The sequence below is a fragment of the Saccostrea cucullata genome, unplaced genomic scaffold (genome assembly GCF_032062105.1).
Source record: "Saccostrea cucullata isolate Sc308-1 unplaced genomic scaffold, CSIRO_AGI_Scuc_v1 ctg4422, whole genome shotgun sequence".
Taxonomy (NCBI): Eukaryota; Metazoa; Mollusca; class Bivalvia; order Ostreida; family Ostreidae; genus Saccostrea; species Saccostrea cuccullata.
This window is the reverse complement of record NW_026934920.1, coordinates 1-62,323: the sequence shown is the minus strand read 5'-3', so window position 1 is coordinate 62,323 and position 62,323 is coordinate 1. Positions and strand designations below refer to the sequence as shown.

The 62,323-nt window shown below is 31.3% G+C and overlaps 2 protein-coding genes across 2 annotated transcripts; one reads left to right on the top strand and one right to left on the bottom strand.

Moving 5' to 3' along the window:
* Window positions 1-3,938: 3,938 nt before the first annotated feature.
* Window positions 3,939-41,022, top strand: LOC134241547 (uncharacterized). Its single transcript, XM_062723584.1, has 7 exons — window positions 3,939-3,969; window positions 12,653-12,952; window positions 28,576-28,679; window positions 31,208-31,445; window positions 37,548-37,680; window positions 38,432-38,649; window positions 40,913-41,022. Exons 1-7 carry the CDS (start codon window positions 3,939-3,941, stop codon window positions 41,020-41,022), a joined length of 1,134 nt encoding a protein of 377 aa, XP_062579568.1.
* A 5,985-nt stretch (window positions 41,023-47,007) lies between these two features.
* LOC134241548 (receptor-type tyrosine-protein phosphatase alpha-like) lies at window positions 47,008-62,064 on the bottom strand (the record flags this gene model as incomplete). Its single annotated transcript, XM_062723586.1, has 17 exons — window positions 47,008-48,081; window positions 48,480-48,615; window positions 49,216-49,367; window positions 49,741-49,860; window positions 50,104-50,238; window positions 51,272-51,318; window positions 51,490-51,547; window positions 51,664-51,786; window positions 52,104-52,239; window positions 52,433-52,590; window positions 52,898-53,026; window positions 53,803-53,900; window positions 54,192-54,228; window positions 54,991-55,058; window positions 60,130-60,217; window positions 61,026-61,249; window positions 61,949-62,064. Coding segments are annotated over 17 exons (1,924 nt in total), but the record flags the coding sequence as incomplete, so codon positions are not given.
* Window positions 62,065-62,323: the final 259 nt, after the last annotated feature.

Sequence of the window (62,323 nt, the reverse complement as noted above, 5' to 3'; positions counted from 1 at the left end):
AATAAAATATGTTGTGAAGCATTAAAATATAGAAAAAAAACAGAGAGTATTGAAGCTCGAAGACTAAACAACAAAATTTATGTCAGAGAGAGAGAGAGAGAGAGAGAGAGAGAGAGAGAGAGAGAACAAGCCCGGACCCCCCGAAACGTTCAGGTGCCATGGAGGAACGAGCATCCCCACGTTTGACTAATCGATAATATGATAAAATATCACAATCCGTTAAAAAAGTTATACAGCAAAACGGCAATGTATATTGTTTTCTGAAATATGCGTAGATGTATACAACGAAAACAATCTTAAAGGTACTTGGACACCATACCATACAAGGCCTATAACATAATATTACTAAACTGACATGAAATTATTTAACTGAAATAGTTATTGGTTAATGCAAATTTTCTCTACTTTTCTAAATCTTTAGGATGTATAAGTTATATTCATATGCTTCCTTTATTTAGTTTTTTCTCATTTAATCATAATTTATGGTAAAGTTGTAAGATGAGGATAAAAATGAATCAAAAACAAAAACCTTTGATCGTTTACTAAGAGAGAAAAAAAAACTTTTTACGGATTTTTGGCTCAAATCTCTACTCAGATTGGAATCTTATAATAGCATACATAGTTCTAGTTTGTTTTTTTTTAAATCATATTTATTTGATATACTAGTATTCAGGGACTGAAGTCCCTTATTATTATTTAAACTTACATCTGAAAATGTCTTCAAGTCTTTGATTGTGTAAAAGTTATAACTAAAATCATTGTTCTATAATAATTTTGAGAGGCAGAAAAGATCTTTTCATACTCCACCATTCTGCCAAAAATAAAGTCCCTGTAAGTTTTCAAACACGATTTACCATTTCTATTTAGAGCTGTACAATTGCAATGAGAAGAAAAAAAATATATATAATCTTTTAAATCTTTTACACCTAAATATATAAGACATATAAGCAAATGTGCGTTGAACTATTCATCTAGTCAGAAACCAGAGAAGAATCCTACTTTAGATTATTTTTTTTCATTTTTTATCATGAGATTGTCTTTTAACTTAAATGAGATAGACACCGCGACCCATATCAAAGATAACGACACGAATTTCAATGTGAACAAATCACATAATGAAACTTCAGCATCCGGTAATCTAATACGACAACAGGAATTTAAAAGAAAAGTGACTGATTAAACTCATTAATCAGTAACTCGAAAATCAAATGATATGTTGCTTATGTTTATATTTTCTGATATAAATCATTTAATATGTATGATTGATTGATTGTATACTGTTTAACGTCCCTCTCCAGAATATTTCACTGATATGGGGACGTCACCATTGCCGGTGAAGGGCTGCAAATTTAGGCCTATGCTCGGCACTCAGGGCCTTTGAGCAGGGAGGGATCTTTATCGTGCCACACCTGCTGTGACACGGGGCCTCGGTTTATACGGTCTCATCCGAAGAACCGCCCCATTTAGTCGCCTTTTACGACAAGCAAGGGGTACTGAGGACCTATTCTAACCTGGATCCCCACGGGGCTTTAATATGTATGAGTAAACATCATAATTTTATCTCGGAAGCTCATCTGTTATAGTTATTTTAAACGAATGGAAATCCCTTGGATTAGATGTTTATATATGTATTACATATATGATTTCCACATCGACAAAAAGTTGACATTTTATATTCTTTCCTAATTGTACGTATCAAAATTACATGTAATATACACAAATCGATTTAAAAAGAAAAAAAGTGGAATAATGCTAAAATGGCACAGACGTTTTCTCCCTTGTCATTAGGAAAGTTGAAACATACATGTATGACATGTTAGAGATGCATATTATTGTCTGTGTCTTTAATTAATATTGTGCTGTAGTTTTGCATTTATTTACAAAATAGTTTAAAGGAAAAGACTTAATAACTAAAACTTAAGTATTGAAACTTAAGAAATATAGGTTCCCAACATTGTTTTGTTTGTTAGTAAATACACTACTGAAAAATCTCAAATTAATCAATATGCTTTAGAATTAACATTGTGTTTTTATTTACTAACAGTATAACAGTTTTAATAACAATTAATTCACTAAATTAAACCCGTCATTAAGTATATTCATATGTTGTCTCCTTTTGAGAAGAAACGCGCAGCACAGTTAAGGTTACAAAAAGGAGGCGGGGCCTAATTTGTACGGGAAAACTTGACTATGACATCATACACAATATACGTCATACAACATTTTTTTAAAAATACCACAAAATGAGTTTATCTGCTAATTTAACCAGTAAGAAATCATCAAAGTACATAAAAACTTACTACAGCGTGTTGTTTTGTCGTTAGTTAAATCCCACATAACAAGTTGTAAACAAGTCACTGATCGCAATACACTTGTCAATATGACGTCATTTCTTACAACGTGACGTATTTGTATGCAGTGAGAGACAGATCAAATAATATTTTCTTAACAAAATATGTATTCTCTAATTAAATAAAATATTATTTACAGATATTCTATGGGGCAATAACTTGATATTAATGTCTTCTTCGCTATTTTATTAATATATTTTCTGTACATTACGTATTTAATTGACATTGCCGTATATTTGTATGCAAGTACATCGGAGGGTAATGTGGGGGGTTTTTAATAAATCGATCTAGTGCAAGGGCATACACTCTATGGATCAAAGTAAGCTTTTACATTTCAACGATAGAACTAATAAGGTATCTGAAAAGTGCTGCGATCCTGATGAAATCTTAAAAACAATTTAATTATATCAATATTTTATGCCGCTGACCAGCAAAAAATATAGCATTCGGTCATACAAGTATAATTTTAACAATGAAATTGCAGAATTTAAACAGGATCGCAGCACTTTTTAGAAACTACAATGCTTTTTGAAAATATTTATATACTAAACTTGGAAATTTAACTTGGTTATGCCCTTGCACTAATGATATTTATATGTAACATCAATACTTCAATTCAATGTGCGAAAATCGCGTAACTGCCGCATCACGTGACTAGTCTAAATATAAAATATAATCGTCCTCGATATGTAGTTATTAATCATAATTACAATTATCCGATATAAATAATGTACTTAAAATAATCGCCATCTCGATTACGAATACATTTTTAAATACAAAATTTAGCCGATATTTCCATTGCGCACCTTAACTGTACTGCGCGTTCGTCCAACTCCGGAATTCCGGAAAGCATACAGACTCTTTTATATAAAATACCTCATGCAAAGTGAGCAGTTTTAAATGCGCCCAAAAAAGAGTTAGATTATGACATACTGGTGTTCCTCGTTATTCATTTTATGGATGAAATTGAATTTTTGGATGCAAATCAAGCCTTGAAATCAAAAGATTAAACAGTAATACTTCATACTGAAGGTCTAGACTTGTAAAAGAAAAATAAAAACACTTATGAAATAGGAAAACTATAGCACCAATTGCCAAGCAAATCGTTGAACAAAAATGTCCCAAATCATGTTTTTTGTTCGTTTTTCACCGATTTCTTGTGTGTAAAATTAATGTATCTTGGTTTTGTGCATGTAAAGTGTGCATTTGTTTCAATTTTATTCATTTTTTTCACAGAATTTTAGCAGTTTCATTTTTTAATTGGAATTACAATGTATCTTGCTAAAAATATCCCCACTAATCATATTATTCAAACAAAGTACAAATTCAAAGTTTAAGGTTGTTTACTTTTAATTCAATAATACATGAAGTTATCTTAAAACTTTTTTTTTAGAACTGATATAGGAAAATTTCCCGGAAACTCGTCCTCATGTCATTTGTATACATGAAATATCTTTTAAGTAGGTCAATAACTTAATGTTTTGATTGATCATCCTCAGCGATGAAATAAAAGTTCATAAAATGTGTTATTTTCGGATAATACAACATTGAAAAATACAGGAATCGAATATATTAAAAACGTGAAAAATGCCACGGAAAGGATTTGTCTTGGTTATAGGTAAGTTGAAAAATATTTTGACACATAAATTGCTTAAATACACACTCATGAATGTCCAAAAGTATACAATATGTTTTTTTTTATTTTATGAATGCAATCACAAAGCATGAAAGTAATGTATGGCAAACATTTCTTTATAAATTATTTCTTGCGTTCGATGACTTGACATTTTGTTATTTAAAAAAAAATACGAGAGTCGTTCAATAAGTAATGCAACATGCCTAAAATATGAAAAAGTACATAATAATATTCTTAATAGTTTCAATCCTTCAAGGCATTCCCTTTTACCCTTTACACATGTATTTTGTCTTTATATCCATGCACAGAAAACCTCAGCATACTCAGCTTTAGAGATGCACCAAAGTCACTGACGAATATCATTTGCCATGAAATGTATGACATTGTTCAATTTTCCTTCCATTGTTTTATGTGTTTTGGGAACAAAAAGATCTCAAAATGTCTTAGATCTATCTGATATGACTAATGGAAAAGTTCTATTCACTTCATTTTCTTCAAAATCTAATTTATTTCCATAAGCTTATGTACAACTGTGTTGTCAGGCACAGGAAAATACCATGGTCACCGAAATTTGGACTGCCCTACCAAGAAATCAGCTTAGCTTTACTTGGGGCAATTTGAACATGAAAGTTACCATTGTTTGGCCTTAATTTGGAGAAATGTGCATGTTCTAATGGATCTCTCTAAAAACGCAAAACTAATAAAACATGTTTGGAACACTTGCTTTTCTTTCACAAAATAAAAGAACACCTTTCCTTTGAATCCACATGTTTTTATTAGTCATCTTATTTTCGGGCATAAAAAAACGTACTTATGTTTTTTTTTTCATTTATCAAGCAAGTTTATCTTATATTTATTTTTTCAAAAAAACTTTTTTTTTAAATAAACCGTTGCCACATTTGCCGCATGGTTTTCACTGAGGCATCTGAAAGACGTAGGGCACCTATCTGATAGAAATTTACTAATTTTTTTTTCTTTGTCAAAATTCAACAAAATGCTGTGACAATTTAACGTTTAGTATCTTAACGATGTCTTTCCACGCAAATTTAACATTTTCAGATATCATAACTTTGATATTTCTTAGTGTCTCCCCAAATTTCAATCGGACAGATTTATTTTAATATTTAGACTCTTTTTATCATTTTGAGTTATAGTATCCATCTAAAAAGTAAACAGCATGAAAGATATTTTTTTTTACAAACAAAATCACATAATAAACATCAGTTCTTCGGCGATTAATGTAAAAAGAACAGTTTTCACATACACTTCTTTTTTTATTTACTTTGCAGAGATAACTTATAAACAGTTTTCAGCTCAGTGTAGTGACCCTGCTTATTTCAAAAGTGAATTTCTTTGCAAAGACAATAGAAAAATTCATGTTTTTTGGTCTTTAAGACCTCTTTAGTAGAACTTTTCAAATGTGAAAAAATAGAATTAAATGCCTCATCATTTATTATGATATACTGTGTGTTGCATTACTTATTGAATGACCCTCGTATTCTGATTTTCTTATCTCATATTTTGATATCAACACTCCAAATGATAAATTAAATTAATTCACTTGTATGTATTTGTAAAAAGGGGAGAGAAACCTAGAATATCACAATTATTTAAATAACAGAAATAAGGAGAGTATGCTAAATCCTTTTTTTTTTTTCAAATTTGGATGTTTTATTAACTAGTCTATGACCAAATACATGTAACAAGTCTGAAAAAAAAGAGATGACTTCAGCCAATAAGCATCTAAGATACTTAAATATAGCCATAAAATGTCAAAAGTGGGTCATGGTGACCTACTTTTTAGTCGACGTTTTCTGTAAACCCAAGATGCATTGACTTAAATTTGATTCTAATATATATTTGATGATAAGTACCTGAGATATGTAAAAGTAGGTAATCGTGACCTATTTTTCAATTGACATTCTCCGAAAACCCAAAATACCTAAACTGACATAGATTAACAATTCTAGGTCAATTTACTAAGATACTTTTAAAAAGCCATAAAATGTCAACAGTAGATCACGGTGACATACATTATAGTCGATGTTTTCCGAAACTAAAGATGCATCAACTGACAAAGTCTGATGTTTCTAACCCAATAAATACCCAAGATACGTAAATATAGCTATAAAATGTCTAAAGTAGCTCACCGTGACCTACTTTTTGGTCAATGTTTATAGAAAACCCAAGATGTATCAACTGACAAAGTTTGATGATCATAGGTCTGAAAGTTTTCAAAATATGCCTTTTAAACAATTGCCTGCAAAATTTAAAAAGTATGTCGTAGTGACCTACTTTTTTATAAATATGTTTTAGGGACCCAAGATGCCTCAACTTACAAGTTTTGATGACTATAAACCTCTCAGTGTCTGAAATAATGAGATTAATGATTTAGAAAGGTTTGGCCATAAAATTCAAAAAGTAGGTCATATTGACCTACTTTTAATTTGACAACTGATAAAGTTTGATGATCACAGGTCTTAAAGTGTCCAAAATATGCGTCTATATCAATTTGAAAACAAATGCCCACAAAATTACCGCGACTTACTTTTGAAATAACATGATGTGAAGTCTTCAGATGCATCATCTTACAAGATTTGATGATCCTAGATTTTATAGTAAACAAAATATAAACGTTTTTATAAAGTGTAAATATTGGTCAATTTGAAGTGATCTTGAGACCACGTTCTTTGCCCCAGGGTGATGTCTTAAACAATTTTAAATCTTCAACATATCTTGATTCTTATAACAAGGTTTGGTGAAAATCTGCTTGGTTGTTCTGGAGAAGATTTTTCAGCAACCAGTATTTTTTGTTTTATTTTCCTGATTATCTCCTCTTTTTTAAGGCTGCAAACCTTGGTAGCTTTTAGTCCAAGGATGTACTGTGACAAATTTGACAATGATTGGCCGAGGGTTTTTGAGCCCATATTTTAAAAAGTTTACGCACACCACTAAAACGCATCTTTAATAATCTTTTACTCCTGGAGTTCAAGAAGTCAAACTGCTGGCATGATTGTAATAAGCATTGAGTTCTCATCCAAAATTGTTAAATTCATGGCTCCAGGGTCATGCATGCAGGGGTTCTAATGCTAGGACTTGGCTATTAAGATTACAAAGAAAAAAATGAACATTTCTTTGAAAATCATCTTCTCTGTTCCTAGGTATTAAACAAAGAAACTTTATGTGTAGTAATGGTGAGCAAGAGTGTCCAAAATTGTGAATATCATGGCTCTAGGGTTGGGGTTCTGGTGTTGGTTTGAAAATATTTTATTGTTAAGTTGTTACAACAAAAGGATTGGACACAAGTACTTAATAATTAGAACGTCCTCTTCCTGGTGTTCTGGTGTTGGAGCAGGGCTAGATTGATATATATTGAAAATGCATTAGTTCTTTGAAAATGTTCTCCTCTGCACCTGGGTATAAAGCTAATGTATTACGTACATAGTGATGATGAGGAAAAGTGCCTCTTCCAAAATTGTAAATTTTCATGGCCTCTGGGTCATCAGTGGTTCTGGAGTTAGTAAGGGAGCTTAATTGATTATGTAGTTAACATTAATTAATTCTATGAAAAATTTCTCCACTGCTATTGGGTATTAAACAAACTAACCATATACATAGTTATTATGAAGAAGGGTGCCTATTTGATAATCGTGAATGTCATGGCGCCTAAGGTGAGGAGTTCTGGTTTTAGGGGACAGGGCTCTATTGATTATATAGTGAAGATACATATTTAATATTGAAAATCTTCCTCACTGTATCTGGGTATTAAACAAACTAACTACATAGTACATAGATATGATGAGGAAGAGTGCCTCTTTGAAAATTGTGAAATTCATGGCCAAAGGATCAGGTTGTGAATTTCAAGGCTCAAGGATCAGGATTTCTGGTGTTACTTAGGATGGCGCTCTAATCATTATATGGTGAAATTGCAAAAATTCTTTGAAAATCTATTTCCGGGTATTAAACAAACTAACTATAGACATAGTTATGATGAGCTAGGATCATTCTTCCAAAATTGTGAAATTTTAGACCCCTGCAACAGGGGTATGATAGATGGCTTGGATTGTGGGGCTCTAACTATATACCGAAAATTTCTTGAAAATACAATGATTTATTTCATTGAAATCCGATTCATTATATAAAACAAACATTTATGATTAACAAGGGTACTTTTTCCAAAATCGTGAAATGTGTAGGCCTAGGGTCTGGGGTTCTTGTGGGGTGGGGGCACTACTGATTAATGCTGAATATTACTTAGATTGGTTGAAATGCATTTTTTATTTAATATTATTTAATTACTCTGACTATGGGTATTAAGTTACCAAACTAAACATGCTATCAAGTGTAGTTATGATGAGCAATGGTGCCTCTTTAAAAATTTTGAATGTCATGGCCTTTAGTTCAAAACATGAACCAACATTATTTTGGATTTCAATGATTTATTCATGATTTATTCTTTAATATGCTTCATAAGTTATGTCATTAATCCTACTTTCATTGCAGAAAAGTTCTGCTCGAAAAATTTCAGACACGAAAACTTTAAAACATTGGAAGTAAAAACAAGTCCGGTAACAAAATGCAGCCATTGAAACCATGCCTATGATACCTTGCACATTGTCTTGAATTTAATCTACAATACACACTAATGTGTGTATACAAGTTACATAAAAATATTATTTATGGAAACCATCATTATTTTGGTATCGTATCAGAGATACAGTGTACATATGCTGTATACAGTTATGGTCGCCACGAGTGATTTTCGCCAATTCACACTTGTAAGCAATTTTGTCCCGTTTAAATTCGCCCAATCAAAGTTCTGCTTAAGCAATTATATAGTGTTTTTTGAACTCGCCCGCTCACCTATAATTGTTGCCATGACAACAATTGATAGAACATTTTATATTTATTCAGCACTCTCAACATATACAATCATCAACTCGTTAATTGAATATTAATATAATAATATAATATTAATATTGAAGTGACAAACACTTTGATCCCAAAGTCCTAACTTTTACAGGAGGAATAGGGTACATTGGTTGCCATGTACAGGGAATCTTTGCCATCGGTAGATAAAGAACCCCCAAAAAATAATACTTGACCAACAGTTCACTCTCAGTTTTACTCAATTACATTTTTCTGACTTAAATTGAATAAATCTTATTAAATTACAAATATACACGCCAAAATTACCTTTCCTTGCCTCCTTGCTATGGAGAAAAAATGTTATTGCTATGGAGATAAAGAATAATGCAGTATTCAATAATTTGCCAGGGTGTCTAAATTTAATTATACTTTTTTTAAAAATTTGTATCTCGATTATCATAGATAACAGTTCATTTGATTTTTCCGTAAACTTTTACATTATTTCTCATTTTATGCATCAAAATAACCATATTTGTTGCTAGGCAACAGATTTGATTTTCAAAAGAGCCAATGAATTTGACTTCAAAATCTAAAAGAGAAAATACTCTGCTTTGATGTGAAATACACTCAACAACTGTACTAATCTGCCCATTTTTAAAATTTGGCCTTGAATATTGCCAAAATCACGAAAAATGCTGAATCAGCTAAAATTGTAAAACATGCGTATATTCCAATGTCTAGCGCAGAACTGACTTAAGACCTAAATTTTTTTTATTACATTGTTAGAACACTTTAAATGTGTATCTTTATTACACCAATAAGTAAGAATAATTCTTATTGTATTAACATGTTATTTTTAGCCTTAAAGATAGGTAATTTTTGGTCCATCAACAGTGAAAAATCTGCCGGTTGCTAAGGAAATTTCTTTTGCCGGGTTTCCAAGGTAACCATTATTCAAAACATTTTTCATTTTACATACACTGTCCATACTTCAAAAAAAAAATATGTGAGTGGAAAATCATCAAATTCTGAGAGCTCTGATGTATCACTTTCATACAATATTTGTTTGATTTTTATCTGGAGTGGTACTTAAATTCAGCTGTCACCAGCATATGGTGTTTTTGTTCCAAAAATTATTTTCTACTCAAGAGTATGCAATGAGTGCGATCAAATTTTAAGCTTAGAAACGTGTCGTATATAATAGCATAAGTTTATAATTCAAGAGATTCATATCTTCCTTAAGTCAGCAGTCCCAAAATCTTATGGTTGCAATAATAACAACATTCAATTATGGACTCTTTAGAAGGAAGACATAATCAATTATCAGGTCTAAGTAGGGTTGTCGCCCTAGGGCGCTTGCTTCCGAGGGTGACAACCCTATTCATATCTGAAAATTGGTGATGTTTCCTTTCTAAAAAGTCTATAGTTGTTTTGATATCCTGAAGAATCTAAATTATTAATTAAATAGCGTAGAAAATAGTTATCTTATGTTCTCCTACTCTGCTCTGATTCCAAACTTTCAAAATATGTCAATTTTACAGACAACTTTGACATCATCATTAGAATTAATCTATTGTTTACCGATCCAGCATATTTATCAATTGTACATTTATAATTACAAATGACAGTTATCTCGCTAAAAACAATGTTATTTTATTCAAAGGGCGACAGCACAATTGTTACTGTGCATGCTCGCTTAAGCTAGATTTCATTGCAATCTGAAGGATGTTCAACAGTTGTCACCCTGGGCTTCAGGGAAACATCACGAATTGTCACATCTCAAGTGACATACTCTTAAGCAGTCAGATTGCGGTATAACTTTGAATAATAATAGTATCACTTAACATATAATCTGTCAACAAGCCGTATTTTGGATGGGTCTTACCATGCCATTTTGACAGAACGTTTGTAATAAATTCGGAAAACTGATTAATTTGAATCGTTTCATTTTTAAGTGCTTCTTGTAACCATTTTATGCCCCGTCAATCTTGCAACATAGAAAACTTCCTCGACGTCGCCACTGACGAAGTACAGGAAACGTAAAAGTATTTCTGATTCTGAGGTTATTGCGGTGCCATTGAATATTCATATAAATACTAACATTTTGATGATTAAAGCTATGCATCTTGCAAAACATCCGATGAAAAGAAAAGTATTTCTCGATGCATTAATCATTAAATGTAGGTGAATAGTCTATTAACAAGCAACTTTAATGGATCCCATAAGAGGTTCATTATATTAAATCAGAGTTTTTTCTAGCCCATTGAAAAAGACATATGATAAATTCATTTCTTACATTGAATAAGTCAAAATTTCTTAAAATTATCAAAGTTCGTTCCCAGAAGTGTTATTTGAACGTTTACCCCAAATCAGTCTTACTATTTAAAAAAAAAATGAATGTATACTGATCCGCAAAAAAACGCCACAAGCAGTAATTTACAAATGTTTGAATTTTTATCTTATGATTTTCAAAAGCGAATAAAGTAAGGCACTTTTCAAAACATCAGAGATATGATAAAAATGATAAATGTTGATCTGTTTACTTTACTAAGTAAAATATGACTGTTAAAACACCCCCTCCCCTTCCAGCCATTCAATTAAAAAGTGCAAGACTGCCCTAAACAACAATTGCAACTTAATTTCTATGATAAAAAAGGTTCATTAATATCGAGATCTCAGCGAAGGAATTATTATTTGACATTTTTAAATGCCCGTTTTCCCGTTAATTAGGTCGAATTTTCTCTAACTTATAGCAGTATAGCCACCCTTGGACTTCCAGTACAAGGACTGTCCTTAATGCATATGATACGTAAGACCCTGTTGAATCGAAATGTAGTGAAATTTCGCATCAGCAACTGTCCATCACCTTTACATTGAAATTTGCCAGCTAGAGTAATGGAAATGCGCACATAAGCCATTTTCAAGTAGTCTTAGCATTGTTTCGGGAAAAGAAACTAGAGTTTATTTTTTGAAATATTGCTGCATTACTTATGATGAACAGTAAAAACCCTTAAAACTCCATAATATTGCCAAATGTTTTGTTAAACATGCAATTTTTGATTTCTGTTAAGCAGACTAAAACTTGACTGCCGGTTATGGTATGGAAATCGTTCAACCGTTAATTTACTGATGTTCACCAAATTGAAGATATTCACAATTTTAAGATACAAACTTCTTAACTTTACATAATTATTTCCCCCTAAAATAGGGTGTTGCGTTTCTTTTGTGTGTCAGTATATGTTTTTTACATGTGTGTTTTGTTTATTCGCGGGCAAAATTCAAAACTTGTTTTCCTTGAAAAAGATATTACAAATCGAAATTTGTTTTAAAGTTTTCTTTAAGTTTTTGAACTTAGGGGTGATTTCATTCACCAGGAAGTTGGAATGGAATCAAATCAGGATAAAAAACAAATAAAGCAGACACAAGATCTATTACAAATAAAATCCTGAATAATGACTCGAAATAGACTCCAAATATTAATGTTTCTTCCTTTGTTCCATGCATCATAAACGATGTATATCCTTCAACTTACATTGTAATTTAGATATTCCTTGAACCTTAAAATGACAGCTATTTTTTACATTGATTTGCGTCAAACATTGACAAATTTATTTGAAAAGCTACTAAGTAGGAATTTTGGCAGTGTCTCGAGGATTTTTTGGGTAATATAGAAGTTAACACCACTTTGTTCAATTTTTAACCAAATCCCGAATCTTTGAATATTTCCAACATACGATTGAATTTTTACTCATCCGTGTGTAAAATTTCCATAAAATGTTTTTTTTCTTAATTTCAGAAACAATCGTCATCTGCTTAATGTCATGTATGACACTATCTCCATCCAAGTTTCCAGAATTCATTGTTGTAACCAACGCAAGTCTTTTAACCTTTGGTGACACAGTTGTCATCAAATGCCTTATTGCAAACATGACTCTTATGGACGTTGTCACTGGTTATACTTTGACGTGGTTTAAGGATGACGTCAGAGTCACGGAGTCGTTCACAGTGCTTTCTAATGACGTTAGAGATTCAAGATACAGCTTAAATATTTTTGCAGAAGAGGGAAAAGGATTTGTTTCCTCGCTGCAAATCAAAAGTAAAAATTTTCATTTTTTTTTTCAATATTACAAGCCATTTATAGGATTAATTGATTATATAATGTAATAAATATGGGTTCGAATTAATTGTATAATTTAGTTATTTTGTCTACACATAAAAACAGATTAAGCCACCACCATTTGCATTAAATTTGTACAAATTAATTGTGAAGAGTCTCCTTTTTGATCTCCTTTTTGATGTTATTTGTCAAAATTACCAGGAATTGGGTTACGCGTACTTAAATAATTTATACAATGTTTTTATTAAGATACATCTTTTGTTTCAGAACCGAACTTTCTTTCAAAAAGGTCATAAATTAAGATACGGAAACCCGAAGTTGATCAACCTGTTTTTATTTGTTTGTCGCCGGAATACCAGAAATCTTGCAACAATCTATCTGTTAATAATTTTAAGTAGAATAGAAAATTTGTCTGAGGGAAAAATTAGGCAAAGTATTTCAAAAGTAGCAAAATTAAATCAGGTTTGAGGGACCATTCGCGCTAAACTGTTCTTTTTTCTTGAATTCTCCACTGACGTATTCTATGAAGCTTAAGGAGACGCATTTCAATTGGAAAAGACCAGTAAGAGTGTGTAACTATAGATGTTCCCCATCAGAATGCTGTCTATATTTAACGCATTCCAAAATCAAAACAGAAAATCTTTTTTTCTGTTTTAAGCATATTGCCCTTAGGTATTGACAAAACTCAACAAATAACACAGTTAACAAGATATTTATTGGTGCGAATATTAAAAGTTTAAAGAACACAAACCATCGTTTACATAGCTAGTTTTTACGGAGTAAATTTCCTCCCAAAACCTATCACTGAAACAGTTTTCACTACCACATTTGAAAAAGGCAAAAATCTACAGAGTAAATTTCCTCTCAAAAATGACACTATACAGTAAAACATACAGTAGTCAATTCAAAAGCGACTGTCCATGATATAAAAAGATTTTACGAAGTAAATTTCCTCCCGAAAATTATCACTGATACAGTATTCACTACAAACAATTACAAATTGAAAATAGCAAAAATCTAAAGAGTAAATTTCCTCTCTAAATTCACATTGGTGCATTCTACATTCAGTATGTCAATGCCAAATCAACCACCGTTTACATACTAGATTTTACGGAGTAAATTTCCTCCCATAGAATTATACTGATACAGTGTTCACTACTTTCATTACAGTTTGTTACTAACAAAAATCCAGAGAGTAAATTTCCTCTCTAATTTCACGTCGGTGGATTGTACATTCAGTATTTCAATGCCAAATCAACCATCGTTTACATTGCTAGATTTTACGGAGTAAATTTCCTCCCAAAGAATTTCACTGATACAGTTTTCTCTACTAACATTACAAATTAGTACTAACAAAAATCTACAGAGTAAATTTCCTCTCTAAATTCACGTCGGTGCATTGTACATTCAGTATTTCAAAGCCAAAAAAACCATCGTTTACATAGCTACATTTTACGGAGTAAATTTCCTCCCAAAGAATATCACTGATACATTGTTCACCACTATATTTCAAAATAGAAAAAAAACTCTACAGAGTAAATTCCTCTCGAAATGCACGTTGGTGCATTGTACATTCAGTATTTCAAAGCCAAATCAACCATCTTTTCACAGCTAGATTTTACGGAGTAAATTTCCTCCCAAAGACTATCACTGATATAGTGTACACAACTACATTTCATCTAGAGAGGAAACTTCCTCTCAAAATGACATATACGGTAAACATACAGTAGTCAATTCAGAAGCGACTATCCTTTATATGACAAGACTTTACGGAGTAAATTTCCCCCAAAGATTTCACCGATAGAGTGTTCACTACTTACATTACAGTTTGTTATTAACAAAAATCTAGAGAGTAAATTTCCTCTCTAAATTCACGTCGGTGTATTGTACATTCGGTATTTCAATGCCAAATCAACTATCGTTAACATAGCTGGATTTTACGGAGTAAATTTCCTCCCAAAAAATATCACTGATACATTGTTCACTTCTACATTTCAACATAGAAAAAAAGTCTACGGAGTAAATTTCCTCTCAAAATGCGCGTCGGTGCATTGTACATTCAGTATTTCAAAGCCAAATCAACCATCGTTTACACAGCTAGATTTTACGGAGTAAATTTCCTCCCAAAAATATCACTGATATAGTGTACACAACTACATTACAATTTGAAAATAGCAAAAATCTGGAGAGGAAATTTCCTCTCAAAATGACATTCATACAGTAAAAATACAGTAGTCAAATTCAGAAGCGACTATCCTTTAGATAACAAGGCTTTACGGAGTAAATTTCTTCCCAAAGAATTTCACTGATAGAGTGTTCACTACTTACATTACAGTTTGTTATTAACAAAAATCAAGAGAGTAAATTTCCTTTCTAAATTCACGTCGGTGCATTGTACATTCAGTATTTCAATGCCAAATCAACCATCTTTTACGCAGCTAGATTTTACAGAGTAAATTTCCTCCCAAAGACTATCACAGATATAGTGTTCACTACCACATTACAATTTGAAAAAGGCAAAAATCTACAGGGTAAATTTCCTCTCAAAAATGACACTGATACAGTTAACATACAGTAGTCAATTCAAAAGCGACTATCCTTGATATAACAATATTTTACGGAGTAAATTTCCTCCCAAAGATATCACTGATACAGTTTTCACCACAAGAATTACAATTTGAAAATAGCAAAAATTTACAGAGTAAATTTCCTCTCTATACTCACATTGGTGCATTGTACATTCAGTATTTCAAAGCCAAAGCAACCATCTTTAACATACTAGATTTTACATTCATTATTCGCAGATAGAAAATAAACATCTAAAAATAAATTGATCACTTTTTACAGGAAAAAAACATACATTTTACATCTTATTTAATAAATGACTTTCGAGGGACATTTTTATCTCAATATAGTAATGATGAAATACATTTTTATTTAATCTATAAATAAACAACGAAGAATCTATACAAACACATGCAGTTTTTTTTACTGATTTCAAGGCGTATTCAACGAGGGGAGGGGGTTCAATGCGCATACAGTAGCATGGTGACGTCACAAACAATATCTCAAGGTACGTTGAAAACTGTATTGTCCAGTCTATATCCGCGAAGAATAAAGGTAAAGGAGGCAAGTCCCTCTCTTGATTATTGTCGAACAGTTTGATTTCAAACACATCTATCACATTTACTTTCTTTGACCGAAGCTCCACTTCTATGCTTTCCTTAAGGCTGATGCCATTGAACACTTGCTGAATGCATTTCAAACATGTCCAAAGGAAATTTGGCCGCCATATTTTTAAGAAATCCATTGTTGACCTATTGATAAAATTTTAAAACTCGTAAATCATCTCATAAAATTATTTTTAAAATTTCAATTTTTCAAATCCCATGGGCATTTATTTCTTCAGGCACGCCAGAATACATGTTGCGCACCACAGTCGAGCAGTATTGCTTGTACAATTTTTGTAAAATCAAAAAATACTTTTTCCGTTGGTTTTTCGTATGGAAAATTCATTCATCTAAAGAACACGTATATATACCCCCAGTCTACACACGCATTTAGACAAACTAAGACAAGATAAATTTTTTTTGAGGATGATGTAAATTTTCTCATATAAATCCAGATCATATACGTTTGCATGAAACACGAATTTGAATGCAGATTAGTTCAGACAGGACATTTGCTACTAAAACACTAATTACTAACGCCAAAAAGGGGAGTTCAGAGAGTTAAATGATAATATGTACATGCAGGTAGTTTTACTGCAAATAATTGATCGCTAAAGTGTTTAGTATTTCACACAATAAAGAAAACAACCACCTTGACCAAGGATCGAAATCCTCATGGAACTAGTACTGTAGTTAAGGATAGAATTCATATGCCAGACACTACCTCAATTACATTTAACGTAACATATATACATATATAATTATAAATTTACCTTTATTATTCAATGTTTGGTCTTGCATGGTTTCCTTATTTCTCCATTCATCAGAGAACAGTCACTTTTATATATCCAGTCGTCACTTAAACCACTCCTGAAATAATTTTATCCACCTATTGAAGGGCGGTCTAACTTGGTTTTCTTTCTCTAACTTGCTTCGTGTTCCTTGCAACTTTTAAGTGGAGAAGCCACTGGGCACAATGCAAATATCCGATACCGCCAATTTCAAAACTGCCTTACACACAAATCCTCATGTGGGGATAATACACATGTAACCGGAAACGGAAAAACAAACTGTTTTCACACAGAACCTGAAAACAAATTCATTGTTTTCAAGATAAATGAATGATTTAGCGTTAATAGGTTGTAGTAAGAGAAAATTGAGATGGTCTGTTTCTTATCATTTCATCATTTTCTTTTCCGTTGCGTGAATCCCCGCTGTTACATTTGTAATCAAACCCTTGTATTGGATAGAGCTGCGGCCATGTAATAATATTCTGACCTAAATCAAGCTGTAAGTTCCATACTTTTTCACCATCAAAATCTAAGCCCTAAAAAATCATAAGTCGCCTCAGTTAGCTATTTACATTTTGTTGATATGTGTACTCTGCTGCAATTGCATAGACATTTTTTTCATGCAGCAGTTACCAATATTTAGGTTTCAAAAATGTGATTGAAAATCATTGACTGTTATTCGTTTTAGTTGACCTATCGACACTAACATCATGGGGTCAAAAAAGAGAAAAATAGACTTTAGAAAAAGCTAACGCAAAAGCAAAACTTCTTAAACTTGTTTTAAGCTTTTAATTTTATAAACTCAAATAATATAATCATTTAAAAATTAAATTAAAAACAATATATACTAGTATATCGCCTTCCTTTTTATATGCCTATATTTTCTATAATCCTAACTGTAATTTATTATTTACGACTTGTATTCGATAATGGTGTTTTGGGTGTTATAACATCTGATCTTAATTACTATAAAACCGTTATTTCAAAATTTTGTAAGCATCTTAATATATTATCTTTCAAACCTGAAAGCGCAAACTTACATCTGAGAAATTGTTAATTATGTAAATCCATTGAAGTTTATTGCATTTTACTAAGTTACAAGTTTAACATATACTCTACTACTACATGTATCGCATATGTATATTTATTTGATGTGACAGTATATTAATTAATACATTAATAAAAATATTTATTTTTCAAGATGTAACAAAAATATGAACAGTAAACATGTACATTAAAAGAAATCTTGTGCGATTGACGCGCCCAATGAAGTCAATAAAAGTGTAATTGATGCAAATCACCCGTATTCCCAAAACGCTAGCAAGACAGTTTACGGCAGTAGATTTTGATTTCAGGAGAGTGGATCCTAGGTTTTCAGCTTTTTTTGGTTAAAGAAAAATACTTGATACATTCTTTCATTTATTTCTATCAGTGAAATTTTTACATTAAAATGAAAATATTAACATAGCCAATCAGGATGTGTCTAGGTATCACAACGGTAAATGTTTACACCAAACAAATCGTAAAAAAAAGAATCTGGTAATTGTTTACTTGAAAAAAAATATTTAACAGGAGATGTTAAACATTACCTGTCACACTAGCTAAAACATCCTCACACACAAAACGGTACCTACGCGGCAATTTCTGACTTTTTCCATTTGCAAACAGGGCTACTTCAAATTCACGCGTTTTTTAATGTCTTTATAAACATTCCTAGTGCATCACAGGTTGTAGCCCCCCATGCCCGAAAAAGCTCATTAAAAAAACCTTTATTAATGTTCAAAAAGTACATAAAATTTACTAGGCACAGGTACAAAAGTTGTAAAAAAGGATTGGAAGAGAATAGAAAAACGTTTCAAAAGAAAGGAAAATCAATTTGATATTTGACTAAGTTTATTTTGATCGGTCAATTACCTGTGTGATACCTCTAACCATTTAGTACTCCTCCTCCCTCTTGTTTAATCAGGAAATGATACCAACTTCCGGGAATTTCGTACCCTTTTCCCAATAATTCAACTCGCAGAACTTCCAGATTTACCAAGTTATATCGTACCCGAAGTTAATTCATACAAAGGGAAATAGAATTTTATGGAAAAACGTAAAACAAAAATTGAAAGATAGCTTATTTCTACTAACGATTTAGTTTCCCACAGCATTGTAAAAGTAATAATTTTTATAACTGTTTTTTTCTTTAATTTACCGGTACTTTTTTTTTTACAGTAATTGATTAATATGACCCCTCCCCCCCCAAAAAAAAGAATGGGTGCAAAGGATTCTAAATAATTAGTTTTGTACCTTTGTTTTAAACCCAATTAACTGTAGACATTAATTGCCGTGCAAAAATCTCTCGGGGAAGTTTTACAGATTAACGTTAATTCAGCTTTTATTGAGTTCGCTCTCCAAATATGTTTTCTTGGCATGTTTCCTTTCTTTGAAAGGATATCTGTCTATACTTCTAAAAACAACTTTTAAAAATATATAATAAAAAAAATTAATAAGGAAAAAGCAATACTGATAAAATTTTGTTGCTGACTTAAAAATTCAAATTTATATGTACATCATTTTTAGAATTAAAAAAAATGCATTCTTTTATTTAAGCATAATTTTTCTTGATATCTAGGCAATAAAGTTTTTTTCACTTACTTGGGTGACTGAAAGTAATTGTGACTTCGGCAGGATGGGCAATGTGATACCTCATTAGACCTAAAGAATACACGCTGAGCACATATTGCTCCTAATCGAGAATTAATGGATGGAGGATCTGATAACCATATGTACTTAACTGTGTGGGATTGTTTTGCATAACATGGAATAAAGAAAGTAATTTTGTAGACACTATATTTTGAACTAAGACAGAATGTCCATTTTTTTGGCAACTTCATGTACCTAATAATAGCAATTCTCTAGAACCCTTTCGACAAGACATGCAAGATCTGTTGTCGAAAAGTTTTGCTTAGAACAGTTTTTTCTTTCAAATTTTTCAAAAATAATTTAGTCTATCTGTACATTTTTTAATTATTAAATATTTCAAAGAGAGTAATTCTTAAACACTCGGGAATTCAACTTGATAAAAATAATCGATATCAGCCTGTGAAAAAGAAAAGATAATCTCGGCCTTATCCAAGTTCCCCTGTGATTACATAGTGTAGGGATTACATGGTGAATTGATTACATAATACATTTTTATTTCTTTAAATTTGTGAATATACAAATTGTACAGTGTTAGTGTTAAAAGTTTAAAAAAGACATGTTTAAATTAAAAAAGAAGAAATACATGAAATAGACAGATTGTGTAACTGTAATTACGCTACATAAAATAATATATATCTTATTAAATCTTTACAATCATTCTTTACAATTTTTGCAGTCTGACATCCAATTAACTGTAAATAATAAATTACAATAGGATCGAAAGACACTGGCATAAAGATAGCAAATCATTTACAATGTTAGAGTTCTATTGTCAAAAATAAGTGTTTTTATAAGCTTATTTACTCTTTTTTAATCTCATTGTGTAAGTGTAGATATATCATCAGAAAGGAATAATTGTCCGTGATTTTTTTTCACATCTTCATGATCTTTGGAACCGCATATCTCACATGTATTTACAAAAAATAAGAAATACTACGACACGAATAGATAAGGTTAATGCACTCACAACAGAGTATAATGTTAAATATCAACAAATTATAAGTAATAGTGTGGCAACTAGTGCGTTTCACAGGCTTAGATTTTTGAGGTGAGAAAATGTTGAAATTCCAGTTTAATTTAGGCCAGTTTATTATGACATGGCCGCAGCTCTATCCAATACAAAGGGTTGATTACAAGTGTAACAGCGGGGATTCACAGCGGAAATGAAAATGGTTAAGTGATGAGAAGCCATTAGACTATCACAATTTTCTCTCACAACAACCTAATTCATTTATCTTGAAAACGATGGATTTGTTTTTAAGTTCTGTGTTAAAACGGCTTATTTTTCTGTTTCCCGTTTCATATCCTACATATATAAGATTTGTGTGTATGGCAGTTTTGAAATTGGCGGCATCGGATATTTTGCATTCTGCCCAGTGGTTCATCTACTTCAAAGTCACAGAGAACACGAAACAAGTTAGAGAAAGAAATCCAAGTTACACTGCCCCACATTTTGTGAACACAATTATTTCAGGAGTGGTTTAAGTGACGACTGGGTATAAAAGTGACTGTTTTCTGATGAATGGAGAAATAATGAAACCAAGACCAAACATTGAACAATAAAGGTAAATTTGCAATTATATAATTATGTGTATGTTACGATAAAGTGTAATTAAGGTAGTGTCTTCAGATGAATTCTACCCTTAACTACAGTTCATGAGGATTTCGATCCTTGGTCAAGGTGGTTGCTTTCTTTATTGTGTGAAATGCTAAACACTTTAGCTATCATTTTATTTGGAGTAAAACTACCCGCATGCATGTACATGTTATCATTAACCTCTCTGAACCTTTTAAAAATAATGGCGGTAGTAATACGTGTTTTAATTGCATATGTCCTGTCTGAACTCATCTAAATGCAAAATCGTGTTTCATGCAATAGTGCATGTATATGATCTGGATTTATATGATAAAGGCACATCATTCTCAAATAAAATCTATCTTGTCTTAGTTTGTCTAGACGTGTGTGTAGACTGAGGGTATATGTACGCGTTCTTTAGATGAATGAAATTTTCATACGGAAAACCAACGGAAAAACTATTTTTCGATTTTACAAAAATTGTGCAAGCAACACTCCTCGACTGTGGTGCACATTATGTAATCCGGCATGCCTGAAGAAATGAATGCCCATGTGTTTTGAAAAATTGAAAGTTTGAAAACAATTATATGAGATGATTTACGAGTTTTAAAATTTTATCAATAGGTCAACTATGGATTTGTTCAAAATATGGCGGCCATATTTCCTTTGGACATGTTGGGAATGCATTCAGCAAGTGTTCAATGGCATCAACCATAAGGAAGGCATAGAAGTATCGCTTCGGTCAAAGAAAGTAAATGTGATAGATGTGTTTGAAATCAAACTTTTCGACAATAATCAAGAGAGGGACTTGCCTCCTTCACCTTTTTTTCTTCGCGGATATAGACTGGACAATACAGTTTTCAACGTACTTTGAGATATTATTTGTGACATCACTATGCTACTGCATGCGCACTGAACCCCCTTCCCTCGTTGAATACGCCTTGAATTCAGTAAAAAAAAACTGTATGTGTTTGTATAGATTATTTGTTGTTTATTTATAGATTAAATAATAATGTATTTCATCATTAGAATATTGAGATAAAAATGTCCCTTGAAAGTCTTTTTTTGAATAAGATGTAAAATGTATGTTTTTTTTCCTGTAAAAAGTTTTTTAGAGGAAATTAACCCTCTGATAATCTGCTGTTTTCTGTATAAAATGTTTATTTTCTATCGGCGAATAATGAATGTAAAATCTAGTATGTTAATGATGGTTGCTTTGGCTTTGAAATACTGAACGTACAATGCACCTATGTGAGTTTAGAGAGGAAATTTACTCTGTAAATTTTTGCTATTTTCAAATTGTAATTGTTGTGGTGAATACTGTATCAGTGATATTCTTTGGGAGGAAATTTACTCCGTAAAATATTGTTATATCAAGGATAGTCGCTTTTGAATTGACTACTGTATGCTAACTGTATCAGTGTCATTTTTGAGAGGAAATTTACCCTGTATATTTTTGCCTTTTTTCAAATTGTAATGTGGTAGTGAACATTATATCAGTGATAGTCTTTGGGAGGAAATTTACTCCGTAAAATCTAGCTGCATAAACGATGGTTTCTTTGGCTTTTAAATACTGAATGTACAATGCACCGACGTGAATTTACAGAGGAAATTTACTCTCTGGATTTTTGTTAATAACAAACTGTAATATAAGTAGTGAACACTCAATCAGTTAAATTCTTGGGGAGGAAATTTACTCCGTAAAGTCTTGTTATATAAAGGATAGTCGCATCTGAATTGACTACTGTATGTTTACTGTATGAATGTCATTTTGAGAGGAAATTTTCTCTCTAGATTATTGCTATTTCAAATTTTAATGTAGTTGTGTACACTATATCAGTTATATTCTTTGGGAGGAAATTTACTCCGTAAAATCTAGCTGTGTAAACCATAGTTTCTTTGACTTTGAAATACTGAATGTACAACGTACCGACGTGAATTTAGAGAGGAAATTTACTCTGTAGATTTTTGTTATAAACAAACTATAATGATAGTAGTGAACACTGTATCGGTGATATTCTTTGGGAGGAAATTTACTCCGTAACATCTAGCTATGTTCACGATAGTTGATTTGGTATTGAAATACTGAATGTACAATACACCGACGTGAATTTAGAGAGGAAATTTACTCTCTAGATTTTCGTTAATAACAAACTGTAATGTAAGTAGTGAACACTGTATCAGTGAAATTCTTTGGGAGGAAATTTACTCCGTAAAGTCTTGTTTTATAAATGATTGTCGCTTTTGAATTGACTACTGTATGTTTACTGTATGAATGTCTTTTTGAGAGGAAATTTCCTCTCTCGATTTTTGCTATTTTCAAATTGTAATGTAGTTGTGTACACCATATCAGTGATATTCTTTGGGAGGAAATTTACTCCGTAAAATCTAGCTGTGTAAACGATGGTTGATTTGAAATACTGAATGTACAATGCAGCGACGTGAATTTTGAGAGGAAATTTACTCCGTAGACTTTTTTTTCTATTTTGAAATGTAGTGGTGAACAATGTATCAGTGATATTCTTTGGGAGGAAATTTACTCCGTAAAGTGTAGCTATGTAAACGATGGTTTCTTTGGCTTTGAAATACTGAATGTACAATGCACCGACGTGAATTTAGAGAGGAAATTTACTATGTAGATTTTTGTTAGAACTAATTTGCAATGTTAGTAGTGAACACTGTATCAGTGAAATTCTTTGGGGGGAAATTTACTCCGTAAAATCTAGCTGTGTAAACGATGGTTGATTTGGCATTGAAATACTGAATGTACAATACACCGACGTGAATTTAGAGAGGAAATTTACTCTCTAGATTTTTGTTTATAACAAACTGTAATGAAAGTAGTGAACACTGTATCAGTGAAAAGCTTTGGGAGGAAATTTACTCCGTAAAATCTAGCGATGTAAACGATGGTTGATTTGGCATTGAAATACTGAATGTACAATGCACCAATGTGCATTTAGAGAGGAAATTTACTCTCTAGATTTTTGCTATTTTCAAATTGTAATTGTTGTAGTGAATACTTTATCAGTGATATTCTTTGGGAGGAAATTTACTCCATAAAATTTTGTTTAATCATGGATAGTCGCATTTGAATTGACTACTGAATGTTAACTGTATCAGAGTCATTTTTGAGAGGAAATTTACCCTGTAGATGTTTTTCTTTTTAAAATTTTAATGTGGTAGTGAAAACTGTTTCAGTAATAGTTTTTGGGAGGAAATTTACTCCATAAAACTAGCTATGTAAATGATGACTTGCGTTCTTTTAACTTTTAGTATTTGCACCAATAAATATCTTGTAAACTGTGTTATTTGTTGAGTTTAGTCAATACCTAAGGGCAAAATGCTTAAAACAGAAAAAAAGATTTTCTGTTTTGATTTTGGAATGCGTTATTTATGCTTATTTTGAGGTCATTATATTAAGACTTACTTGTCTACAGACTTTTTTTGCAATTTACAACACGTACACATTATGTATAGCCAATCGAAAAGGGATACTTACTCCAGCATGATACCTGTTTCCACCTGTTATGTTTTTTATGCTGCCTGTTGGCTGTGCCACCCACCGAGTAGTATTTTTTAAAAGATATTTTTAGCTTGATTACCGTTCTTTATGTCAATATTTCATACTCAAGAGCGCTAGCATCTTCGGGGTACAATCAATTTTAAAATCGAGGGAGGCTACCATTTTAAGTTGACGGTAAAATTCCTTCAAAAACTTCCTATCAAATTATCTTTTCGTAGATCTATGGTCGTTCATAATCTTGCAAACAAATACTAGTATCATCTAACATTAGATCGTATAATGTCTGACTTGTTTTGTCTTCATTTTTAGGCCTTGTTTGCAAACGTGGTTTGAAATCTGTACGCATACGGGTAGGGTTTACGGCGAATGTGTCCATTCAATAGGGGATGCTTTATCCTTCTAGACGTTTAATTCAAACTCTAGAATTTCTAGAAGTCCGCATTTTATGCCCTAATTACAGATTTATATCTTTTGAAGATTAATTAGTGAAGGATATGGAGATAACGAACAGCATTCAATATAAAAGTCCACAAAACAATTCAAACTAAGAACAGAAAGCAATTACTACTTGTTTTTCTTCACCTTCAGTTTTCAGTTTTAAACTCATTTTGATTTAAATCATGAGATTGTCATCATTCAGTCTCTTCCTTCTTGTGTTTTACATAAATGTTTGATTTTTAATTTGATCCAATCAAATTTTTAATGTATGTTTCTTCGTAGGATAATGCGTAGTAAATTTTGTTTGAATATAAGGTCACCCCAACGACTGATTAAGTGCGTTTAAAGCGACACATTTTAATCTAGAAAAATATCTTTGTCTCTCAGTAATCCTGGCAGAAAAAAAAATTTAGATTTTTTTTCAAGAGACTGTACAAAGCTATTTACTAAGTAACAAGAGACAAGTATCATCGAATAAAAAATACAAATCATTAACATAAAATTCTCCCTATTTCTTTTTTAACCAAAAAATAGAAAATAACAATCAAAGAACTAGATTTTTCGACAAAAAAAAACCCAAATCATTATTTCTGAAAACACAAGAAGGTTGAATATTTTTTGTGACGTAAACATTTGTTATGTGAAAAATATGATTTGTCCTATACAAAGGTTTCCCCCTTATAAAATCATATATGCGGGTTTGGTAAGGCGGGACACGGATTAGAATTCGGCGATTTAACACTTTTTTTTTAAAAAATAATATCTAACACTAATAAATCAGGAAAGGCATAAATAAAAAATTTGCTATCATTATGCATACTATAGACGTCAATGGGACTTATACTACATGAAGCACTTCACCATGACATCACCGCGTGAGGACTATAATTAAAAAAATATGCCTTAATGAAAAAGTGAAAAGTTCAACACTACGTCGGGGATAATTACGCAGGTATGTCAAGGTTACAATCAAATATTATACTTGTCTATATGATATGACGTCATGGTAAGCTATATGACGTGAAGTTTAGAGATAAGAATTTCTCAAATTCGAAAAATCATTTCAAGATCGTAAAAATGAATTAAAATATGCAGAGGCATAATATGAACGGTCTTTTATCGTTTCTGGGTGTCTGTAGTTATTACAGGGGTTAAATACCACACATGACGTCATAACTGTTGATTATGCAGTAGGAGAGTAAAAGTGAAACGTAACGAGAATTCATGTAAACAAACACAAGAAATCGGAAGTTGAAAGCATTTAAAATGAATATCATGTGTGATTCATATGGGAATAAAGCTTATAGATAAGGTATGCTAAAATAATTCTACAATTTCTTCGTAAAACTAAAGCAGGGAGGGTGTTTACTTGCCGATCAGCCTTTCCTATGTGGTTTGTAACAAAAAAGATGTAAAAGTTCTAAACTACGCCGCATACTTTGAAACTTAATTCTTGTTTCTCTCAAAAGTTCTTATTCTTTTGTTTTTGGAAAGAGCTGCTAGAATCGTATGATTTATGAGAGTTGATGAATTTTTTCGATGTTATAAACAAAATGTAAGAATTTTGGGAAGGTTTTGTCCGAAAGTGATGAATAATTATTTCTGTGAAAGGACAGTAGGATTCTAGCTGCACTTTTCATGGTACAGAGATGTTTTTACATAAATGTTATTACAAATTGAAATTAATTATCCCCGGGGTAGTGTTGAAATTTTCACTTTTTCATTAAGGTATATTTTCTAATTATAGACGTCACGTGGTGACGTCGTGGTGAAGTGCTTCCTGTAGTATAAGTCCTATTGAAGTCTATATAATGCATAATTATAGCAAAAGTTTTATCCTTCATTTTTCCGAATTATTAGTGTGACATGATTATAAAAAAAGTTTTAATTCGCCGAATTCTGATCCATGTGCTGCATTAACAAACCCGCACAATTTCAATTTGTAATGATAGTTATGTAAAAACATCTTTGTACTATCAAAAGTGCAGCTAGAATCATATTGTCCTATCCAGTTATAATTATGCAACATTTTCGGAAACCTTACGATTCTAGCAGCACTTTCCATAAACAATAGAACAAGAACTTTACTTAGAAACAAAAATTAAGTTACAAAGTATGCGGCTTAGTGTTAAACTTTGGCATCTTTTTTGTCACGAACGACAGAGGAAAGGCTGATCGGCCAGTGAACACCCTGCCTGCTTTAGTTTTACAAAGATATTGTATAAGTAAATTAGCATACCTAATTCATTAGCTTTATTCCTATATGAATCACACGATATTCAATACAAATGCTTTCAAACTCCGATTTCTTGTGTTTGTTTACATAAATTCTCCTTACGTTTCATCTTTACTCTGCTACTGCATGATCAACAGTAATGACGTCACGGGTTTCGTATTTAACCCCTGTGATAACTACAGACACCGATAAATGATAAAATGCCTCTGCTTATTTTGATTCATTTTCACGACAACAAATCAACCTTAGATATCGATTTTAAGAAATTGTTATCTCTAAACTTCACGACATATAGCTTACTCTGACGTCATATCATATAAGCAAGTACATGTATAATATTTGGTTGTAACCTTAACATACCTGCGTAATTATCACACAAAATCTGCCACATTTTCCAGATACATGCGTTTTTATTTCACGAAATTGTTGTTTTTTTCTGCCCTAACAAAAAAACTATAGTTAACTATAGTTTACAGATTTTTAAAGTGTCAAACTTTTTACCGAAATTTTTTAAATTGTAAAATTTTAGATAAAGTTTTTCAAAGTGTCAAAGTTTTTCAAAGTGTCAAAGTTTTTATCAAAGTTTTTCAAAGTATCAAAGATTTCGCCAAAGTTTTTCAAAGTGTCAAAGTTTTTCAAAGTGTGAAAGTTTTCGCCAAAGTTTATCAAATTGTGAAAGTGTTCGCTAAATTTCTCAAAGTATCAAAGTTTTCGCCAAAGTTTTTAAAGTATAAAAGTTTTCGTTAATGTTTTTTCAAATTGTGAAAGTTTTCGCCAAAGTTTGTCAAATTGTGAAAGTTTTCGCCAAAGTTTATCAAATTGTGAAAGTTTTCGCCAAAGTTTTTCAAATTATCAAAGTTTTCGCCAAAGTTTTTAAAGTATCAAAGTTTTCGTTAAAGTTTTTTCAAAGTGTGAAAATTTTCGCCAAAGTTTTTAAAAGTGTCAAAGCTTTCGATAATTTTTTTTTCAAAGTGTCAAAGTGATCAATATAGTGAATCAAATTTTCAAAGTATCAAAGTTATAATTATAGTTTACTATAGTACATCATTTTTTTAGGGTGGAACTTCAATTTTTTTTTGTGCAATTTTAAACTTGATAAAAATACTTTTAAATGGTTTGAAACACGTTCAAATAATTTAAGGAAATGTTATCTTTTTGTGGTTTTCATCTATAGGTTTGAAAGAAGAAGATGAAGGATTATTTACATGTGAACTTCAGAATAACACGTCTGCAAAACAACAAAAATCAGTGTCAATAAGCGGTATAATAGTTGAGAGCGTATAATGCACTAGCTTAATGTAACTCATAGAATGATTTGTGTTATAGAGAAATAATTTTCATATCGTGTCTTTAAACGTTTATTATATTGTAAATACAAATTTACAAGAATATACAAATGTAATTAAGTTGACGTATACATGTTTTTGGGTGAATGTAAATACTTTAAGTAGTATTTTTTTCTTATAAAATTTAATTTTTTGTAAATTTATTTGTATATAAATTATCAAAGAAAAAAAATTGAATTTTACATGATGTTTTTAATTTTACTACTCGACTACATAATTAAATTTGATATGATTCTAGCTTTTAGTATTATATTTAGTTGAAATATTATTTTAGTTGAAGGCGCAGATGTGACAGTTAGGACAACATATGTTAAGTATTTTTCCGGAACAAAATTGGACAACACATCGATCAATCCTACAGTGGACGTTAATGAAACCAGTTCTGACAAAACACTGCAGCAATACGAGAAAATGAAACCGTATGAAAGTCTTTTAAATATTCAATATTTAGTTTTTTTATTTTCTTATATATAACCTTTTGAATTTTGCCCAAAGAATTCATTTGGTTTTGATTTCAAGAATATGTTCAAGTTAGATGATGAGACATTGATTTTGAAACTCAAGAGTATAATGTTTTATTCTTTTGGCGGAATTTTAATCTTGTTAGCTGTTGTTTCATTCATTGAATACGAAATTTCTGCCAGAAATAAAAAAAGCATACAAACAGACATTTTTCTTCGAATTCATATTTTGAGGACGAATCTACACATATCAGTTTAATGAATGATCACAAAATGGTCTAGAAAAGTCAATTAAGGGCAGAGAATGCCGTTCAGTAACAGTAAAGTAGACTATTTGTCAATCGTCACTAAATGGTATAGATTCATCCGACGATAATAATGTTTAAGGAACATATTTAAAATTAAAACAAACACCATAAAAAATTACAATTTTATAAAATCAACATTATAGAAATAATACCAAAAGCTGTGTAAATGCCCCCCCCCCCCCCCATTTATATCTTCTATTTTATTTTGATCCTTAAAGTGAATTCAAATTTTCAAATTTGAGAACATATATCCCATTAGAAAATAAAATTCTTTTCAGTAGCCAACTGTAAACAAACTATCAGTCGTGACATTCAATTGCAATTAGATTGTTTGCAATATATTTGCAACTATTGATTTCCGCGATTGAGGCAACATTCTTCACTAATACATAATTTGATTCACAACAAGTATTATTCATGTAAAAGAAGGTCGTGAAACCCGCAGATGTTTCTCGGTCAAAAATAAAAATTTGTTTATATAATTATGTTTGAATTAAATATCATGGGAGAATTTAGACATTTGTGACAACACACTTTGAAAAAATTACGCACTTTGAAAAAAATGTTTCAAAGTGCATTAAATTTGGGACCAACTCAACGCACTTTGAAAAAAACTTTTCAAAGTGCGTTAAGAGTGTACATCAATATATTTTGCCACGGAGACACTAAACGCATTTTGAAAAAAAAATCATATTTTAGTCATGGAAAGATTTTATTTGTTATTTATCTTTCAAAAAAACTAAGCCTAACCCTAACGTCAAAAATGAATTGATTTACTCCCGTCGAAAAAAGAAGACTGGTTTAAGATCCCTCAGTCCAAATCTTTATCTTTCCAATACATAGATGTCGGTAACAAACAGGGGAGGGGAGCAATAAACCTAAAAAGGGAATGCTGCATTTTCAATGCTTATTAGATGTATATATCTTTCCAAAGTAAGTGGGGGGCTAAACTCCTATCTCCTCCCTTGGCCCTTCGCCTTGTCACAATGTCTATGCTATACTCAAAGCATACATATAATTATGTATTTATCTAAATGGTATGACGTTGAAAACTTTCAATAATTAATGAGTTAATTAAAACAGATGAAACAAGAAATTTTTAAGTACAGTAAAACGTATGAGAGAGAAAGAATTTTCACAGTTTTGAACAATCAATTTTCCCCCTTTTTATTATGATAAATGCTAAGTTGCTTGAAGCTGTCCTCTATTAGTGTCCCCTATACACCTTGACATCTTCTTATCAAAGACTAGAATTAAAAGAAAAAGAAGAAACGAATTAATGAACTTAAACAATCGTCACTCTTTTCTCAAGACCCCTTTAATTTTCCCTTTTATTTTATCAAAACCTTAAACATTTAAAACGTCAATATCTCAGGTCCTACAGTGACTTTATCATAAAAAAGTTATGAAACCAGGATCTATTATTTATCATATCGATTATTTGAAGGAATATTGATCAATCTTTTCTTTTAATTTCAAAGTGCATTAATATGGTCGATATTAACGCACTTTGAAAAAATTTTTTTTTCAAAGTGCGTTAGCTTGGTCCCAAATTTTAACGCACTTTGAAATTTTTTTTCAAAGTGCGTAATTCTTCAAAGTGCGTTGTAACAGACGTAACATATTAGTTCTTCTAATGAAATGTTTTCCAGTTTATACTACTAAGTCATTACAGATACATTAACTTATAGTTTTTCTTATTCAGGTCGATTCTAAGTGATGAGGAAAGCAGCACTTCTACAACACAGATCCAGAATATAGATAGAAATACAACCGACACGAGCATGTATATGGAAAGTATCACAGAAAGCAACCTAGAAAAGGGAAATGATTCTGTGTCTATCACCAACGACACCTTCAAAGACAACAAACTAACAACACAGACTAATGTTGTCTCTTTCGTGGAGGGCACGACTGCATCACTCGAAGGTTATTATCTATATATAAAGCAAAGATACATGTAGTCTGTTTTTATTCACATATTCATATGGAGAATTCCGTAAATAAAATAAGCTGAACATTTTAAAATTTTTAAGAAGTAGTCAGCATTAAAAAACTATTAAAGTATATATAAAGCATTCCTTAGGCCGATATTTTTAAAATATTCAGTTTCGCAAAATATATTGTGAAATGAAAATTTAACATTATTTTATCATACATCACTTTTAATACATAAGACAACAATTACGCAGCACAACCAAGGTTACAAATGGAAATATCGGAGATTTTTTAAGATAAAAAATACATGATATTTTCATTTGTAACCTTAACTGTGCTGTGCAGGGAAAAAGTAGCGCTTATAAGAACGGTAATTACTTTATATGCATAGAACTCTCTCTCTCTCTCTCTCTCTCTCTCTCTGAAAAAAATATACAAGTATATGGAATATACCTTGTAATATTTAGACTTCTTAACATGCAGTTGTAAATTGCTCAGAAAAAAAATATGCAGCATCTTTAATTTAAGCATGCATAGACATCGTTTTAATCGCTGTTCCAGAGCTAGCAATGTGAATGTCCAATGTCTCGTATATCAGCATCAAATTAAACACAATTATGAATAAATTTACGCACTAGATTTTAATAATATCATATTCCTTTAAAAAAAATTCTGCATCAAGTTTAAAATTTTTGTTACACTTTGAATTTAAATTTTATTTCTAGTTCTCAAAATGCGGTCAACAAAAATTACTTCAGTGTTGACAATACCGCGACTTTGACGTCGTTTTCTGAGCATTGTGACATCAAAAGATAAGGGCCCTATTTCTCAGTCAAATACTAAAAAAGACTCGAATCCAAGCTAACGGCCTTTTATTTATCTGCAAATATTTTTTACTTGAGAACAAAGGACAGCTTTCATTGTACAAAATGTGACTTGATCAGCCTCTCACTGTGTACAAACTGCGTCATTTTTGAGAGATGACGTCACATTGACAAGTGCACTGCGATCAATTCATCGTTTATATACTGTTGTGTGGGATATAACAAACGACAGAACTGCATGTAATAGTAAGTTTGTATGTAGTATACAGCTACCAGCTGTTTGAAATAGCAAAAAAATTCATTTTGTGGTATTTTGAAGACCTTACATTATGTGTGACGTCATAATAAACAAACCCGTACAAATTAGGCCCCGCCTGTATTTCATGGTAATTAACAGTTACAAAATTTTTCCTAACGAGTACAATTGAATAGGAAATTAAATAAAATAATAACATGTTTTTTTTTTATCAAAATATGCATTTGATATGTTGTTTAAGGCATCTGGCTCCGTTGGAGTTCAAGATCATTTTATTCATCCAAACTATTTCAGGTAGATCTACATGAGGACAATGAAGAATATTTACAACATATAAATTTAGGTCAGAGACACAAGTTTATGAAAAGTAAGAGAAAAACGCAAAACACATATGAAACTTGTAATAATGAAATAAGCGAGGGGAAAAATCATGGAGGACTGACTAACTAAAATCATATATTTTCAATATAAACGTACGTAGTTTTCTGAGTGCCGTAGAAACTTGTTTTGTCATCAGTTGAGAAAAATATAAGAATGCGTACAAGTATTTGATTGCATACTCTCAACAAATTAAAAAATAATTGGTATATTCAATCTACATGTAAATTGTTTACGTTTCGTAAATGTAGTGTTTTTGAGTTAACCAAACACCGTCATTCCTACGAATATTTTTAATTTTACATTACATACTTTAAACTAGTACCTGTTACTTAACATTCATATATTGAAAAAGTCAGATCTCCAATTAAAAAATTATCAGCTCAAAAAGAGATGCCAACGATTTAGGTACCCCATCGATATAGGACCATCCACGATATATATTGACAAAATTATTCGGGGGAGGGTACTACCCCCCCCCCCCCCTCCACAAAAAAAAAGATGAAACCTAATCGTTAATGCAGCTAAAACTTATGCCTGTTTGCAGTACAAAGTGGTAACAATTGAAAACCGGTTTGAATTTAACATCTATAGACATGATAAAAGGATGGTTTCATATACATTCAAATTGGGGGGGGGGGGGGGGGGGGTATCAAATTGTGACAAAATTATTTTCATAACATTATTAATAAAATTGTATAAGGTTTTGTAAATTAATACTAAATTGATACTTTTTCTGAATAACCATAATGGTATTTTTAATACCATTGCAGACAGATTTTTATTTTGAAGATAAATTGTTTTTTTTAAATGTTATATGTATCCACTGAAAACTGTTGGGGGAAGGAGCGTGTCAGTCGAGAAAAGATAAATAAATTCATTTTCAAGGTCATTATATTAAATATACGAGTGAATCTAGTATCCAATCGTCTAATCCCATTCACCTCCCCACAATTTACATAATAGTATTGAAATGGATAAAATAATGAAAAATGATGGTGGTTCTTGAGGGGTGTTGCTAAAACGAGGAACGGAAGATGTATTATATTTTTTTTTTTAGATTAAATCACATTTAATAAACAAATTTATAAACAATATATATTCTATAAATTCAACCCCCCTTATTTAATACAAGTTGATATATTCATGTTCATAAAATCTCTTATTCACGAAAATTGCAGTCAAAGCAGTGACGTAGAAACGATTTTGAAAGGGTCGAGAGGGGAGGGGGTGTAAAATTAAACTTACCTGAAAAGAATTTGCCAAGCGAAAAAAGATGACAATTGTTTGATTCGGGAGATGGGATAAGACTAAACTCCAGCATCTTTCATTTTCTTAAACTCCTTTATGGAGTATTTTGTATAACATCTCCTGTCAGTATTTTTATAAGATTGCGTCATGTTTAAATTGATAGAAAGCAAACAACTTACTGAAGGCTCAAATCTTATAGTTCAAGTCTCAAAATTCATATGAATGATACTGGAATAGAGTCCGTTTGAAGTTAAATACTTGTAATTTTCCTTTTATTAATTAAGAGCATGTCTACGAGAAAACCATGCAAAAGGTTATGGGAGCAAGGTTCTCTGATCAACTTCATGTTTTGTGTGTAAATTTCTTCTACAATATGAAATATTTTGCCACAATTTTTTTTTCAGTGTGGTCTCCCTTAAGGGGTTAAATCGACATTGTTACTAAAAATAGAATTCTTGGTCCTTACACAGGTTGAAAACAGGAATTTTAAAGGATTTTATATTAAAAAATTCAGCATTTTATTTAATATTGATATATAATATCCATATATGGTTGAAAGTAACAAGATACACTTGTTTCGGAAAATTTTTCATAATCACAAACTGTGTCCCCATTTTAGTGCAAAAAGGTCACAAATCTGGCATATTTCCAGATTTTTGAAAACTGGTGAAAATACTCACTTTTCAAAAACCTATAACTCAGAAAGTGACGCTTAGAATCAACTCAATCATATACCAGTTACTAGACAACATGTCTTTCTACATTATATTAAAAATCTGTTATTGGACTCTCAAATTTTTGGCTGTACTTTTTACTTAAAGTTGGATATTTTTTTTTTCAATTTTCAAATTATCTCATCCTTGAACTTCAGCAAGGAGTTTTTTGCTTAGTTAAATATTTTCAAAAATTTAAATTTTGCTGTCGAAAAAATACCAGTATTTTGTACATTTTTGTTCTTTATCAATTTAACTATTTCTTAGGGGTTAAATGGGGTTAATGGGGGGGGGGGGGTTACCTGAAATGTATATTTTACATTGTATTTAAAAAGGGTGATATTCACATACAGCTTAGCACCTGTTTGTCAGTCAATAGACCAAGTGTGTTCTCCCTTATCTTAGAAAAAAATACTCGATAGATAATAAACATAGTACACTGGTATCTACAAATAAGTAGAGGGCCCCTTTTAGTTTGGAGTTCACAAGGTCAAAGGTCAAGGGTTACAATTCTCTAGGTATACCAGAATGTAGATCTTAATCATTCAAAATCTTGAATACCCATTGCTTCACAAACATCAAATTTAGTATACTGGTTTCTTGAAAAGTAGAAAACCCTCTAAATTTTGAGGTCAGAAAGTCAAAGGTCAAGGATCAAACTGAACAAAAAGGAATATCAGAGCCATTTTCTTGACAGACATTTTGTCATGGCAACAAACTCAAAATGAATGAACACCAAGTTTTTAAAATCAACAAATTAGGACATAACTAGTTTTTAATTTCATTGCAGATTAAAATTTGAATGTCACTCGATAACTAAGTACATTCAACAAAAAAAAAAAAAAAAAAATTACAATGCTTGACTGCTTCCTGATATTTTATATTCACTTCCAAAATTAAAATGACCTTGAAATTTCTTATGCTTGAAAAAATTCTACTTGCTTAAGTATACATTGTGATTCTAAATTAAGATAAGATTTAACAAGAAAAATCACAGCTTCCCAAGTCATATTCTGAATTATTTGCTATACCTGTATACAGGAAATTAGTCTTTATAATAGTGTTATATTTGGTAAAACAAAAGCACTGTTGACCTTGATCTTTGACCTTATTTAACAAAACAAACACCGAAAATTTACTCTGAATTTTTGTGTATTCCTGCAATTGAAACCTGATGCATATTAAATATTAAGATGTTAACAATGTCGAAGTACATGTACCAATTAAATCGTACAAGTTAACATATATTAAATACCCTGAAATACTGGTCATTATGCAAGCTTCTTCAATTATAAAATGTCATTTCTAAACAATTGGCAATATGCCAATCCTCATATTAGGGGTCATTTCTGACAATTTAGTTAAATTCAATTTAAATTTTTTTTTTCAATCTTAATTATTATTTCAAAGAAAATATTACATGTTTTGATATTGAACAACAATTGATTATAATTTAAAGTACTATATTTGACTTTGTAACCCATTTGAGTTTGAACATTTTTTTTCGAAAAATGGCAACTTGTTAATCCCCATATCTCAATTATTTATTATTTCCCAAGCTCAATATTTTGCAAAGATAATGTTTAGAGTTATATTTGTACAATAAAATAAAAATAATTAATTTCAAAGATTGGTCTTGGTAGATTTAGGGCATTTAATTTGTTATACTTTTTGCAATTCTTGAAAATTGGCATCATGCCAATTTTCAAGAGTTGTATGCCCTTTGGTATATTGCATATTTGATAGTAATAAATATCAACTTTGAAAGAACATAGTCTTATGTTACTTTAAAAAACCTTAATGGAAATGCAAGTTTAATTTTGAGCAAAATAAATCAAATGTGAATTATACATTTTTCCTTGAATTTTTAAGTGCATTTGCACTTAAATGTGCAAAAAGGAGGTGGCGCTGCCTACGGCTGCCAGGTCGAATGATGGGAATTTTTTTGGTCATTTTTGAATAACAATATTATAAAGTCAAACTACCCACGAAATTACATTAAGATATAACAACCTTTGATTTGGACAGTTCTGCATGGTTTTCTCGCGGACTGACTCTTAACAAGACATAAACAGGGACCCTCTGACACTGGTGACCTGGCATAAGGTGCCTAGGAGGTGCAATCATCCCCTCCTGTCTCGTGACACTTGCCATTATATTTTGGCGTATGTGTTTATCAGCTATATGGCACTCCCCGTCATAAAATTCATTTATAGAACGAGAATCCAACAATTTGTATTAAATGTGATTAGCCAAATGTAACAATTATATAATTCTGCTTTGTTGAGTTCAATCAAGGTTGACAGTATTTCTACAAATCAACTTACCTATCAGCATCCTTTAAAGATTGATATCTTTCGAACATTCCTACATTAAATAAGAAAAGACAGATCGTGCTCTGTAATGCACAGTTAACTATTAATGTGTCAATTATCCATGAAAATCAGGTTGACTAAACTCAGTCTTTTACTGGTGTACCCCCTCTTCCTCTCTCTCTCTTCTCTCTCTCTCTCTCTCGTTCGGACTTGTAACAATTAAACTTTTAACTTTTTTGTAATTATTTTACAAAACAGATGAATAAATGTTGCTTACTGCTCGATGATATAAATGAGAGAAACATTCGTCTTTCAACACATATTTCAATTGGCTTGAAACATATTTTTTTCTGCAGGTGAATTTCATTCAGAAAAAGATAACAAAGCTGGTATGATTGTTGGAATTATGGTGCCAATTATTCTTATTCTTGTGACCACCATTACAGTGGCATTTATTATAAAACGACGGGGTGGCATCAATTGGGAAATGTGAGTACTGAAATTTCTTTTAAACCTTCATCCAGTATGTACCAAGAATATACTCTCGTAGAAATCCTTGCCACTTTTATTTAAGAAACTACAGATTTAGAATATTTTGCACGAATTTCTTTAACATATGTCATTTTATCCCGGAGAACGAAGGTCGAGCACTAGCAAATAGAAATAGTAGTTTACTTACTGAGATCTTTTTTTTTCGTTAGTCAGATAATTCTTAAAAAAGCCCACTCCAGTATTGGCCAGTTTAGATATTTTTCCAATTTATGTGGTAGTTGGACTTCATTTCCGAAATTTGATCTATACTTTTAAATATTGTCGATTTTGTGTAAATGAAGGATACGGAGGTGACAAACAGTATTCAATATCAAAGTCCATAAAACAATACAAAATAGGAGCAAAGCAAACACGGACCTCCAAAATATCAGAGGTGGGATCAGGAGCCATGAAGGAGTGAGCATCTCCTGCCGACCGGTCACACCCGCCGCTCCTTGTCATGAAAGGGAATTAACTGAAAAATCCGTCGTTAATTCAGAATATAACCTGAATATATTAGACATGTTTTGCCTAGCTTAGAGTACTTTTTGAATATTGAAAAACATATTGACCTAACATTCACTTGGCAACAGTGCCATAAATAGTCCCATGAAAAATGAAACTACAATATTACTATGAATTGCCGTATGCCTTGTTGTACTATAAATCATTTTCGTTGAAAATATCTAAATGTTTTATTTTTTTCAAGCTGTTACCATAAATCTAAAGGAAAGGACTATGAAAAGCCACATCATGAACTCATTAACATAGACTATGAAAATAGAAGAAAGAAGAGGAAAAGTAACTACATTAAGTGTAATGATACAACTTTTCTAGACGAATACAATGTAATACAAGAAGAACAAAAAACAACCCCCCCTCTTGACTATGCTGACATAGAGTTTGTAGTCAAAAAGAAAAAAAAAGGTAAAATCCATCTTGACTATGCTGACATAGAGGTTCAGTCAAAAAGAAAAAAAAGAGGTAAAATTGACGTAAAAACGCCTCCTCGAGAGAATTGAGAAATTCTACCCCAGCAAAGCAACGAGATTATTTATATGCTAGAAGGAAGATTTTTGGGTGTGGTTTGATGTAGTTCATTCTTTAAGAAGTTAGTTTCCGTCAAGGGCCTGTGTGATCTTTCCTTTTCCAATTAAGTGTATATTATCATAGATGTCCAGTCGTGGTTAAAAAATTCCCGTAAGGCCGTTTATAAGAATGAAGTTTCTTTGCCCTCTCACTATTCGGGTTAAAATAATTGCGTCGGTATAGGTAGGTCGAGATCTTTTTGTCGGAGATTTTCAATGATAAATAAAATTGAAGGCATTTCTGAAATAAAAAAAAAATAGTTGTTGATGGGATGAGAAAATTCCTGAATGAATATTTTGGAGGTTTTAAAAAGATTTTAGTCGGTTAATCTTAAAAGGCCAAACAGACAAGTTATCATAGATAGGGGTTTTTATTTAATATGCAGCTGTTTCATCGCTATATATGCATATGAAAGAAAAAGTAAACAGGAGCATTAAACTAAGAAAAGAATTTTATTTAAATAGATGCAGTGAAAAATAACATGAATTACTTCTCTTTTATTTAAGGAATGAATTTAATAGCTACCCAATTTATACATGATATGGACTGAGTTGGGGCAGTAAACAGTGCAGTTTATATTTTTTTAAAAGTGTAAACACAGTTTATACCGTATAAATTGGGTAGCAATTTAATTAATTCCTTTTAATATATTTTTTCGTCATTTAGTGTATGAAAAAAGACGATTAAAAATCACTTCAGATACATGTAATACAATTCTGAAATGAACTAAGGCGGATCGATGTTTTTCTTGTAATTTCTTTATCCAACCAAATACTGCGTTATAAGTAGAATTCAATTATTACATCTTTTTTCACTTCCGTAGATGATGTAAGTTAGAAAGATGCATCGCTGTTCATTGTTCTTTTCTGTGCAAGTAGTAAGAACTGTACAAAATCTTTGATAGCTCGCCAAAGATATTGATAAATAATTACCTTAAGTTAAAAAAATGTAATTCTCTCTTGACACAACACAGAGTATTTGATTTGGATACTTCTTCCGGAATTAGTTTTTAGTCGTTGATTTAAAATGAATATTTGAAGAAAGGCCTCTTGAGCTTCTCAATTGATTTTGTTATTGTTGTATTGTTGAACACCTTCTTATGTTGTACACGAAAAAAATCGGACCCTCCCCTCCCGTGTCACGTGTGTGCTCCATTTCTTTGGTGACTTCGTGCAAATTTTGTCGTGAATATACGGATGCTCGCATATTTTGTAAGTTACAGTCCCACTTTCTAATAAGATATTTTATGATTGAGAATAAAGCAGATTGGACATATGTTAATTGACCCTTTTCCGTCATTTTGCTGCACTGTTATGCATTCATTATCCGTTTACTGGGGTTATACACACCGATAATACATCGAATGAAACTGGCAAACATTACACATCGGTAAAATGTTATAATTAGGTCTAATACAAATTGTTACAAATTAATACAAATTGTTTGAACACTTTTAAAACATCCCAACCTATTATTTTTTTGAGCATGGTTTATCTACGAAAGAAAAATTACGGTGAAGAGATGACTTTAAAGTTTTGGATTCCTGAAAACAGCATAATGTCGGCCATTTATAAAATCGCTGAATCAAGCTGCCGCATGAAGTAACGCAGTCTTCGGTGCTCATTCAGCCCTCTGAACTTAGAACACCAATGCAGGATGAAAGTTTTTATTAAACATTTTAGAGTTTATAAATTTTCTTTGTAATGATTTTATTTTAATCTTCAATATCAAGGATTTATCTAACCTTTAATAATTATATCCCCGATAAAGATTTGTCTAAAGTGGTCCACAGTGCAATATGTGCCGAGTCTATTCAAACGGAAAAGTGAATATGTAATATTCCGGAAATTTATATTGTAATCATTCTGGTTTGGTGATTAGGTTGGTGTGTAAAAATCCGCCTTATAAGGTATATAAAGGCTGGATCCGCGTTACAGAGTGTTCATTCCAGCGCAAGCTGTGCTTAGAGTAAGACGTGTGCGAACCATAACAGCAGTAAGTGAGACTTAACAAAATAAAGTCAGCTTACAGAAGAAGTCCACCTTATAAAATAAATAAGGTGTAGTCTACAAGAATTAATAAAGGCTGTTATGTTTTGGAGTGGCAAGCCACTCAGAGGCTAACCAGGAACGGAGGTTAGCCACCAGACCTGTAATTCGTCTTGCTGATCTGTCTGGCAACCAGGCTGTTGTGTACAGTGTGTCTGCCTGAATAAGGCTAGCAGTGTGCACAGCAGTTGAAGGGCTGTCGCTTGTACTGACTGTGTCCTGAATAAGGCTGCAGTACAAGCGTCAGTCCGAGGTTGGCCAGCGTTAGGGATAGTCTACCCACTGCCATAATCATCTGTTATTATTTGATTCACCTTTGAATATTGTCGTCGTGATTATTAACCTAGATAAGGTTGGCCATTTATTTGTATATTTTGCAGGCCTTTGTTAACAATCATTTGTCAATCATTTATTAAGAAAAATTATATTATATTGGAAATCATCCCCCAAAACCTTGAATCGACAAGGTACGATCCCCGATTGCTATTTTATTATTCCGCTCGACACGTTACAAATATGTGTGTTTAATAACTGTGCTCATAATTAACTTGTTAAGTCACAAAGAAACATAATATCCCACAGAATATTCCACTTTTATTGATAGAATTTGAACTTAAACCATTTGTTCTCTTGTCTGTCTCGAAAACTGTGTTTACCTTCAACGTCGCATAGACGCTTTCTTCCGAAAGGGAAAATCCAAGTCTATTTTTAGTACACGGAAAACGTGAACGTATGTATGAAACTTAACACTGACTTGTTTATTTGCAAATATAAATCCTGAAATTTACAGTAATTTACTGACTCTCTCAATACTTACATGCTTAAGAATCATCTTAATCCTTTTGTGTGTATGTTTAATATATACTGGAGTCATGGGCTAGTACTTGTTGCTCGAATTTGTTCTATGGACACATTCAGAAATTTCACTTTTTTGAAAATGGTTTGCTTGGGTTTTAAACCTGTGAAATTTTAACAATAAACTATTACATCCCAAGCATCTATATGTGGTATTTTTATTATGTACAGCTGTTTAGTGTGTACATATGTTAACACTTTTTGTTCTTCAAAGTTTGTTTTTCATTTGCATATATTTTTTGTTCATTTTTTGTAGGGATGGCAATCGATTGCAGAATTGCTAATCGGTTAACCGCAAAACTTTCCGACCGATTAACCGGTTAGTCGTATCAAGATATACATGTACATTTTGACATTTTCTTCAAAGGTGTTAGAAGTTACACTGTGTTTTATTTTGATTGGGGAATTTTATTTACATAACAGTATTTTTTATTTCAATTTCAACAGACACGAAAAAATTAAGAAAACCATGATTCTTATTTGAGAAATAAGAAAGGGATAAATATTCCAACGCGGATGTTAAAAAAGTTAATTCTGCGTTGTCACAATAATCAGAACTAGTTTATGTCTGAACTCTCATTTCATTTACAATTTACAATGATCTTTATAATAATAAAATTTAATAGATAAAGGCAAAAATAAAGACATACTATAATTAAAAGTGCTTAACGGTGATGTTTTTGTTATCAAAAAAAAATACTCAGGACTATCTGGGTAACGGCGTGATGTTATAAAGACAGTCATTAACACTTCACGAATTGATCAATTACCCTGCGATCTCAATCTGAAGAGCTATAATTTTCTCCGAATTTTTTTAATTTTAAGATGTGTAAAACACTAAACAAAAATCTATGGAACGCTTTCCTTTCTATAAAAAAAAAAAACAAAAACTGAAGGGATTTTAAGGAAACTGCACTCAAATTTACATATATATTTTATTTTTTCCGACTAACCGATTACGGATTTTCTAACCGATTAGCATCGTTCCGACCGATTGATCGATTAACCGGTTACAAATTGCCATCCCTGATTTTTTGTTTATTCTTGTTTGAATTCCATTTAGTTTTGTTTTATTTTTCTCCATTTAGTTTTGTTCAAGCCTATTACTTGCACACTATATTCCATTTCATTATTATCCTCCAGTTACATGTAGTTAGAGATGTCAGTTCAAATGTTTTTTCATTGATTAGCTTGGGCTGTAGATTTCAATAGTGAAAAAACTGTTAATGTTGATTTTACTAAAAAACACATAAGTTATCCTAATATTCAGTTTGGATATGGAGGTGATTATATAATACAATTAAATACCCATGTTCATTAAGGATAACAATTTCAAGCAGATGGTTCTTGAATAATCATATATTGAATATATATGAAAAGGCATGTAAAAGATTGAATATAATTAGGTTACTGAAACATATTACTGATAGAAATTCACTAATGAAAAATTATTTCGCCTTTATAAGACCAATTTTAGAATATGCTGATGTTGTATGGGATAATTGTACCCAAAGTAGTTCAGAATTGCTTGAAAAAGTTCAGATAGAAGCTGCCAAAATTATTACTGGGCTTAGAATTAATTCATCCAGAACTTGTTTGTATGGTGAACTAGGATGGGAACCATTATATCTTAGAAGCTAAAGATAAAAACACAAACTTCAATTGATGTATAAAATGATTAATGGTTCTGCACCCGATTATTTGTATGATTTGATTCAACCTTGTTTTCCTGTTCAACATGCTTACAACCTAAGGTCTGGATGTAATAACTTATGTATACCAGTTTGTAAAACAATGTCGTACTATAATAAAACTTTGGAACAGTGTTAGTGAAGATGTAAAGATGTAAAAACTCTCCTTCATTAGATATCTTTAAAACAAAGCTTAAGATTTGGGGAGCAACTAATAAACCTTGTAGGTACTTTAACTTTGGTAATAGAAAAGAAAATATCTTGCATTGTCAGTTGCGAAACAATGCTAGTAATCTTGATGCACATTTAAAAAATCATTTTTTTTTATCAGATATACAATCATGTCAAAAGTGTTGATTTCATACTGAAGATACTGAACATTATTTTATCAACTGCCCATCGTAAAATGTTGAAAGAAACTTATTGGTAAAAAAAAAAAAATGATATTGATGTTGTTTTTGAACTCGACGCTCTTCTAAGAGGAAAATGTCAATACTCTTATCAAACAAATTGTAAAATATTTTCATATGTACAAGAATTTATTAAATCTTCTAAAAGACTAAATTAAGGACACTGTTATATTAAATGTATAATTATTTTTTTTCCAAATGTTTGTATTATTTAAGCAGGAACAGTATGTAAATAATATGTATACAGTTAGGGGGTTGTCATCTTTTTTGAAATATAATATTGTTGAATAAAACTTGATTGTGAATGTTTATTTTTCATTATAATTTTATTGATTATCATGTTCATGTATTATTACCTACTATTGTATCTTGATTTATTATACAAGGAGAGGGTGTACATAGGCCTTGCCTGTTGCCCAATCCTTATTGAATTACTCAATAAAAGATTTTACAACCAATATTTTACTATAATTAACATCTATACCTTGGACAATAGAATAATAATCATATTTCCTTCTGTTGAACTGCATTTAAATGAACATATGCATTTCAAATTATGGAAGTTTACTACCAATTACACGAAATTTGATACATACAATACATGTAACAAACTAAAAAAAAATTCAATATTTTTCCTGCAAAAGTGATCGGCTTGAATATAATTGCGTGCTTGATCAACTAACCCATTCAAAAAGCTTCAATTTTATAAAAAGATATATATGTATTAATTAAATTAATAAATTCATTTTTTAATAAACAAAAATTACAACTTACGATTGTACATGTGTGCTTTGTTCTTGTTTAATTAGTTCAGGTAATTGATTAAGCATTGATGTCCATAGCCGAGATACCCCCCTCCCCCCCTGTTTACGATAATGGAAAAATATTAAGAATGATTTACCAATTATATTACTTTCTGTTGCGATTTGGACAGGCATGCAGTGACGTAGCATCGTTTTGAAAAAAAAGGGGGGGGGGGCAGCCAGAGAAATGTTTGTTTTCTTATCTGAAAAAGTTGACTAACAATTAGAAATTTCCCAAGCTTGAAAATCCTATTTCGTGGGAAGGGAGGGGCGGGGGACTTTTTCCAATGGTTTCTTCCTACACCCCCTACACCCCCCTCCTTGTTGCTATACGTACCTGGCATGTTTTAACCTATACTCAAAAGCAACTAATATTTGATATGATTAAAATAAATCATAATGTGCGCATGTTCTTTCTTAGGATTGTAAGAATGAAGATTAGATTTAGCCTCATATTCTACGGGTTGTAATTTTCCAAAAGTTATTAAAATCATGTGGGCCTTCTTGCAAATTAAGGACTGGTTTCATAACGACACCAAAAAAAAAAAAAAGAAAAGCAACGAACTGCACTACAGCACACAAATAAAATTTATTAGAGAATATCAGAATATCAATAAGCCATAAAGGCTTTAAATATGAGTTCGTAATTCTGCATACATTTTCCCCGCATTAAACATTTGAAACTCAAACATGTAAATAGTATAAACTTGTGGTATAAGAAATGTTATGATAGCTTTAGATAAAAAAAAAAACCTATTGCACTCTTTAGAAACTCAGGTACATGTACATGTATTTTAAATGTAAACTATGACAATACATGTACTTTCTTTTTACTCTGTGTATTGAACAGATTTTTGATGTCCGGGGGGAGAAGGTGGTAAGGCCTGTTTGGAACTTTTTTAAGATAACTACTTTGATAATGTAACAGATACAATTAAGTGTCCCTGCTTACCGGGTAATTGGGATTGAACCCGAGGCCTCCGGCTTGCCATTCCAGTCCTCTATTCCGATTGAGCTTAAGGCTTAACCTAACAGCCAAAGCTAGTATAGGAAGCCGTGTATATTGCTTGTACTACCATAATAGATTTTTTTTCATCTACATGTTGCTTATTTCCTTACTGTTGCAGTGATGTAGATTTCTGCCATTTTCTTGGTTTAAAAAAAGCCAAAAATTGGAATATCTTTTGGAGGAAGAGAAGATTTTTGATTTGAGTTTTGTTTTTTTTCCCCTGTCAATCATTTTGGTGCCACCCCCTTCCCTCTTTTCGGTTTTCAAAGATATAGTTTATAATGTTTATTTTTATTATTACGATGAAAAATCTTAATTATTGGTATTTTCAAGGGAATCAAATCAAAAAAATTGAAAATATAAATATTATCAAATCATTATATAACTTCACGTTATTTTACTATTTTACGTTCTGACAATTCATGCAGTTACGCATGCGTACACTGTACGTCAAAGTTAATATTCCGTCTTTGTAATGCGATATTTTATACATTTATACACAGAAGTATATGTCATGTTATACATTAAATGAAAGAGAAAAAAACACTCTACAGGAATCAATAAAAAAATGAAAATGTCAAAATTCTTCGTTAAGGAAGGTTTTTGGTGGGTGCGTCACGTATTATTGGTAAAATGCGTTATTTTGTCTTTTTTGTTGGAATCAATGTTGAAACTTTAGCAGAAAAAAAAAACATTTTTTTTGTCTGCAATAATATCAGCTTCAGCTCGGATAATTTCAATAAAAACAAATGAAGAAAATATTTCATTGTTCGTATTATTTCTAAACAAGATGTTTTTTGAAAAAAAAATGATATTGCATTATTGATTATTGATTTTTAGTTATTGTATGCTTTACTGATTTAAAATTTATTAAATTAAAAGTCAGTCTGTATGTGTGATATGCTAAGCTGTGTTTGACGACTGATAAACAAAGAAGTTAAAAAAATACTAATGAACATATACAAGACATGTAATATTCAGTAAAAGTAAGAAATAAAAAAAAAATCTGATACATAGATTTTATTGTTATCTTCAGTAAATTATTATGCACAACGCACTATCCGATTGATTCTACATTAGCACGTAATCGGGCCGACTTCATATTTCACAGTCGTCTGTATGCTTTTCATCATATTCCACCTCTTCGGATACTTAGTGTATTGCTGAGAGTAGTAGACCTCACGATAGCCTGGTTTATGCGAAGGAAACTTTATTCAAAATAAACATGAAATCATATAAAAATTTTCTTTAAAATTTAAACCAATGGTACTTGTATACAAAGAAATAAACTAAATTTACTTAGCAAAGAAAAAAGTGAATCATTATGCAGTTATGAACCGTTGTTTCTTTCGAAATATTTAAAGTAGAAAAAAAAACACATTTCGAGTGACACATTTTATTGAAAAAAATTTAAATAATCGAGATAATAATGAATATGACACCGTTATTCTTACATGTATAAATGGTTAACAATGTTGACAAACCCAACCACATGATATAGCGTAGGATACAATAATCTATGTATCATTACCCAACTTATTAAAAGAAATACACATTTCCTGTAGTTACATGTAAATAAATTAATCTAGCACCAAAATACATGGAATACATCAAAATCATCAGCTAATGTATATAAAGACGACCATTATTTCCATTATAAAATTTTCCAAGTCAGCAGTTTCTTGTAAACTTCCATTCAATGTTAAGTCCTATCAATATGTTACATTAGATAATGTTACTATGGCACATTTTCTAAGAAAAATAATTATACAGTAAAAAGACATTGATGGATATGCAGAACAAGGTTGAATGCTAAAAAAATTCCATCGTGAATATTTCAAAGAGAAGTTCGTTCTCTGATGAAGTGCAACTCCAAACAAGGCTTCGTGCCCTTTACTTAAGGTCAGGATCTAGATAATGTGACTTTTTAATGCTAGATCCTATTTGACTTTAAAATTGATTTAAGCTTATGTTTTCGCAATTTACATCTGTGTATACATTTTGTATCTAAAATTTATATCTGACCTTGTTTTTCATTGAAAAATATTGTTTAAAACATGTTATCCCGCATAATATATCCAAAAATAATATCCAGAAACACTTTATTTTACCAAGTCTTATTTGCAAAGTATTATCAAAAGAACTGTTTTCTCCTATTTGAAAAATCTGTAGGCATCTTTTATGTACTATATCTTGACCTTTTGTAGTTTTAATGTAAATATTAATTTTCATTTTACAGGGTGAAGTTGTCAAGAGCAACATAAAACAAAAATGTAGATTATTTGATACATGAACATAAGAATGCAAATGGGTCTTGTTAATTTGGCAAATTTTGCTGCAAAACATTCGAACTTTTCAGTTTGCGTAAAGATCTTCTTGTTGTTCAGTTTTCTCCACTATGATCTCCTTTGATGAAAATCTGCGCAGAAGTTTGTAACACTCCTCAAATTGTTCCTACAAAGGTGAATTAAATCCATTTTATCAAATGATGCTATTCATATCCATTTTGTTGGTGTAGAATACAAAAATTCAAAGGGAGATATAGATATTTAAACCTTTAATTTGATTTTAATATTCTATAAAATATTTTTTTCAAACTTTGCTTTTCAAAACTTTATCTCTTTGAACATGTAGTTTATGTCTATATGTTATTTGACGTATTTAGGTTCAATGTTCTTGCAAAGAAGTCTATATATAAATTACAACGGTTCTCATTCTTAGGATAGAATATTTCTTAATATTTTGTAATAAATAAAGAAAAATGTTCTATAACAAAATATTCATTAAATAAGTTGCTTAATGTCTATGAGATCTAGTGTTAGAAATATAAATAAACGATTTCATTTACTCACATAGCTAAGTATGGCAGAGAGCTGGTAAGCCTGTAGACATCTTGCCATAAAACACATGTCTGTTTCTCCTTCATACATCAGCTGATGTAGGGAATTTAACACAATCGCTGCCATCAGAACTTCGGTGTTGTTTTCTCTAGAGAAAACAGATATGTATGATAAATTTTCACACTGAATAATTAAAGGGGATTTTCGTTTTCCCTATCATGGTAATAAGCACACAAATTGTGTGATATGTCAAAAGGGATTCTTACTTCTTCAACCTACCTGATGCCACCCCTTTTGCTAAATTGTATTTTATTGACTATTTGGCTGTTAACGCTCATACTAATTTGCATAGTTAACGTTTTTTTGTTAGGTCTTTTGAGATTCTCAGATTCTTTCTTTTTTTTACACTGAATTGTTTCAGAGACAAAAAAAAAGAATGTTTGCCGGTTTTTGTTTTTGAAAATTTGAATAAAAAATAAAATTAAAGAAGCAGCCCATTTTAAAATCTTGCATCTGAACTCAGAGGAGACCCAATCCTTTGATATTTTGATCAAATTGCGGTATAAATAATATGAAAATTTTGATAAATTAGCTATTTTAAAGATAAATATTTTTATTCGTACATGTACATTTTCAAATGAATATTCGTTCGAAAATGGTATATACATGTATCTATATGCTACTAAATATAAATATTTAACTTCACAATATTGAAAATACCAATAGATAAAAAAGTTTTAAAACAAACTTGTGTATAATAATAATTGGCTTTTCTCTATCCAATGTCATGCTTGTCACGGCATCTATGATATCAGAAAGCTGTGTTGTGTTGGAATACACAGATTCGTCGGATGGCATAGCTTGTAGAATTCTGACATCAATTTCTTCATCGTCCCCATGCTTCGAAATAAAATGGATAATTCATACATATACAGAAAACAAGCATAGAATGCTAATAAATACACACAAGTGCATGTATATCTACATTTCTTATTGTTTAAAAGTTAGGTACATTTAAGTTAATTTCTTGATAATTACATCTTAATGTTAAATTCTAAAGGTGAAAGGTCAAGAACCTTCTATGCATGACAAACTTGTGCGGTTTGTATTTGCTTCTGATGTCAATGGACGGGGGCTATTTAAATTAATCATTTTCAAGCCATCTGCCTAAGCTCTGGTAAGTAAAGGGGTCTAAACCTAGCTTAACAGTGAAAAGGATTGCACAGGTGTGAAATTTTAAATTTGTTTATTTATACCACTTTAGTATCTGTACCTGAATAGTAATCCTTGTTGTAGATATTCTTCTGCAGAGGCTGACCACCCTACTCTTAGTCTTCTTTACAACGTATCTACCGACGACCAAATCATGGTCCTCTGGAATCCACTGCTTTGTCTGAAAAATAAAACAATGGAATATCAAACATATAAAATTCAAAGCAGTTTATTGTGTACACTAAAATATGTAGCAAGGCATCTTTAAATCAAAATAATATATTGCATATTTTGTAATTAGATAAAAAAAAAACTTTTTCTCGATTGAACAGCATTTTCCATTCTCTTGGCATTTTATTGAAGAATTAAAAAATAAAGAAATATATTATGTTTAATAAAATTTTTAAGTATTTTGTAAACATACTGTAAGCTGCTCATCAAGAGAATCCAAGGTCATAACAACAGATGGTGCACAATCCATTAATATTGCCATGAACTCTGGAACATCTTTCGCCTTTGGATAGCGACACACAATTATTCCATCTTCCAACCACATAGACTAAATATGAATATAAAATTAAAAATCAAACGAGACCACACAGAAAATCAATGTTGTCTGGCGTTTTTATGCTTATTGTTAATCCATTATTTATTCACCGATACAAAGGGATTTCTACTGTTAAAAATTATTTCCCAATTATAAATATAAATACTGTGGGCAATGTGCTCGCTAAATGATACCCCCTAGGGTTCCTGTAAGGTTATAATAGCAAAGTCCATTTTTTGTTCTGGTGACCCGAAATGGGAGTCTGATCAAAGCGTAGAATGAGAGGTTCATAATTGCAAAAACATAATGACTCTGTGAGATTATAATTATTTGTTATCAGTTGTATAGATGGAACTGTGGATAAAACATGGATACCCTTCAATATAAAAGAAACAATGGCTTTATCAATGTTTGACTATGGGAAACTCGGAATATAATTTCTATCAAAAAGTAAAATAGGGGGTTACAACAGCACGATGTAACAAGGATTCTATGAAATCTCATTAAATTTTATTCAGTGGTAAAGGAAGAGTTGTGAATAAGAGATTGGTACCCCAAAACGCAACAAACAGATGTACAGACAAACGAACGTAAGACGGTCGGAAACATCACTTTATACAACCAACTTTTCAGGCGGGGTATAGCAAGGAACACAAAATATGTGTGGCAGATCGGCAGAGGATACATCTCCCCTCATGACACCTGATTCCACCTCTAATGTTCTAGTTTTCTGCTCAAAATTTGTATTGTCTGATGGATATAAAAGCTGCTTGTTTACTCTTAGTTATCGTTATCAATAAATATCAGAATGACAAATCTCTGGAATACAGTCACTTTTCAAACGCCTTTTATTTAATTGAAGAACATATTTTATTCTGTACCAAGATATGGTGATAACGAACAGTATTTAACTCATAAGTCTATTAAAAAAACAAATTTTGAGCAGTGCAAACACAGACCTCTAAAAAATCAGAGATGGGATCAGCTGCCATAGAGGATTGAACATCCACTGGCGACCGATGAAGGTTAAGCTTTTGGTACTTACAGGATATTCTCCTACAACCAATGGTTGGTCAGTCTTTTTCTCTGCTTCTGCAAAATCAGATAATACTAATAAAGTTAAAACAATAGTGAATTGGCCATCCTGTGAAAATTATTGTAGATCAACGGTTCACAAAATCATATCCTGATAGGTATATATGTTATTCTGTGAACAGTTTTTAAGAGATTGTGAAAACTGAAACTAAATATGTAAGATCTTACCCTCTACAGCGGTCATAGCTTCATACTGCCTTTGTTGTATGATGTAATTGGCGAACTCCTGATTGAGTACAAAATAAAGTGTGGCATTTAAAGATACAGGTAATTCAACTTGCTTATATAAATACAACATTCAAATATCTTTATATAATTGTAAATGAATGATTGTTTATTTACTGTATATTCCTTGTGCAGTCCATCTTTATCTGCAATGTGATTTGTCAATTTATCACGTGAGATCACGTGACGTGGAAAGTTGAAATATTCGTCTAAGCACTTGTACACAGTGATGTATTGGCCCTGCAATTTGAAAAAAAAACGTGTTTATAACTCAGAAACGTAATGTACATTATATATATAACAAAGGAGTTTTATTATCTTATAGCAAAATATGTACGAAAATCTAATTAAAATCGAAAATACTTTGCAAAATTGTGACAAGGTCTCACCATGAACATTTTTTTAAATGAATTATATAATAAAAATTTTGCTTTGAGTAGATGTCATGACGACTCCTTTTCAGCCTCATCTCCCAAATTTTATCAAGTATTACTGTAAGTCTGTTTCTTTTATTTAAGATTTATATTGATCTTTTTGTTAGAAACAATTAAAAATACCGATGTTTGGATCATATGCATTCTCTCCTTTCTCATAATGCTGACGTATTTAGTGATGTTTACACTTCCGGTCTTCAACCCGTACTGTACCAGAGCATCTATAGCAATAAATGTGCCAGTTCTCCCTACACCAGCACTATAAAATCAAAGTACAAAAAGTACCGGAAATTACTAATTTAAAAGCAAACACAAGCAAAACGAAATCAAAGTACTGAAAGTAGTTGAGTGTGTTGGCAATGGAATTATTGAAGCTTTTTTTTAATCCATAGTGATATTCCTGACATAATTAAATCTTGCATAAAGGATAATTGAAACTATTTAAATAATACCTGCAGTGGACTACAATAGGTCTTTTCGTTTTCTCTCTTGACATCTGTTCTCTTACTTTGAAGTAAAATGAAAGTAGCTGTGACGTCGATGGGACGCCATGATCTGGCCAACCAGTAAAGTGAAAGTGGGTCATATTTCGAGGTACATCATTTTTGTCCTTAAAGATGAAGAACAAGCATGTCAGAGAATGATGCATAGAGATCGATGTTTCTCTTACGAGTTTCCTGTATGAGTATACAAGTATGCCTCTTGATTAAGATTCCCATTGTTTTTAAAGTAGCAGGAGATATCAGTTTGTGAACTGATCGATTTCATGGTGTAGTGCCTTTGCAACTTTTACAGGGAAAATGGGCGATGCATTGTAAATAATTTTAGTGATTGAATTCTAAAAACGTAAATCAGGCATGACCATAGACTTTTTGTGTATTGTAGAACTTAAAGAATAAGAAATATTTATAATATACCTGAGTGTTCCGAACTTCTAGATGTCTCACTGTATAACACGCATACACTGTTTCTTGCTTGTTGGTAACAGCTAATTTTCCATATATGATTGTTCTTCCTTGGTTTGGCCAATACTGCTCACATTTTCTCTGTTATAAATGAAATACATAGAAAACAAATAGTATTCAATATCAAAAATCACCAATCATTACAAATTTTGGAGCAAAGAAAAAAAAAACTTGAATCTCTAAACCATCAGAGGTGGGACAACATGTGTCGTGGAGAAGTGAGCATGAATGTATCCTGCCGATCGGTTACAGCCGCCGTATGCCCCATGTCATGAGCGTGAAATATCGGTAAAGTGGTGTAAAATGACTTTTACAATTTGTTTGAAAAACATCTGACAGCATTTAATTTAGTGATTGATTTTGTAACCAGAGAATGACCTTGTATATATTGACTGTGAATTTACATGTATGACTTAAAGAGAGACTGCTGAACTTCTTGATTCATATCATCAACGTGTTTGTTAATAACCAACCCCCTTTTTAAAAACAAAAATGTACGGAAATCATACTAAAGTGAATTGGATATTAACTGAAAAATATAAACTACGTATGCAGGTTACGAAGAAACATTTCCTTATTAGTAAGGGAAGTTGACGATAAAAAGTTAGAGTCAGAACCTTAATCATAAAGTTCGATTGTTATATTACCATACATATCTTTTTCAAGTAAAATGTCCAAATCACTACATGGTATTGTTTATTTCAAACTCAGCTGGATACCAGTATAATGTATCAATGTAGCACCCATTGGAAATCCAAAAGAGCTTTGGAAGGCCTGGTCTTCAAAATCTATATTCATTTTATATATTGTCAATCAGACACTGAAGCAGTTTATAATGATTAATTTTAAATTAATACCTTTTGTCCCTCAATGATGCCAGTAAGCATAACAACGGTGGTCACTTTCTCATGCCATATCATACGCCATAGATCTTTCACAGTTGTTGCTTTTGGACCTAACACACATTTATTTAAATTAAATCTTGATTATGAAGACATAACAAGAATAAAAACATTTTTCATTTACATTATTGATTAATATCACTTAAGATTTTAAGACGAGGAAAATAATTTTTATCTGTTTGATGCCAGTAAACAATTAGCTAAATAATTAAATTCAACACGAAAAGTCGTAAATGAATTCATGTATAGAAATACCGAAATCCGTACATTTTTGTACAGTAGAGCATTTCATTGAAGAGAGTTCATAAAAAAAGTGTTTATTTTGACACTCATTTGAAATGTACCTTGACATGCTATGTATTCTTTCTCTCTGAGCATACTCTACAATTAATCAAATATTATGTTTGCATCATTCATTGGTGACTTGAAACATATTTTTTATATGGTTTAGCACACTCAAAAATAATTATAGAAATGAAAATTATAATAAATTGTCGCATTTAAGTCGTACAGAAACAAAATATGTTGTTAAGCACTAAAAATAGAAAAAAGTAACAGAGAGTATTCAGGCTCGGAGTCTAAACAACAAAATATATGTCAGAGAGAGATAGAGAGAGAGAGAGAGAGAGAGAGAGAGAGAGAGAGAGAGAGAGAGAGAGAGAGAGAGAGAGAGAGAGAGAGAGAGAGAGAGAGAGAGAGAGAGAGCAAGTCTGGAACCCCCGAAACGTTCAGGTGCCATTGAGGAACGAGCACCCCAATGTTTGACTAATCGAACATATGATAAAATATCATAGTCTGTTAAAAAAATTATACAGCAATACGACAACGGGTATTGTTTTCTGAAATACGCGTAGATGTATACAAGGAAAACAATCTTAATGGATGTAAACATATGTGATTATTTTAGCAATAAGTAAAATGAACGGTATATACGCCATTTTTTTTTCAGACGAACATGCCATCGTCCTGAAAGAGTGTGTGATGAAACAAGGTTATAACAAATATTCATTTTTTTTAACCTTGTGCTGATTGATTTGTTTCCTTTTGTAACAGCTAGCGTCAAATCTTTCGTAGGGATACTTATGGAATGAAGATAAAGTAAATATTTAAAAAAAATATATAGAATTAAGATATTTAACTTACTGGAATAAAGTTAGCGTTGATGTAATCTTCGCCATGAGGATCCGTTAAAACTACCCTTGAGTGATCATCTGTATGTGATAAAACATTTTTTTTTCAATATATTTTGGCAAAACAACATTAATAAAGATATCAATGAAATGATTTTTTTTTCAAAATTTTCCATAGAAATTTTGCAGTCATCTTTTCTTTTTTCCAAAAGTGCAATTTTCATTTTTATTGTTTCTGATGACAGTACAATTCAAATGATTATTTTTTCACTTTTAAACTATCTATTTGAAGAAAAATGTTGCGCAAAAAAAAACCAGTAGAAAAGTAAGTATTGTATTTTAAATAGGACTCATTCGTCATATTTATGACGTCAGGTGTCGCTGGTGTACTAGAGGTGGTTACGTAAACGCTTTAATCACCGCGGCGCTTGTAACAATGTAAACAAATGGACGTGTTCTCGAACTTGGAGCTAAACCATGCCAAACGGAGGGGCTGAATCGATCTTTAATCGAGTTGTCACAACCGGGAGAAAGGTTTATCCGAATATTAGGTACTTATTTTTTGTAAATAATATACATTTATGGAAACTTTCTAAGAATTATCGAGTGTAACATGCCTATATGACGAAGATAGTACAACGACGAAGCATTGAGTTTACAATCGACATTTTTGTAGATTGTCGGATGTATTATCATCTTAACCACTTACACAAACACTATATTCAAATGAAATTAATATATGATATGAATGTTTATAGCTATATTTTGTTATTTATTCCTTTTTACGTGACAATCATCGCACAGCTAGGTTGTGTACATGTAGGTCTACACTGGTTACAATTACTGTTCAGTCTAGCTGTTGCATTTCGTCGTTGTTTAAAAGAGCAACGTCCCAAATGATCATCAAGGGTTATAAAGTGCAACATTATATTCATTGCAAGGCAAATACAAACTAAACTTTCATTTTATTTGAACAGATTACAAAAAAAATCATAATAAACAAAACTGCATGGAACAAACACAAACATCATATTTCAACCCTCACCAAAAGACTCTCCAGATCCTACACAGAGATACATTAAATCATAAATGGCCATTCATTGATACTGGATAAAGATAACTGATTTCTGATCAGCCTATTATTGTTTGTTTTGTTTTTTTAAATTAAAAAAAATTGAGATTTATAGGTGTTGGCACAAAAAAGATCCATCACTGCTCAATAGCCCACAGTGCCGAGAATAAGTATATTTGCAGTCCGCCATCAGCAAATGATGGTGTCTCCATATGAGTAAAAATTCTTAAAAGGGACATTAGACAATTTTTGTATGTTGCAACAAACACACACAGATTTAATATGAGCCCTTATACTTTATAGTGCATATGAATAATTTGAAATTTATTTGTTCTGTACATATTTTTTTTCATAGTCAGTAGCTACATGTATACTTAGTAAATATAATCCAGTCTCATAATCATGCACTTTCATAATATCTTAAAATATATATCACATCATAATGCACACTCTTAGTAACTCTATATGCATCTTCATTTCTCATTACATCTCATTACATTTCTCAATACTTACTAAGTTCTTCTCTACAGGAGTCTTTGTTTCGAAAACAATTCACAAATGGCGCACACGAGAAAAATAATCTCAATGACCAATGATGACCAAGTTTTGACATTAATTCAAAAACTTCTCTTTCAAAACCAATATCATATTCTAAATGGAAATAATGTGAAATATAAGTTACAATATTTTCATTACTATGGAATTACACAAAACCTATAATACCTAGTTGCATTATTTGGAGAGTATACAGATTAAAAAAATATTCATTGCATAACATCTTTGCAATGACACTGAACGTAATCCGCAGTGGTCAAGTGGTTAACGCAGAGCTCCTTGAACAACAAATCATGACAATCCCGGTTTAAATCTCAGCCGTGGTAAAAACTTTTTTTTTTCTATATATATATATATACATAAAAGAATGGGTGGACTTAACGCCCTATTTTGAATCTTTTGTGACTCCTCTTACAATCTGTAAATGAAGTTAATCCAAAATAAATTATGTGCAATTGAAAGAGCAACATATACTTGGTTATATTAGGTGGAACATTTGTGCAAAAACAATGCCCTGTTGACGTGTATCAAAATTGAAGCAACGATACATGAGTGTCGTCTTCCGGAATTCGACATATACCCGGAGTGGTTTTTATGTCACACAATCAATATTTATAGGAGGCGGGGCTATCGATCGGTGTCATTGTTGACATCTCTCTCTATCCCTCTCTCTTTCCAAACATTCAAATACCTGTTTAGCATTTTACAGCGATGTCAATATGAAATTATTTTAAAAATGTGATGACACGCAAAATTAAAACAATAACTAATTTGCTAAACTCCAAAAACGGCAACAAAACACGCTCAAAGACATGATTTAGATCAAGGTCAGGTTGAAGAATACAATGTAACTGTTTTCACGAGTACACTCGCAGGTGGACATCACGTGACGAATTGTAATATTTAACAGGTCAATCGAAGACATTTCAATGGAAGCGAGAAGTTTGTTTTGAACATGTTTTTTGTTAAATTAAATATGAGCACACTTTTGTCGGCTCTTCTCCTTTAAATATAACATTATTTTGTTCAATATACAACTACAGTTTTCTTAAGAACAGCCGACAAACATGTACTGACTATGTATTCAGACGATGATAAACGCGTGACCCTGATTATCTATTGATATTCAAGAAATCTTCAGGCACCATGCTTTCGATATTTATTTAGTTTACATCGAAAAGAGTGTTTTAAATTCACATCCGTACTGTGAATATACAGTTAAGATATCGGGGGTTTATATGATGGGAAAAAATATACATTTTACAAAACTTAAATTTACGGCATTTGTTCTGGCCAGTTAAGTCCACCCATTCTTTGTTTTAAAATATACAACTCTTACACAAGTACAAAAATTGACATTGAAAAGAATTTACTTTATGTGTAGGTAAAATAGCGGGCTTTATATTTTGGCTGCTTTTGCGCAAAAGAGGATGTGCTAATTTCATTAATACCACTAAGAATTCATTTATAAATAGAATATACGACACAAATATTTGTAGCGCTAATTCACGACTATGCCAACAACTCCATATCCATTGATTGCGCTAAATTTTGAAAACGCCAAATTATGTACATGTACAGTATCTTTCCAAAGCTTGAACTTTTCTCTGTTAAGGATTTTGCTTATTTTATTCATGGCTGTAAATAAATAAAACAATAAAGATTGTATTAAATATTTATGCATGTTTATTCCTTTCGTACTTAAATTTGAGCATGCAGGTACAATGTTCTTGGAAACCAATGTTCGTGGATTAGAGAGTCTCTCTTGATCATGGATTTTGTTAACATATTGATTGAATCTACATTATCAATGAGTTATAATCCACAAAATTACATACCCATGAACGATTTTTCTTGTCCATGAACATTGAACCTCACAAATTAACATGAATATAAAGATTCCACACTGACAGAATTCATAATACATGTACAATCATTTTTAATTCTTTTTCAAAGCAAGCAAAAAGATTTTTTTTAATTATTCTAAAAATTAAACATGTGTCAAAAATTCTTAAAACTTTGTACTTGTGTTCTAAAATTTAAAAAATAATAGTTGTACATCTTCTATTTCTAAGCACATCTCACTTAATAGCCTAATCATGCTAATAGCTTCTACAATATGTACCAATATGAGAAAGATTAACAGCTTAAATGCTTGCACTGAATTTTTTATCTCTTTGTTAAAGAATATGGCTGATCTTAAAGAAACGTCACAGGGACTGCTAGTTATCAGGAATACTGGTCTAAACTTTAGTTCACATCTCTTGAGGAACAGCTCAGTCTTTGTACCTTCTTCTTATCTTGACTGCAGCCACGGAGCTGTAGGACTTGTATTGCTGGAGTTTTAAAGTCCAAAACCGGATGACAAGTTTACTGCATCCTTATTTAGTCTACTTTTATCTCCTGACAAGGAACTGGGCAAATATTATTTTTGTTTTGTAATTGTACTGTGTTAAAGTAGAATATTATATAAAATAATCAATATTTATCAATAAATAAAAAGGAAAACCAAAGACCCTACTCATACTAAAAAAGCAGGGGAAAATATCTCATTATTTCTGGTAATGAAATTTAAAATGTATAATAAAATTTAACATTGAATTTTGATATCAAATTATAAATTACAGTACTTATTCTATTTGCTAACAAAATAAGTTATTCTATGGGCACATAAGCACATCATACACTCTATTTGTACATTTTTTTTAAAGAAAACTGCCACTGTACATTAAATTCATCAGATTTAATCCTATTACATTTACCAGTGCTGCGTCTGTCTGTTAAACAACAAAATCACAAAGCAACAAAAGCTTTAGACATTTTAATAAGATTTCAAACTTTTGAAATAATATATGAAATAATATTGCCATGTGTCAAGCTATTAAGACACTATTAATATAAATAAATCAAATGTCTTTTGACGAAAAAAAAATAATAAAAAGGGTGTGCAATTTTTTTCAATTTAACGACAAAGTTAAAAAGTCACCAAGTCAATATGTTTTATACTGAATATAGTAACTCATTTTCCCGGTTAAATCTATATGATTTAATGACACATACTTCGTAAGATACTAATTAAAATTAATCAAAATCAATATTTTGCCAAAAATCTAATTCTTAATATTGCCGACTCTGAAATTCTGGTGACAAGCGACATCGTGTTTACCTGAAGCTTCCATAATCAGTTGATCATCTTCATGACCGATTTAGCGTCACTTTTCGTCTGAAGATCTGAAAATAATGAGTGTCCGCAACCTCTACAACATCCTGGCACAACACAGAGAGTTGACATTCGTTACAAATTAATTAATATGGAGGTATATGTCCAGGAGAAATCACAGTGTCTCGCAACGCTACCATTTGTTTACACACAGTCAAGCGCTTGACAAATCAAAACGTTTGCGTAACCACCTCTAATACCGCAGCGCCACCCGACGGTTAATGACGTGAATGCATACTATTAAAGACCAATTCTTTCTCTAAACATTTTTTTTATGTTAAAAAAATATACATCAAAATACATACAAGGTAGTGTGTTTTTAAATCTGTTTTTCAAAATATTTTTCTCCAAAGTTCCAACACTGCAACGGTTAATATCTCCTTCTGGTAAAGCCTTTAATAAAACAAGAAAATGTTAATTCTAAATTTACTGCAAATTTTATATTTTAATAAATACGAGATATGGACAGAACAAGTGATAAATAAAAGCATTTTCACATTAACATATCTATTTTGCTTTCTGAAAAAAATGCACTTTAAAGTACATAAAAAAAAACCGCACATTAAGATGTTTCTAAATCAAATGCGTAAAACATCTTAAAATAATTCTGCCTAAAAAGAAAATGAAAACAATGGGTTTTTGTTGATAACTTAATCTGAGATCAGTAATGTCTAAATTCATAGCTTCGAGACATAGGATATGCAAATAGTTCATTTTAACATCGTTTTATTTAGACTTCCTGGGCGTGACTTCCATGGAATGCACGTTTAATTTTCTACTAATGGATAACATTTTACAGTGTTGAATTCTTAACCTTCTATATTGAACTTCTATTCACAAAAAGCTTCAAACGATGTCCTGTTACTAATCCTCTTTGTCGTTAAATTATGCAATTTAAGCGTACCGGGATTAAAATTATTTCCTTACTCTTGTTAGACAAAGTATTTTTATATGACAAATCAAAAAAAACTTCCCTAATACAAATATATATTTCTTTTATGTCATAATCTTCACTTAAAAATTTATTTATTGCAAATAACTTAAAAGCATCTTTTGATATTCATTCCCGATTAGAATTTCATAAGAACTACAAACAACATAAAATTTAATTTTAATACTTTATTTACGCATCGTTAACGCCCATTTAAATAAAAAGAGACGATCCTTGGAACAGATAAAAGGAAAGCAATAAAAAACATACTTTAAATTCAGCCTTAAAGCCTTCATCTGTATTTTCGTGCTTCCTTAATATGTAATCATGCAGCTCTTTCACGGGAATGTCCCCTAAATTTTCACTTATAAGCTCGATTTCTTGTAGGTTATCTCCTGTTTCTATCTCACTCTCAGTTTCTTCTTGCTCCGATTCTTCTTGCTGCTCTGAGTTGACGACATAACTAACATTGTAATAAACGTTTGCCTGATCCCCTGAAACATAGCATTAAATGATTGTACATGCATCTATATTGATGTCTTTTTTATCTAACTAATACACACTATTTGAAATTTTTTTAAGAGTAAATATATAATGAATTGATTAAACAAAAGTCGCAGAAATGGATAATTTCTTATCTCCATGAGATTTTTTAGACCCAAAAGTAGTATCATTTTGATTTAGTTGTTGTTTATCATTACATTGATATAGAGATCATTGTGGCACTTGTTAGTCACGGTTAGATTTGAGTTATATATCTTGATTTGATTTATTCTTATAATAGACACTTATGTTGATTTTGTTCTTATAATAGACACTTATGTTGATTTTTTTTATTTATAAATATTCGTTTTTGTTTTTGTTTTGTGGTCGTTATTTGCAAAGCGTGTCTTGTCTCAAACTGATGATAAATATTCTTAAAATTTATTTTGTCTTCGTAAAATATTGCTTACATGTTAAACACACACGATAAACCGTCACTTTTTTTCACTATAAATGCTAAAAGGTTAACAAACTAGTAGTTGCTGTTAATGTCAAGATATATTCTACGGAAATGTTACGGTCAAGTGATATGTTTGCTATACAATAATTCAATTTAAGAACAAAAGGAAAGTAAATAAACATGAGTAAAATATTTCACTTCCTTGATAATAAAGCTGATAAATGTAAGTGAAGAGTCTTTTGCGTTGTACCTTTTCCATCCTGGTCAATTTCATCTAAGTAATAATTAACTTTTCTTTCTGATGTCGGGGTGATCTGTGCCTGTAGTCCGATAGCATCTTCTGTCTTTGTATCGAGTCTTCTTTTCCTTAAAAATACATTTGTAATAAAAAAAAAAATCGCGAAAGCGTGTGGTGCAGGCTGATACAAGTAGGAATTTAAATTTAAAAAGAATCTATTGAGGATAAAAAAAGTATATTACACAAAAGGAAGTTTCAATACATATACAAAGAGTTTAAATATAAGAGTTATAAAACTAACCATAGGATAGTAAAGGCCCGTGATTCACCGATAAAAAAATGTTTCATTAACAAATTATAAAACCTCAGAGTATGCATATATTTTTA

What these genes read in the sequence shown, in the direction of transcription:
- LOC134241547 (XM_062723584.1), top strand. Translation starts at nt 3,939, where the DNA reads ATGCCACGGAAAGGATTTGTCTTGGTTATAG. An exon ending in GCGGTATAATAGTTGAGAGC is followed by an intron (nt 28,680 to 31,207) that starts GTATAATGCACT and finishes ATTAACTTATAG; the next exon opens with TTTTTCTTATTCAGGTCGAT. An exon ending in AGTCAAAAAGAAAAAAAAAG is followed by an intron (nt 38,650 to 40,912) that starts GTAAAATCCATC and finishes TATGTTTTGGAG; the next exon opens with TGGCAAGCCACTCAGAGGCT.